This window comes from Diadema antillarum, unplaced genomic scaffold, assembly GCF_040938485.1.
Source record: "Diadema antillarum isolate AM-2024a unplaced genomic scaffold, OU_Dant_1.0 seq00001192_RagTag, whole genome shotgun sequence".
NCBI lineage: Eukaryota > Metazoa > Echinodermata > Echinoidea > Diadematoida > Diadematidae > Diadema > Diadema antillarum.
In genome coordinates this window covers 51772-123860 of record NW_027271989.1, presented here as the reverse complement: position 1 = coordinate 123860, position 72089 = coordinate 51772, and the positions used below count along the sequence as shown (strand labels likewise).

Sequence of the window (72089 nt, the reverse complement as noted above, 5' to 3'; positions counted from 1 at the left end):
TAACATTCCTACACATTTGTACCTTGTTTAACCCTCTTTGAGGAGAAAAAAAAAATCAACGATACTCTGTATTGTGAGTTTCCTCTCATGTATGCTGTACAATGCCAATGAGCAGTTGAAGCAGATGTATAAAATTCAGATTACAGGTATGAACAGTTCGTGTTTACGATTATGACTTACGGTTGGAATGAATACTTGAAAAGAGAACAGGCAAAAAAAAAAAAACTATTCGAAATGGAGACGAAAAAAAGTACCATGTCTACACTTGATGTACGGAATGTGAGATTTGCAATACAGATACACGGGCTCAGCGATTTGATGGATTGATTACAACTACAACTGCCTCCAGCTATGCTGGCAAATTTTATTGTGGAGACAGGGTTTGACAAAAGGAAAAATTTCCCACTCAATTTCGTCAATTCTGCGACACAATTCTTGAGTCAGATGTCATCATCTTTAACAGCCAAGGTTGGGAGTCATGATCAAGTCAGATAAGCAAACTCATGATACTTAAAAAAGAGCGCTACCGATGGTAGTTGTAAATCTCAATGGGTTTGCTGAATCTTATAGGAAAAACATGTCACTTGTAACAAGTGGAAAACAAAATAAGCAACTGCAATGTCAGTATCCCCTTCAAAGAAAAAGAAAACAAATAGAACAAGATGTAGAGTGGGGCCCAAATAAATATTTGAGCCATGTCAAGTTTAATTGTACATTGTACAAGCAACTTCAATGCTTTACTTTTCTCAACCCTGTTAATACTTATCTCTTTTTGTATTTCAGTGCATACTACAGTTGCATTTCCACCGTTCTGTATTACTATCAAACAGTGGATATGTAGGCCTACTGCCTTGAAATGACAATTTGATTGGAAAGCTCACTGGTTGTAAGAAAATATCTATTCAAAACACAGAACATTATATTCATAAAAAAATGAACTACATCTTGACAGGTATATTAGTAAATTTATATTCTAACAGGTAATTTAGGCCTACACCTTAAATGTCCCAAAACTCACACGAATGAAAAAAGAGTAGCAATAATCCAATGACATCATTATGTGATTCCTCATGAGACAGTTAAAAAAAAAAAAAAAAAAAAAAAAAAACATATTTATAATGAATATATGTAGCACATTAAACAAAGGGAATAGGGGAATAAATGGGATCAAAACTCTCAGACTTAAGTACAGGCAGCAGATTGTGACAGCAATTTTGTAAACAAAATCAATTTTTTTGTGTGTGTGGAACTTACAATCATTTACTATCCAAAGGAGTTCAGAAATGACCATCAAAGTTATCTGAAGCTACAATATGTACAGTGGAAATTTAACAACACCACGGATAGCAAATTCCTTGAGGAAGAGACGGTTCCCCACTTCCATAGATTGTGTACCATCCCCTTTAAGTAACTCTCAATGGGAAAGCAAAGTTGTCAAAACAATCATTCTTGAAGATTGAGCCTCCACAATACAATTGAGTTTATGAATACATACGTGTACATACAGATAAATGCAGGCATATGTCCCTATTACCACCATTTAGGCATTTTCATCTAGTTTGCTGCATCTCATGTAAATATTATGTGGACTTTGGACTAATGGGAGTCTTTCGATTTTCTCCTTTCTTTGGCCAGAGCTATAATGACATTTAACTAATCCTCGGTCACCAATTATGGTATCCTGTCAAAACACCTTGCTCTTTCTCTATGCCCACTGGACTACTGCACTTCTGGCTTTAAAAAAAATGTCGGGGAAATATATTGACTGCAATTGCTAAGTCAACATATCTTCATGTCAAGCCCTGTCAGTAGAACAAACACTAGTTTGTCCTCAAACACTGCGCAGGGGAGCCAAGTGTGCAGTTCAGAGCCTCCTCTGTGAGTTGGCCAACAGAGCCTTTATGGGCGGTGAAATGGCTTCAAAAGGCTCAACTCCACGCTTTACTGAATGTCGTGAATGGAGCCAGGGGGTTATCGGACACAAACATGAATTGCTATGGTATCTGCAAATCAGAGAGAGAGGGAAAGGGAAGAAAATATATGAAGATGAGCATCTAGTCATAAGACTACACTTGTAGAGGCCATGTCCCTTGAAATCTGGACCATTCTGCCAAGTTGTTACCACGGCAATGGAAGTCACCAGTTCAGAGAATGGAGGCATACCGTAATTAAACACAGCAGCACTAAGTGAAGCTTTTTTTTTTCTGGGTGATGTCCGTTATGCTTGAAATAATTATCATTGTATATCCTGCTCTAACACAACTCTCACAACTCACAAAAAGCTTCTATTACCTTTTGTAAGAGTAGATATAATATCAGAAGTCAGAGCAAAATGCAAGAAAGCGGTCCTTTGTTCTCACCCGCACAAAAGTTGTGGTTTTTCACTGGTCATGGTAACTCTTTTGAATCAATACTTCAGCAACTTCCGACCAGTTTCTATAAATGCAGAGAATACATATTCTGCAGGGTTTCTTTTATGGAAAAAGGTTGACCCATATAATTAGAATAGCAAAATAGGTAGAAAAATATGGAAGGCTTGCACTCTGATAATGAATTTGCCCTCTAGTGCTAAAAAGTCCTCAAAATAATGCAACCACAAGATTTATGGCAGTACAATAAATCACAAAACCTTTCGCTTACGATACTAGCTTGGCAGAAATAGCCCTTTACCTGTTCGTGGTGGTATCGCACAATGATTTACTGATTTAATCTGCAGCTTGATATTGTAGCATATATTTGATACCTAAAAGCATTTTAGATGAGCTTGAAGCCCAACAGAGATACATGTATATAGCGAGCATGTTTTAGGGGGTTATTTTTGGTTTACTTTTTTTTTTCTCAAATACTTGTAACCATCCATCTCCAATATTTCCAATAAATATCTTATATTTTGTCTTCATGTCCCCTGTTCTCTTCTTTCTATATCTACAATATGTTTCTATATCTCTCATCATGTATTCATAACAATCACTCTCTCTGCTCCCAAAAGTGGTTGTCGTTTTTTTGTTTATTTTCAATTGAAACACTCTTGCAAGTGAAGTACATAAATCAAGGCTCAGGTAGTTTTCTGGGACTTACCACAAGTATACACATTAAAACACCAACATGTCATTAACTCTTGTCATTAATTTCTACTAAGGAACTTTTTTTTTTTTTTTTTTTTTTTTTTTGGGGGGGGGGGGGGGGGGGGGGGGGGGTCAAGTGAAGTACGAACAACCAGTTGACAAAAGATCTTCCAGGCTGAGCTTGGTGTATAATTTGGCACATTTACATCATCTTCAAAAATATGACAGTGGAATTATGTTTCGTTGTCCTTTCATACGGCTTCTCTGTACATGTATGTATGTTGTGTGTGTGCATACGGTGTACATATGCATCTCTCTTTTTTTTCTTCTTGGTGTTGTATCTCCCCATTACTTCATTTTTATAAAAACTTTTATCATAGTTACTGCTTCATAAGAGAAAGAGTAAACGATTCTTTGATGTGAAAATAATTGTTTACCATTCCAGTTGCAGAAAGTTTCAAAAGCCTCTCAATCGCTTCATTCTCTTCTGATTCACAAATTGGCAACACATTTTAGAAGAATAAAATTCCTGTTTTTCTCTGAAATTGGCAAAATTTTTGCACAGTTTTACATCTAATTTTGTGCAGATTTTTAACAAATTCAACCATTTCCATTACATCTCTTCATAAAAATATGATACACAGTAAGATCAAACTGTGGCAATTCAATAGTGCTGCTCTCAATGCCAAAAATTATAAAATTCCGGTCACAATCACGGACGTATCTTTATGTTTCGTGTTCTCGCTTTAAAAAAAAATTGAAGAATAAAATTCCTGTTTTTCTCTGATATTGGCAAAATTTTTGCACAGTTTTACATCTAATTTTGTGCAGATTTTTAACAAATTCAACCATTTCCATTTCATCTCTTCATAAAAATATGATACACAGTAAGATCAAACTATGGCAATTCAATAGTGCTGCTCTCAATGCCTAAAATTATAAAATTCCGGTCACAATCACGGACGTATCTTTATGTTTCGTGTTCTCGCTTTAAAAAAAAATTGGAGCTTTTTGGGTCATGATTATAATAATGCTAAGAGTAATGAATGGTATGCTTACTAATCTACATTGTAGGTCTACATCTTAAGGCAAATTCAATACACTGCGATGCACCACAGCGTAGTAAAAATAGGGTGGAGCAACAAGCAGGATGCATTGTGTGATAAGATATTTCAAATTTTCACGGTCACCATTTTCATGGCACATCTCTGCTTCTTCTTGCACAAAAATCACAATAAATTTGGGCGTTTTGAATCACGACCCAAATCTCACAACAACAACAAAAAATGTGTCATTTTTAACTCACTATTACAATGTTCTAACATTTTGAAATCGATCAGGATCACGACCCCTCCCCAACCCCCACCCACAAAAAGCCATGTAAATTTTGAGTGCAATGAGAACGGCTCTCTTGGTGACAAAAATTATGATTTCTGTAGCAAATATTCCCCAGGGACTTGACAATGTGTTGAAGGAAGCCAGGATAATAAGCAGCTTACCTATATCCACGCCATTCACCACCATCAATATACAACTTCCTTGTCTGCTCACCCATGTTCACAGTTAATCCCCCTGGCAGGGATTTTGAAGCTTCTGATTAATTCTTTGTAGTGCAGTTTCAAGGCTGCTGGCTGACTTTCTTCCCTTCTTGAAGAAGAATCAATACATGAAGTAACATACTTATCACTTGCTCCCGAAATGTCAGATTAATGAGAAAATGGCTTGAAATTCATATAGGTATGATACATTCAAAGAAGCAACTTAAAAGGTATAGTAGGATTTGCATTTGACAGATTTTGAACCAAACAAATGTGGTACAATTTTAGTAAGAAGGAGAAATAATAGCCAGGGGTCTGAAAGCAGGCTAGCTTGTCTGGAATAAGAAAAATAGACTCAACTATGTGATACATGAACACTTACTCACTTATGGCTAAGAACAAGCAGCATAAGTGTCATTAGTCACATGGTATTGACAACTTAATGATCACAAAGTACCTTGATAGCAAAACCATCGGTAGTCTGATGGTGCAATTAAGGGGGGAGGGGCATTACATAAAACAAATGTAATTGTGAAATGGCATCACCAGTTGCAGTGCACATATTCAGCAAAGGTCTTCTCAAAAGTTTGTGGACTGATTGCAAGTTTTACTAACAGTTAAGACACAATATAAATTGAAGGGAAATATATTACTATATATAGTGACAATTCAGTGAATGCATATAATGTAATAGTAGGCTCTACAGTCAGTGAAAATTGAGGAAATTGGACTATCCATTTTGAAAAGTTATGGATTTTTACAGTTTAGGTTAAAGCCACATGCTGCCATCACTGGATGAGAAAACAACAACTTGTGATGTCACAATAGGTGAAGAATATAAAGAAAATACAAAGAACATTCAACCTATTTTCATATTTCTAGCCATAAGAATTAAAGAGCACTTCCCATATCTTTCGGAAGGCAGGGGATATATTACCCTGAACACAAGCCAGTAACGAGTTTTGGAGTTGGTACTTTTCACGAGGAAAAAATGATAAAAATATTTTTAGGTTCATTCTAACGTACACCTGGTTTCACCAATGGCCACAATGGAAAGACATTGGTCATATGGTTTCCACTCCCCATAATGTAGAGTATTCCTCACTTTGCTAAGCTATACACATTAAAAAGGCAGGCCTAGATATGGAGGCATTAGTAATGTAACACTGGCACGTCTTTGATGGATGTGGTAATACAAATGTACAGGTGTACATGGCATAAAAGTAGGACCCACATAGTTATAAAATTATACATAGGCCCTAGAGCCTTCCAAAGTGCTGCATATTGAGTACCATAAGTTCATACGTTGACAGAAGCTCACTATTGTTGGTCAGACTAGAATAGAGTAATTATCTTAGACTGCATGCCTTTTATAGGACTTACTGAACAAAGAAGAAAATCAAACAAATAGGTGAGTCACTCAGTTGATGCTTAGTGTTGACGCCAAACTCTGTAAAACTCTTTGTCTAAAGTTGTGTAGGCTGATGTAGTGATGCATCAAGTGTGACATAGTGACAAAATACTATTCATGTCAAATTACAAGCAATGAGTACTCAGACATTTACAATTCAGTATCCATTAATCCAATCCAGTTATCCAAACTTCTCTCTCTCTCTCTCTCTCTCTCTCTCTCTCTCTCTCTCTTGTTTTTGGTAGGCCTATGTTTATTTTATGCCAGTAGAATAATTTTTATGCTGGACCAGAACTGTGCAACAGGGTCCTATCTGTGAATGCTTGAAAAAAACCAGATTTAACTTTCAACCCTTCCTTGCAGATCCCAGTTTGTCAGCTATCAGGAACCATGTACAGTTATCCCTGTATTTTGATTGGTCTGATTGGAATAGACAAAGATAGATGATTTTGAGGAATGGAAGTTGATTTTTGAAATAAACACAATTCTGCAAAATGAAGAGATACAAGCAGGAGGCATGATGTACGGTACACATTAGCTCTTTCACACAGTGAAGTTTGGGCTGGTTGCAGTTAATGTACACATATGATGAATATTGTCTACTGATAGCTGAGCTAAAGGTTTGTACATACATCATACGTATGTTACTTCTGAAGATAAATTGACAAGGGTCACTCTTCATATGAATATCTGTTGATTACAGTATGAATTGCAGTCTTGACATAGCGCAATAGTATACAAATGAGATACACAGGATAGAGTGCATTAGTGGAGATGTAGCGCACTGGAGGGTATTTACAATTGTGAAACATGCACAAGGCGATGCCGAGTGCATGTTGCACTACATTGTAAATACCCGAGAGTGAGCTGCATCTCCACTAACGCCACGAAATAATCCTGTGCATCATTTGTTTTATAAAATGGGTCGAAAACTAACAGCATTTTTCATGTACCTTTGTGAGTCAATACCAGTCAGCTACATATAGCACTCGCTCAAGAATCGATGTCCGAAGATGTTGGTCCCAAACATTTACGCACGTCGCACTCGGAAATCCCGCACATAAGTACTGTACGTATAATACATACGTACGCCACACATGTTATGCACACAAGAAAGGCCGGCCGGCAGCCCAAACTAGAAGTTGTTTACAGGATTGACAGCGCGTATAGTAGCATGCGACGCACTTGTAACAACTGATCGAGTGCGCACTACTAGTGTAAACATTGTGACGTCAGGCCATGCATGTTAGTGAGAAATTAATGCACGCACACGTGACTCATTTCAGCGCTTGCAATTGGCTACATTCTTGAACCCATTTTATAACAATAATTATTATATATAGTTAGGTTTATTATTTCAATATCAGAGGTGACACTATATAAATTGTTTCTTGGCATTTGATCAGCGCATCATCTAATCAATGATATGTCAGCATCACAAATCTATGCAGGCAATGAAACGAATGCATAATCTTTTAAATACTTCAATGTGGTACTTTTCTTCTTCTTTTTCATTTCAGCAATTGAACACTCCTTGTCCTAGGTTAAATTCACCAAGACATGTAATAATCCAGGCTTGGGGAGGGGTGGATCCAGAAATTCCTTGGGGGGGGGGGGGGGGGGGGAGGGGCACAAACAATATTTCTGGTGCTACTTCTGGGTTTCATCTCATTTTTTTATTTTTATTTCCTTTGTTTTAACAACAAATAAAGAGGGGGCATATCATGCACCCGGAGCACTCCCCTCTGGATCAGCAACTGTAATCTTAGGGCAAGTCCAAGATAACGCGCACGTTACGTATGGGACATTCAGAGACTTTTATGACCTGAAAAATAGTGTTAATGGCCTTTGATCATATTGAACTTCATCATGGTGATTGATATCTAGAAGAAGTATAATCATGTAAAAAATTGAGAAAAATGACCTTGACAATTATATTCTAGAAGAGAAAATATGTGCCGTTACGTATGGGACCAGAAAAATTTTGTTTTTTTGAACATTTTTTTCAACCTCAAAACTCTCTGAAAGTATTTCATTCTACAACTTGTAACTCACTGTGATGAAAGTCACAACACTCAATATTATCACAGGTAGGTTTCATGTCATTAGGCAAAAAGCTCTAATTACAGGTTCTAATTAAAGACAGACATGACGTGTTACGTATGGGACAGTTACGTATGGGACAGTTTGTCCCCCATTCATTTAGTGTGTGAAGAACCATGTTTATGGGTATTTTGCATAATTACTGAAGTAAAATCAGTTGAAACTACTCAAATACTGATCCAGATTGTCAAGGAAACAATATTCCCCAAATATTCACCATCATAATCATATTCAATAATATTTTTATATTTTTATGACCAACCTGGGTATGCATGCCCTTTGTCTCCCATTCGTTTAGTGTGTGGAGAACCATGTTTATGGGTATTTTGCAAAATAATTTTGCAAAATACCCATTTAAACAAATTTTTGCATAATTATTGAGGTGGAATCAGTTGAAATTACTCAAATACTGATCCAGATTGACACAGGAACAATATTCCCCAGATATTTACCATCTTAATCACATTCAATCATATTCTATATTTTCTATGACCAACCTGAGTAAGCCCTATTTTTATCAGGATAGTTACTATTGAAAAATTGAATAGTTTAAAGTGTTTACTTGCATTGATGAAGGGCAGTTTGCCATTTAGTTTCAATAAAAAACAGCTTGACACAAGAAATATTAAGTTTAATAAATAAGCAATACCTGCTGCGTGGAACCCCAGTGATCGAGTAGATATATGATGTCTGTCTAGCAGTCAGGTCATTGATTCGAGTCACAACTCAGTATGTATACCCATGAATTTTGTTGTGGCTACTACTGAAAACTGAATAAGGACAATTTGTGTATCACTTGCAATTAAAAAAAAAATCATTTTACTTTTTTTTTCTTCTATATATATATTATCACAACCATTTCAAATTGGATCTCCATCACATAAACTTTGAATTCCTCTAGTCTTAGGTTTTATGCTCTTAAGTAATTCATATAATTGGTTTCCAATCATCTCTTTAAATGTTGAAAACTGAATCCCCATTTCTACAAAAAAAACTATACCATCCCTTTAATGCTGATTTTTCATTGTGTAATAATTTTGCCATTTTCCCCTCCCCTTTCTGAAAATTGTTCAGTCAAGTTCATGTATTGTTTCAAGTGTCTATAACTCAAAAAGTAGCTACAATGTTGGAATGCTTTCTTCAGGATGATTGACCATTTGTGTACTGAGAGACCTTCCCAGCTAGCTACATGCATTCACATGCAATATGTATGAGGATGTCCCATACGTAACGCATTTGTCCCATACGTAACATTATTTCAATGCCTAATAAAAGATATTTCTTTTACTTTTTTTTCTTTTTTTTCTGGTATTTAATTTCTCTAAACAATAAATTAGAACTTTCCAAAAGGGCATTAAAATAACCTTAGCAATTTCAGTAAAAACCTAAAAAAATGACCTCATTTTGTTACGTATGGGACATCTCATGATAGGACACGAGCTAATTCGCATAATCATTTGCATAATCCCTAAATTTTCATACCAAGTTAAACTATGTGATGAACTTCTTATGTCCACATATTAATCAATAATTATTTGCTTTCCTTCGAATTAATATGAATTTTTATAAATGTCCCATACGTAACGCTGTGTTTCACATTTATGCAAATGAAGCCCTTGAAATTTGCATAAATTTACATAATATCATTTTTTCCTTCACGGAAATCAAAACTTCAACTCATAAGCTTTAAAATGATACAAAACATGTCAATATTGAGCAAAGATGAAATTTTGCCTTCTGAGGGGACCTTATCTTGGACTTGCCCCCTATTCTTTTATGTGCATGCTAGTCCAAATCAACCATGGGAAAGGAAAGTTAAATTGATGGAGCTGGGGTGTTCAGTCACAGTTGACAGCCTAATATTGCTTTGCTGTACCCATACAATGAATGGCATCATCATCATCATCATCATATAGACATCCATACCTAGGTTATCAAGTTTAGGGTTAGAGTTAGAGTTAGGGTAACATTCAATATTTATATTACCCAAGGACACCGAGATCAGTGTTACCCTAATTCTAACCCTAACCCTATCAAATCCTAAACTGAGGTGGGGACTATATCACGATTATGCCGGTTACGATACAGTATAACAGCTGTTGATGCCTAGGTAATAACAGCTGTTGATGCCTAGGTATTATCATCAGATTTATTCGGAAGGAAGAGGAATAATTAGGTTGAATGTAATCACATTTGTGTACCCGAGATTACAACTCACCTGTTCTTCGGCGGGCTCGGTATCACAAACGCAGTCGAACCCCTGTTCAAATGTTGCAAATCACAACAGAATCTTTCCCTCTGGCCCCTGGGCCTCTCTCCAAGGGAATTGAATGGCAGAGAAGTTATGCCTGATAATCCTATCCACGAAAAAAGTGGTTGTGGAATGCACGAAATGTAACTCTCAACAGGTGGCCAAGAAATCGAAAGACAAAAATTTTCTACAATTTCAACTGGACACGCCGATCGCCGACGTAGAGTCAGCCAAATTAAATATCGTTCGCGAATGGTTCAAATGTACGAGTCCACTTTCTCAACACTGGTGCAGTTTAAATACTGAGTTGGTGTCCGATCTGTAATGTCCGTTGCTTCAACTTGTTGGGGGGATCGCACAAGATCCGGAGGCCAAGATCTTTGGCCAAATCTTTCACGACTGCCGTCGTACCTATGACCTTAATTAAAGTAAGTGTTCGTATCTTGCACATGAACTTTGGACCACGCTCCACTCCACTTGCAATTATACGGTCTGCCAAATAAATCTCCTGAACTGATATGGCCAGTCGCCGAATTCACTTTGCGTCCACTCATGGTCACTTCATCCCTCTTCTTGACTATTCCACAGCAGGGCTTAGCCAGCCAGAAGCTCACAGTTCCGTGACGAATCGCGAAAGGCGACATTCGGTAAGCACGCGTGATGTATGGGCAGAGCGAGCCGCGGTGCTAAAGTTTACCGCCGATCAACAGACGACAGCAGACCTGGGTACTCCTCCGGAGCGCGCTGAATGGGGATGAAATCATGATTTATCGACCGAGCGATCGTGCAGACCAACACGTGGAACCCGGGATTAAAATGTAAACAAACGAGAAGTCGACGAGCCGGGGAAAATATCAGCGTCGAGATAATGTAGGGCGCCATCTTTTGTTGATTATCTAAACAGGATTGGTTGGTCAACACTTGGACTCTGGGCAACAAAAAAGTTTTACTTCGCTTTCCTAGGCTGAAACAAACCACAGGATTTGATAGCTATTGGACGAAAAGCAAATATTTGCGAAAAAAAATAATCTCTCCCCTGTTTTTTTTTTAATTGACGCCAACTAAACGTTCAACTCAAGGTTAATTGTCTGAGGACTGGCACCTCTCAGTGGACAGAGGTCCGACATGTAGGCCCTACAATAGTTTTTATAAAACAATTAACTTCTAAAAACAATATTGTACTCCCTACTCGAGTGGATTTGAAGAAATAAATTCACACCAAGGACTGGCGGAAGTGAAACTAGATATAAGCATAATAAACGTGTGAAGACACAAAAGCCAGAGAAATAAAATGCATGCTGCCGTTTGTTCGTACCAAGGACTAGTACCTCCTTGGTTCGTACCAGAGGTGAATAAAGTCACGGGATGAATAGATTTTCAAACTTGTCTATTTTAATTTCTGAAAGTCGTTCCACTAGAAAAGTTTTAAACTTACCTCTTTTGGAGACATTAAAACTATCTAAAGGCCATGTACGGTGTTTTGTACAGCATAATGTGTTTGCTTTATTTATGTTTCAATTTTAAAATTCTGAAAACAGACGCAGTATGGCTTTTACCAAGCACAGCTGTAAGAATTAAAAACTTTTTTAAAGACGAAGTAATTTTCTCCCCCCCCCCCCCCCCCTCCCCAAGAGGCATCGTCCGTAGCAACCGCATGCTATTGATGACTCGGAGGATATGTTACGACCTCCTATAGCTCTAAGTACTTGTCTTTTCATGAATACAACTCTGATATTCAAAATCAGGTTTGGGTCGATATAACGTGGCAAGCTCTTCTTCTTACAAACTTGGGGACATAATCATAATGTCTCATTGCTCATTAATTCTATTTACACATCGATTTGATGTAATGGTTGTTTTCCTGAATTTCATTCCTTCAACAGAAATCTCAACAAAAAGAACGCTAATTTAGTGCGAGTGAAGGTGCACAAAAGATAAATGTAAAGTTCCGCTTGGTTTGAAGCAAATTTTATCCATCTTCAAGAAAGGATGTATAGGATTTATCCTTATTCACTGTCAACTACAACTATGTAGTGTTTTCGAACCTAGGATCTTCAAACATACGCATATAAGCTCCTTGCTCGAACCGACATTCCTTATCATTATGATTTCGTTTTGTTGTTGGATTTTTTTTTCTCTCTCTCTCAAGTTTATTTTCGTATATTTAATGCTGCCGACGCATGAGGGCACGAAAAGGTCCACATTGTACTTACAGTTACGAGAAATGTACCCCATCAAGTCCCACAAGATTTATTTCTGGGTTTAGGAGGTCCAGTGGTTAAGATTTATTGTTCACCGTTGGTTAACCCTCTGTATACTTTGAATGCCGATTGGTGAAGAAAAGTCCCATATTATTATACACGCTGCCCGAAGTTCCTGGCTCAGAAGGGATTAAAAAATAGAGGTTAAAATCTCTTTCATTTAAGTCCCATTGCTGGTATGCTTCATAATTATAATAATTGTTTGTGTTGGTTCTCGAATTTTCAGAAGCCTCTTGATTTTTAGGTTTATTACCGAGTCTTAGATTGCCAACACACATTGGGGGATTAAAGGTCCTATTTCCCTTTCAAATTAGCAACGCTTTGTAAATCTCTTCTACATTTTGTGTCAGATTCAACCATATAATTAAGGACCGCTACTTTAAAATGTCATCGATTCTGTGTATACCATAGGCCTATACTCCTTACTACATTGTATTAATAACGACGGGGCTAAGGATTTTGACGAGGTTCAATCAAATTCAGTTCAGTCTTTTTCCATATTTCAATGCATCGAATACATCAAATGTTTATAAAAGAATAGAATTGTATTTAATATCCAGCTTAGATATACGATGTATTGAATTATTGCTAACTTGGAGTACGGTGGTCAATTTATCAAAATTTGAATCTGTGACTGAAAATGAATCTGTATATATATGTTGAAATTATGCAAATAAATTTACTAGTAGGGGGCCCTATAAGTGATTTTTCTCTAGTGCAAGATGTGCTGTGAAATTCAGAGGACTCAACTGGTTCTGTGCGCGGGACAAGATGATACTTTCTGCAGTAAAATCCCCCGGAACTTGAAGGGTTACCAAGTGTGCGACCTATAATCCCCCTGATAATGCGGAGCAATCCATGTCATATTTGTATACATTCCGGCGAAAATTTGTCACAGTTTTGGCAATGATTTACTCGAGATATGATTCTTGCATGGCAAAGTTCAATTCATGCTTCCATGTCTGTTTATATCTATGGATAATTTTTCACATGGCGGCTCATTGGAAGATATTTCAGTAGAGACTATAAGCTCTCTCTCTCTCTCTCTCTCTCTCTGCGACTGTCTTCAGCCTCACAAACATAAACATTTATTATAGATAGATATATAGGAAGAGTTTAACAGCAAATATCAAGTTTTGAGATATTTTTTATCTAATCTCCTGAATACAAAGAAAACATTGATTTTTTTAATTCTAAAATCTGTAATAATATTTTTTGTTGTACAGAGTGCAATATCAAGAAAAAGATCTAATTTTCCAGTGTTTGATGATCTTATTTTAAAAAATAAAATGAAAATAGAGTTTATCAATTTTGCATTCAAACTCACTCTCTGTCTGTCTGTCTATCTGTCTGTCTGTCTCTGTCTCTGTCTCTGTCTCTCTTTATATATATATAAATATATATATATATATATATATATATACTCTCTAAAAAAAATCGAGTGAAAATTTTCACTCTAAAAAGAGTGAATACAAAAAAGAGTGAATTTCGAGTGAAATTGGAGTGAATTTTGAGTGAAAATGCTCATTTTCACTCATTTTGGAGTGACGTCAGGGATCACTCCAAAATCTTCGAGTGATCCCTGACGTCACTCCAAAATGAGTGAAAATGAGCATTTTCACTCAAAATTCACTCCAATTTCACTCGAAATTCACTCTTTTTTGTATTCACTCTTTTTAGAGTGAAAATTTTCACTCGATTTTTTTTTAGAGAGTATATATATTCGAGCGAAAATGTTTGTGCTGAAATAAGGCATTTGACACACTCGACCATTCGATCCTCCTGTCTAAGCTCTGTCACTATGGTGTAAGGGGTGTGGCTTATCAGTGGTTTTCTAGCTATTTGTCGATGAGAAGACAGTTTACTCACTGCAACTCTGTTAATTCTGACATTCTGTATCTGAAATGTGGTGTTCCACAGGGATCCATTCTAGGCCCACTTTTATTTCTCATTTACATAAATGACATTTGTGATGTTTCAACAATCTTGACCTACACCTTATTTGCTGTGTTTTCTTAGTGTTTTCTTATCTCATCGTGATGTTCGAACCCTTGAACTCATTATTAATTCAGAATTGCCAAAGCTAACATCATGGTTCAGAAGTAACATACTATCTCTGAATGTGCAGAAGACTAATTTCATTCACTTTAAAGGGAGGAAATGCTCAGGTGCTCAACAAATTAATGTCAATCTAGATGGTACCCGCATTGAAAGGAAAACATGTACAAAGTTCCTTGGCGTATATATTAATGATAAACTTAATTGGAGTGACCATGTGAATCATATCGCTACACCGATATCCCGCAATATTGGTATATTATATAAAGTAAAAAGTTTTGTTTCTGACAAAGTGCTTTTGATGTTATATGATACTCTTATCTTACCTTATATTTCGTATTGTAATATTCTGTGGGCAACGTCAAAGAGTTTGACAGATAATATCCTTTTGTCGCAAAAGAAAGCTGTTCGCATATGTACAGGGTCTGGTTTCCTATAGAACATGCAGACCCATTGTTCTTGACTATTAAACTTGCTGTGATCATATATTTCCCTTGAAATCGACATTTGAATGGGATTTATGAGAAATTTAATCAATTTAATCAGTATAATTTGCTTATAATGACTTGACACTTTAATTTTTTTCTTGCTCTCTCTTGTCAATGTCCGACAGGACAAATAGGCACCGCACATGCATTTCTTCTTTCCCCCTCATGTTCCCATCCTCTCTTTGTAAATACCACCCCCCCCCAACTCCTATCAAGTATCATTAAAGTAATTAAACTATTTGCAAGCATATAGATTGTGTGCGCGGGGGTTGCAACGATTTTCAAGCTTTAAGCTTATGTTGCAATTCCTTTGCGTGTTCGTTACCTTGAATAATGTAGCTCTCTTATTATCAATGTACAGTATACTTATTGTATATATTCTGTCTTGGCTATATGAGATGTACTTGCATACATTTGTATGCATTCCTATTTTGTGAACACGCATGAAATCTTGAATAAATAAATAAATGAATAACCCTCCTCGCAACCTTCGCTCACGCACCCAAGCGCTCTTCACACACCCAGAACCAACACGTCATATTACACGGGGGCAGATCTTTTGCAGTTGCTGGACCTAATCTTTGAAACAATCTCCCACAAAACATTCGACGACGATCGACGTACACACAATTTTGCAAATTTCAAAACCAGTCTTAAAACTCACCTCTTTCGTCTTCCTTGAATAAGATAAACATTCATTACCCCTTTTGTTAAATATTGTATTATTATGTTGATTGCTATATTTGTTAGTCATTGGTTTGTATGCTGGAGATTTTTGTCTTTATTGCACAGCGCATAGAGAAGTATGTGCTTATTATGCGCTTTATAAATGTAGTATATATATATATATATACATATATATATAATATATATATATATATATATATATATATATATGATATATATATGTATGATATATATATATATATATATATATATATATATATATATATATATATAATACACACACACATGGTTGGACATTCAATAGTTGACCACCTGTGATTGAGTATAATTACAGTTTGTAACTTCCTTTATTCATGTTTTGATAAAAAGAAACATCATTGAATTTCAAGATTGTCATAGCTGTAATGATTTCGTGCGATTTCATTCAATTTGTCTGTAGCTTGATTTGATACAGGAATATTCTATCCACTCCGAGAAAAATGTATAATACATACCCCTAAAAGTTTTTGACATGAGAATACAGAATATCTTCATGATACATATTTCTTGTAAGTTGTACATCTTTGCTTCATGATAAGTGAAACAAAATCTTCTCGTATATTCTGTACATGTAATTATCACGTTTCATCCGAATCTTCTGACGCATCCCATAATTCCCCATTTTGCAATATTACATGACACGAATTGTATTCTTTTAATCAAGGCAACTGAGGAAAGTGCAACGGGATCAAGGCATAGTCTCAACAATATATCATAAGCACACACACGTTAGCTTATAAAAATACACTTGATTATCCATTTGTGAGAGTTATCATATCAATCACACAAGATACAATCTACAGGAGGAATATGTTAAATACACATGAAAAGCTTGAGTTGGAACAGAACGTCTGAAAAAACAATTTAAGTTCTGAAGGATTGTGCCCGCGAATCATGATTCTTGACGATTTCTAAAATTATGATTTATATACACATAGGGACAAAGAAATTAATCATGCATATACATTATGTAAATCACACTAGGTAAAAAAAAAACGGTGTTTTTTTCTACATACGTACACATAATACATAAATATCATATTTTCAGTAAAGTCATAACTTATGTTGGCACGGTAATGAACCCTGGTCTCTATAAACACTACATGAAAGACACAAGTACAATCATTATTTAAAGATAGTTAATCAATATAATGCTGTTCCCTATTAATAGCGCCTTTAACTCTTTACCACGAGTCATCTGTGTGCCAGTATTCTGAAGCAACAGGTGGATTATTCTGCCTCATAGCACTTACTTGGCAACAAGATGCGAAAAGCTGGTTTGTTTGCCTGCTTGCTTGCTTGCTTGATTTCCATTTTTCTATATAATAGATCTTCTCGGACTAGATTTTACTTATGTACTATACAGTTTGAGAGTTTGTAATATGAATATGCTAAAAAAATAGGTCAAGGTAATATCGGCTTAGAATGTTGAACATAGAGTGTGAAATTCGGGCACACGTGGTCAGTGCCGTAGCGAGATGTAATTCTTGCAACCATCGACAGGTCGGATGGTGACAGCATACGCCAAGTCCCAACTCTGACCCGGAACTAGTTCGAATCTGAACATCCGGAGGATCTTGGCCATGATGATGCGCGCTTCGATCTTCAGTGAAACAAAGAAAGAAAGAAAGAAAGAAAGAAAGAATGAATGAATGAATGAATGAATGAAAGACAGAAAGAAAGAACGAAAGAAAGAAAGGGGGAGGGATAGAAGGAGAAGGGATGGGATAGAGGTAGAACAAAAAGGAAACGACTGCGTGATTATCACTAGATCTTAATAACATAATAAATCGATTGCGACCCAATTATGCCAATCAAGCAATTTCACAATTTACCAGCGATTATTGACTTAGAAACTGAAATATAAAAAGGATGAACCAATAATTATAAGGATACTAAAACGTTAGAAAAAAACAAGAAGAAATAAACAAGGCGAAGACATGTTGCTGCTTTGATGAGGATTTCACCATAAATAGAAGATTTATAAAGGACAAAAAGTTACATACCTCTCCGAGAAACCTTTGCTTTTTAAATGCAATTGCAATGTCATTTACTTATTACAACAATGTGTGCATAACGCGTACCAACCCGGAATAGCGGAAAAGATTAGAAAAAACAACAACAAACAAACAAACAAACAAACAAACAAACAAACAAACAAACAAACAAACAAACAATGAGGTCATACTTACCAGAGCAAAGTTCTGACCGATGCATGTTCTCTGACCATATCCGAACGGGAAGAAAACACAGGGCGAAGGCGTTCTACAGAAAAAGAAAATAAAAAGAGGAACAACAGATTCCAAAATCTTCTGCTTAAAGAGCCAGGGAAGTGTTGAATAAAATATAAGCATTCCACATGCTCCTGAATAGTTTACGTTAGGGGGGGGGGAATTCTTTCTTGAGGCTCAGCAATCACAACAACTGAGAAGGAAGTTATATCCGCAGCATTATCAATAACTAAATCTATGGCTAAGACGCAATTACTTGTATCTTACTAATATCTTTCTCTGGAAAATTAGCAATTATTACAAACTACCATAATATAATGGTATATCTTAAGTAGTAAGATTGACATAATACATAATATACATGCCAATTTGGCGGGTGGAAATGACCACATGATATTTGAATGGAAGAAAGACCATTCTCTAAATGTCTTTTTTCTTCCTATTCCGACTCCTGCGGACAAACATCTACTTGTAACCAGGGAGGTGGAAGAGTCTCCACCTCCCTGTTGTAACCATCTAGTTTCTCTCGAAATGCATTATCATAATGAATTGTTACAGAAAGTTTTGAAATCACACCGTTTCAGAGGAACGATTTTGTTTACAGAATGAAGAGTGTCAAACTGCCATAGTATGCAATATGCATCATACACTGTACACAAAGTTTGTTTCTTTTTTTACACTATAGTTTGAAGAGTTATATATGAAATGAGGGAAAACGTTTTTAGGAGAGCTGGTATCTCAATCTGACTTTCTGGGGACATCAATATTGTAATTGACTGAGCTGCAAGAGGTGTGAATAATTACCGATGAATTAAGGAGCGGCGACATTATTTTGTATTGAATCCATTTTCGAGTGTGAGGACATTAAATCACAGTCTCATCTTCGCTGTATATTTTACTCAAAAAGGATCATTCGAATATGGTGCTGCATATATCTGCTCAATCTGAACGAGAACTGACACAATTTTCTCGAATGAAATACCTCTGGTCAAAGCGCTCAGGACGAAATGCTTCCGGGTCATCGAAATACTGTGGCATACGCCCCATGGCAAACGGACTCAGCTGCACCAATAGCAGAAAGAAAAAGACCACATTTGATATCGACCATGATCCATGTAGTTTAGGCAGTAATAATGGTAACGGAACGATTTTGCAAGGAATAACTATACCAGGGCTACACGAAAAGTCTGAATTTTCATTATTAAGAAGTTTGCCCAGAGGACACACAAAGGCCACAGGACGGCTATACACGATGTCGTATTAAAAGTGCGATGGTCTTACGAAGGGCAAAATGGACTCCTAGATTCAATCCAAACATGAATCTTTTCACGTTCTTCGGATGATTATTTGGCATGCCAGACACTTCCCCCATCGCTCACAAAGTTGCTCTACCGGAGATTGTGGAGCTCTATTGGTGACTGTTATAGTACGATGCTGGCATAAGATGCCCTTCCGAATGGCCCGAATTTTATACGATAAGAGCCAAATTTGAACAGTGTGACACATGCATAATCAAGGACCTCACAATATAGAATACATGCATATAATAGAGAGATTGTGGTCAGCATGGCATGATACTGTCTTTCCTTGTTATCTATTCGATTGACCCATAACAAAGTGATGATTATACCTCCCGCAGTGGTCTATTCAGTTAAGTCATTTTACTCGTGTCATTATTGCCTTAGAATTCAGCTACCATGTAAATAGGGGCATTGTGGGTACAGACGTCATGTCCAGATGTCTGTCTAAGGATGTCACCACCAGGCAGGGGTTTGAATCTAGGACCTTGTGTTTTAAAGTCCCAGAGCCTCATGCTCGACACAAAATGTTCCCCGTAATGTCACGTCTAATCGTTGCATGGAGTCAAAAGGAAAAGGTGATAAGCTATTAACCCTATCTACCAGTGGCAACCTGATTGAACACGATTTCAATACCTGGTGGGTCTCAGGGGGTTAATAGGGAAGACACCCTTGTACCCCACAAACTTACATTAACTTGACTCCCTTTAGGAATGACTATGCCAGAACTTGCTCTAACGTCACATCCGGCCACGCGCGTCACTATTGAAGCAGGAGCGTATAACCTAAGAGCTTCCTTCAAAACCTGGGAACGGACGGCAAAACAAAACAAAAACAATGACGATGACCATGCAGCCTGAAAAGCAATCAGTAATCTGACCAACTGAAAAAACAACCAGAATTCCATAGTTTAAAGTCCTGGCGTTCAATGAACTCGGCAGTCCCTATTTGTGTGAGACAAAGACAAGCAAATTATAGAATCATTGCAGTGAGTGGATTTCTCTTCTCTTTAAAGATTCGAAATTCATGTCACCCAATTCAGGTATGCATATAAGCATACGAATCTATATACGCACATTTACTGAATATACGGAATGAAACGCCTCTGATTCTGAGTTCTTTTTTTTTTTTTTTACGTACAAATAATATTGTATGCACGTAAAATCTTTTAATGCATAATGTTAATTTACTAAGAGAGAAAAAAATAATAATTATAACCTTAAATCAAGACATTCTGGACCAGACCTGCGAAGAGATTAAAAAACGACATGCTCATTACAGTCTGTCAGTGAGAGATCTCGTTCACAGGAAATTGTTCTAGGTCGAGAAGACCTTTAATCATTGCTAGCATAGACTCACAAACGATTCTACACCGCGGTGAAAATACGTGCGCTATGTAATACGAGTATTTTTGTACTTTTGTTTATAATTTTCCGTAATATTATGTAGCGTGATTTCAGTTGCTATACGAAAGATCAGTATAGGAATTTTATCACGAGCAGGTAATTGTTGTCTGCGGATGATGTGATGCGTCGTGGGCCTACACAGAAAAAGCTGCAATTATAGCATGAACTATTTTTGGAGTCCGTAAACACACGCTTTTAGCATGGTTCTGCAAACGAGGACATTACATCTTAAGGAATAAACATGAAATGGCTTCAAGTTCGTATAAATGAAGCTTTACAGTATCCTTTTGTTGTTGTTGCTGTTGTTATCCTTACCATAGATAGGTAGTCCAACTTGCTCATATCCTGAAAACTGACGAACATTTGACTGCCAAGCTTCTCCTCAAGTTCCTCTTCTACCCTAGATAGAGGGCGCAATTTCATGATTTGTGCAAAGCTCAGTCAATAATGAAATGAGAGCAATTAATGGATGCTTCTCTTTAATAGTATAAACCGATGGGCCATTTTAGTCACCTGGTCTAGTATGCAAGTATATTTGTTAAAGCATGAATTCCGTAAATTGTTACGTTGGGCAACCTTATGCGTTATGTCGCTTTAACAACGAGCAAAGTGCCTAACCAACTGAGATAAAAAAGACATCAAATTATGGACGGAAGAGGCGAGTAATCCTCCCTTTTTCCTCTGTCTCTCTCGGCGGCACTTACAGGTTTATGTAATATGACATAATTATACAAACATTCAAGGAAATAATTTAAAAGTAATCTACTCAAACTTACGCTATATTCTTGTTAAAGATCGCGGTTGATATAATCTTGTCAATTGTTTAATCTACGAACGCATTTCGTTTGTATGTTTTGTATGCCTGCATGTTTTCCTGCGTTTCATTACAGGTAGTTTCAATGTTTAGGAGTAAGAATCAGGGACAAAATCGGGCGAAAATGAGAGATTGGTTTTTCTTAGCTCAGTTTTGAAACGAAAAACAATGATCTATGCGGATCATCTGCTAACTATAATGTACTCAGAGTATATACCGTCTAGTTCACTATTTTAATTCGCTGTATTCAACGAACTTTGATAAGTAAGGTCATGAAACCTTCATTGAGTTGCGATGCCGCAGAACCCCAAAGGAACATCAACAAAATGACTTCAGCGAAATTTACAACAGGACGGCACTTATCAGCAGATAGAGATAAGCTCGTCTACACTTACCTTCATATTATCAAATATAAGTGCAATGTAACTATCTATCGATCTACTTAGGAACGCATACAAGAAAATAACATAAAATTCTCCGTTCACTTATCCGCTAAAATGATAATAATATGTGTGTCACATGTTTCAGATAACAGCGTGTGAATTGATCGTGACTTGATGAATTACATAAGACGGATCAGCTATATCATTCTTTTCCTGGCATTCATACTGACTAGGCCATCAGCGACTCCCCATAAATATAATTCTGATACTACCAGTCTCTTTAGAAATACACTTTTGTAATGGTTATTGAGTCGATGCCTTGATTATGAACATGGAAGAGTTTTTAGCAATGATGTCAAATTGATGAGAACTTCGACTTACTTTGCGAGAACATCCGGGTGTTTCCCGAGCATTTCTAGAGTAAACGACATCAGGTTACTCGTTGTCTCTTGCCCTAAGGAGTAACGAGAAAGAAAGAAAAAAAAAAAGAAAGGAAGAAAGGAGATATAGAAGAATATGAGTGAACAAATAAATTCAGCGCCTTAAAGGACGTAATATTATCATGAGTCATCGCCAGTAAATAGAACGAAGATTAACCGCGTTCACGGTCTAGTCACTAAACCCGTGTGAGTCTACTAAAAAAAAATTAAAAAAAATAAAAAAAATATGTCGGCGTATTCGTATACCGTGACAATGACACAAAACGTGAAAAGTCTAAAAGAAACTTGTTTTGGTGATTATTTGACTTTTCATTGTGTCTTTGGTTCATTTCCAATTCCAACTCATGCACGTGTATTAATATCTGTTATAGATATAATTGTGAGTGAGCAAAGACCAAGATTGTGTCTCGTCAAATTGAGTCGATTTGGGAAGGGGCAAAATGTGGGAAGGCATACGCGTGACGGTGTACTGGTGATACATTGTACAGTTAAAGGCGACAAGAGTTAATTTTGCCAGTTTCATAAGCAAAATTGCATCCATTGTATAACAAATGATGATAATCAATTACAAGAGGGAGAGGGAGTTCGAAGAAATGTCATGATGTGAATTGCAAAGACAAATGTTTCACCCAAGGTTGGTTTTAATTTGAGTAAAGGTTGCTAAGTGGTTTTTTCTCTCTCTACCTCTCTCTCTCTAAAAAAACAAAAACAAAAACAAAAACAAAAACCTACAGGTAAGGCATTGGAGTTTCTTTGAAGTATGATTGGTAGTACTGTCTGATTTGTGTTGAGAGTCGAAGTGCCGTTCTGTTGGCAAAGATTTCTTTCAGAGTTGTCGTCGGCTATTCTGTCAAAAGAAATACTTGAATATTTTTTGTTGTGCGTGAAGAAATCCTCATCGATTTCATTCTCTCCTTACGAGAATGATCATAAACGTGTACAACAGAAGCACAGCGAAATATCTTAGCACCAGCAGAAGGTCGTTTAAAAACTCGACCACGACGAGTAGTTGTCTTACTCCCTCTACGTTGCTCAACTAGCAGTTGTTCGTATCGACGCATCGTGGACGCCAATTTGCCCTGTCTGTGACGGCCACTGTAAAGTGCTGGACGGATGGAAGTCAGGTATTAGGTTAGCGACTGAAACTAGATGAGTCAAACAATCTGTGATTTTTTTCCCCCAGAAGAAGCTTGACCAAAAGAATACTATCAGTCATACTGTATACGGAATACTTGCAGGGCGCCCTCTTGCTAATAACCCTTTATGTGCCAGGTACTTTGAGCATTGTGTACGATAGTGTGGGTTTTCTGTGCCAATTGGCACTCAAAAAGAGCAAAGCATCAAACAGTTTTCATAAGAAGTTTGAAATGTCAAGGCATAAGCATGGCGTTCAGACTGAGGTTCTTCAAGACAGCATTCTAACCACCTCCCCCTCCCCGATAAACACATTGACAAAAACCAAAAGCTTAAGATATACTGCCTCGAAACTCACCCGCGATGAAGAAGGTGACGAATTCGTCCAGTATCTGCTCCATGCCGAACTCCTTGTCCCCGGTGAGGTTCTGGGAGGCGTCCAGGATAGACGTGAGCATGTCCGTCGGGAGATGTTCCCCGCGAGCCTTGGCCTCCAGCCGGGCGAGGATGCAGTCTCGACCGGTGCGTCGCAGCAGCTCGCAAGCTTCTTTCACCTCCCGGTGTAACTGCCGATGTTTCTTTGTCAAACCGTACTGGGCGTGGTCGGATGGAAAGGGGAGAGAAAGGGGCGAGGGGTGCAGAGAGAGAGAGAGGGGGGGGGGGGAGGAGATGGGGAGGAAGAGAGCAGAAAAGAAAGAGAAAAAATTGGGAGAGTTAGAGCGAGAGAATGGGAGTATGATTGCAACATAAATACATAAACGACATATTATAAAAGATTATACGTGGTTAAGGAGAAGGAGAGGTATAGAGTATGTGATTTTGTGTGCGCGAGTTACAGTCGTGCAGAAAAAAAAACAAAGAGAGAGAAAAAAAATGTAGAAGAATCGAGGAGGTGAAGCACGGAAGATCAAAGTGGAAACATACAGGGTGAAGACGCAAAGGGTTAAATGAGATTCAAAAAGTTTCATAATCAGTTTGAGTATTGCATTTCTTTCCTCATCATTGATTATATCAACTTTCTCCATTTTTTCTTTGTTAGAGACTGCTATAACCATATATTCACAAAACCACTACCAGCTCCAACTCAAGACTCGAGGAGTACTAAATAATGCATTTCAGATGCATACTGAAATAAAAAAACCCAAACAAACTAATGCTTCCAAACAAAGTTGGGCATAGCTATATAGGAGGAAATCTGTTGAACAAGAATAAATCCCATAAGAAAGGCGCGTGGCAACAGGGAGTATTTTGTACCTTCATCCATGGGTTGTTGATGGTGTCCATGACTGCGTTCAGACACGTCATAATCGCCCTGGGGAACGGGACGTCCGGATCGTCCAGTGCGTTTAGTTCCAGGTTAAAGGTCACCTTTTGATTGAGGGGAAATGATTATAAGTGAATACGTTGCAATAAAACTTGGCCTGGAGATATCTTTGTTGCAGCTTTGTTTTCCTTTTTGTTTTCAACAGATTTTGCTACGGCGTGCCGTTGCTTCTTCCTTTTTCTCACGTACGATCGTCTGTGAGTTCGTACAACACAAACGACGAATATGCCGCAGCTAGAACACATACTTCGCCTCTTATTTCTACTTCGAAGATACGATGGCTTTTTCACCACCAGTACTGTTACAGCCAAAATATGACAATACAAATACAGTGTAGTGAGGACAAAATGGCTACGAAGACTTTGCAAAACTATCAAACCAAGATTCTTTGACCTCGTCAATTACAACGGAAATAACGGTGCTAATGATAATACAAAGAGTAGAAGAACAACTTATTTCAATGATAACAAGGTAGAAGAAATGGTATCCTCGTAACATTGATCATCTTTATCATAATCAAAATGACGAGGTCATTGGTGAACTCGACGTCCAACCGACCTTGGCAATGATGTCGAGACTAATGTTGTTAAAGGCGTCGTACATGGAGACCTCCTGGAGATCGTCAGCCTTCTTCATGAGGTGGTCGACGAGGTGATCGGCGCTCTGGTTGAACACGTCGACGAGATCCATCAGGTATCTAAGGAATTACATGAACGAGTGAAAACAAACACGTTTCAACACTGTCCTTACAGGTGGGTACATTTTTGTTTGAACAAGTCATTGATTCAGCAAACTTTCAACTACGAAATAAGAATATCTTTGGCAGTGGCTTACATTGTCAAGTTCTTACTTTATCGTCACTAGGAAATTTCAATACTAGTAGGCCTACACTGAAGTAAAAGAATATATGATTCCTAAAGCATCGCGGAACCATAAGGTGACATCAGCACATTGATATAATTTACGTATACTTGGACATGATTTTCTTTTTGATGAAACCTGCCTCATAATCATGTTTACACACACGAATGTACGCAGAAATATGTGATTTATAGACATATGAATATAAGAATATATACATTATACAGTATTTATTTATACTTTTTATAGACATACAAGCCGACAGCTGAAAAGCATAGAGCAACGTTCGCCTCAAACTTTGCTTTCTTCCAATATATATATTATTATATACACATATATACCTAGTTAAACATACGTATAAAGCAACAGATATGCTTCAATCTTTGTTGACAAGGCAACACAGACTTGCCTGCGATGGAAAGCAGGATTTAGCATGGAGCGATGGACCTTCCAGCGGGAGTGGTCGGCCTCGGTGATCAGTCCGTTGCCCATGAAGCGGTGACCGAGCACCGTGCCCATGATACCATACGGCCGATGAGGCTTCCAGTGTATGCTCCGACCAAGCATCTCCTGAAAATATCGGAATTTGTGATAAACAACAATTGATTCCAATATGAATGATATCAAAATGAAACTAAAATGTACTTTACATGAAATCACAAGGGTTTTAGCACATACGGACATATTATCGCCATTTGTATGTGTGATGTATTATGTCTGTTTATATAAGTATGCCCGCCCATCAAATGTAATATTTACAGTTCATTGAATGATTTATACTTCATTGAATGAAAGGTTGGTAAGCAATGTCTATCCCCGGTGGAGTACTGTTACAATTCAACAGAATTCGTCTTCGAAATTCATCAACGCTGCTGTGTCGACACTGACTTGTCTCCTTCGTCTATATCATAATCCAGTATTTAGAGCCTTCTTCCAGTAACATGTAATGTTAAGTTCAGCATGCAGAGAAATAGTGTCTCTTTTTTAATTTTCTCCATTGTAGGCGTACTGATTTGCGTGTGTAAGGAGGCATTATGATTATGCATGTATGTATGTCTTCATAAATCCTGTCTTTCTCTGCATGACTTTTAAAGACGAGAATTTCGTTACCTTGACAACATCAGGGTCCAAACCTGCGATGATATACCGATGGAGAAGCGAGTATTTGAAGACTGTTCCGTATTCGCTCTGCCTGTGGGTAACGTTCATAAGAGAAAGTAAAATATAGAGATTGAGAAAAATATCGTGAAGAAACATGTATATTATTTCTTTAAACCCCTGTCTGTTTGCTCCATGCACAGTTAGCCATGTCTTGCTGAAAATAATCGTCGATGACATGCATAGCATGATTTGGCATACAGAGGTGCATGGGACTCAGTGGATAAGGCGAGGGATTATCACCCACAATGTCCATAGTTCGAGCCCCCTGCATGGCTGCTGCCCTTTGTGCCCCGTGTTATATGCAAGGCACGTTATCCTCATTTCCTATAGTCATTCGGAGGGATTTTATAGGTCGTAGGGCCTATATACTTTTGCAAATCCCTTTTCTTGTCACCAAATTTTGCACGGTTAAAAAGTAATGTGTCCCAACATTGTGTATGGAATCTTACGGCAATACACCTCGGAGTTTTTAAAACAGAAATGAAAAACTAACTCATGCCACTCGAGTATATGATCCGTTTTATCAGAATAAAATTCACTGGAAATCTACAGTATTGCTTTACCCCTCCGTCACGAAGAAAGTGTACAGTTTTATTATTTTGAGGAAAGGTCTAAATTTTTATACCTACATATCTGCGATACACCTGCTTATGACGAGAATCCAATTTCAGAGTTGCAAAATGAACACACGAAATTCAAAGCACTTGGTCCCGGCCTTGATTTCTTGTTCACATGCATCAAGGAGCTTCGAAGCTCCTTGCATGCATTCATTGTTTCCTCAGTGGTCACGTAAAATGCAAGCCAAATCAATATTCAGTATTTTGATAGAAAGGGACTGATTGCTTTATTCAATCGATTTATCCATTGATTGAATTAGTGGCTGATTGATGTCCGTTCAAATGTTGAGGTATGCAACAAATTGATATTGTACGTGAGGTTGTGTAAATAATGATAATAAAGATGATGATAATAATAATAATAATAATAACAATAATAATAATGATAATGATAATAATAATGATAATAATCATAATGGAAAATCTCAATTTTAATGTATTTCTCGCGACAAAGAGCAAGTCCACCATACTCTAAATTCGTTGGATTAAAAAGTTATCTATAATAGTCTAATAGTAATAGACCATGAGGAGGGACAAATCCAAATAAGATTATTAATTTCAAATCTAATGGATTCAATTTCTAAATCAATTAGACTAAGAATCGTAATCTTATGTGGATTTGTCCCTCCTCATGGTCTTATTACATTACTTTTTAATCCAACAATTTTAGAGTGTAGAGAAACAAGTCAAAATTAGTATATCATCTAAAAACTCCTACATATTCATCATCAACTTATATACGACTATTACGAATCATAATCATAAACGCAAACAGAAGAAAACTGACCAGAGATGTATAGGATTTATTAGTAGAAAAGTGAGCAAAAAGTGAGATTCTTATCGTATTTTCTTTGCTCACTTTTCCACTAATGAATCACAATTAAGTAACGGTCCATGGATATGAGGTGAGATGTGTTTAGATGTATGCCGATTTATATTCTGTCATTTTGCTGCAAATCGGGTTATAAGAGAAAAATCTGAGAAACATAACCACACATGTAAGAATAAACGCACAACAAACATATAAAACATAAACAAAATTCTCGGAATAATACTACAGTTTTTTATACGTCACAATGAGCATGTTCACGTATAATGATACTCAGGAAAGGTACGCGATCAGCAAGAATAACAATGTCGCAAGTATCCTGTTAATTACATTATGAAAACCGAGAGCAAAGAGAATTTTCTTACCATTTCATCAACAGATCCAACTTTGTTTTACCCGCTTTCAAGAACTGACGAACCTCATGTAAGCTCCCATAGACCACGCTGCACGTGAACAACCACATACTTATCAATTAATTCATTAATATTAAGTTTAGCACGTGGTAATAAAATGTGAACTATTGTTCAAACGGCAACTTAGTATAGAACTTAAAGATTCAGTTTTTCAAGTTGTCATCAATTGCATTGTATGCCTGTGGTTGTAAAATGAAGGGTGTTGTCGTCTCACAACTTTCAAATTGATTGTTTTTGCTTTATGCAGATATATATTCAATTCCGTTCAATTCGATTCAAAATGATTTTAATATTCGTTAATTTTCTACTATTTATATGTCCCCCTTCAAATTGCATTACTCTTTAGCAATAACTACTCTGGAATTAAGAGGTTTGTATTTACTTGTTTTACAGTTCTGCGAAAACAGAAAGGTACCACAGTGCTATATAATGACAGTTTAAATAGAGATACATGTATATTGTATGGCGGTTTTGTACTACATTGTATATCTGTTTAAAATTTGAAACTTAATTCTGAACTCTAAAAACTCTATCATTACAATAATATAGCATCGATTTCTCCTCCTGCCAATAGTAATATTACAAGTTGTGCTGTTGTGTTGTGCTTTAACCAGGGTTGCTGGTTTGAATTTTCTACCATCCATAATTGGCTGTTTCATTTTACTCTTGATACAGGATATATATCAAGACGATAAACACAATTGATAACGAAAACAGTTAAAGCATAAATTAATCTTAGTAAAGGTATCATTTTATATCAATGAATTATATATCTATCACATCGCAATAATGATGAACTCCTATTAGCATTGGACGGAATGTGAGGCATGGGGAATACAGAACTCGGCCACATCACTTGCCTGGTACGCTTTGGACCTGGTATGTGCTTGTACTTCCGGTCCTGGACTTGGACGTAGGCAACGAAGGCTACGAACAGACTTGAAATCAGGGCCACTGTTGCTGCCAGGGCGTAGCCCAGGACGACGGAGGGGCTGACATCTAGCGATTGCAGCACCATTTTGAGATCGATGAAAAGCTCGCCACGATAGATCGAAGTCACAAAACGGACGAGGGGAGATCCGGCGCTGAGTGGAAAAGGCACGAAAACGGCGTGGTGTGGCTTGAATACATGTACAACCTACCCATGACTAAACAGAAATTCTCGCGTGGAGTATTAAACTCTACATGCATGTGGGCCAGTAGAGGAAAAGCAGTGCGGAGCTTCCTTTGTTTGAACATCCATTCAAGCGCGTCCGCCCTTGCTTTCATCCCATACTGCGGGTGACGCAATTGTGTTTGCTCTTTGCTGGCATCATCCCTATTTCGGGAATCACAGCTCTGCTCTAGCTTCCCTGTTCGTGGTTAAGTCGTCGAATGTACAGATTCAGTAGGTACCCATTTGCATAAGAAGGATGTCTAAGCACAACGAACAACAAATTTTAATCTTGTAGCTTCATCTCGACACATGATATATGTTTTTTCTCCCTCTCCCAGACACACACGTAGGAAGATTCCTGCTGCCTTTGTAACCAGAGAGAGAGGCACCAGACAAGACAAGGATTGACAATAGAATGGGAGGATCATCTCACTAAAGTCTTGACAGACAGGTCTATGGAAAAGATGTCCACGGACACCTGTTTTTTGTTTTTTTCTTTTGGTCATGTGATGGGCTTTCAACAATTGCATCAACATGATAAACGATCGAAGAGCATCCTTTCTGTCGTTTTATACTGCATTTACTACAGCAAATATGTTTTTGTAATTTGTTCTCTACGATAAAGTTGGAGTACTGTACATGCTCAATCTGCAAAGGGAGAATCAGCATTTAGAAACGCTGATCCAAAACGCCGTTCAAAGGGAGTTTATGCTCAAATTTTCCGAGCTTTGTGCTTGGTTTAAAATCTATAAACCTCTTTTGCAGCAGGGAGGTGAGGTTTCACTGATTCTAATGAGCTGTTCAACATTTTTCAGGATTTTCGGTTTATGCTTCTTCAATAAACGTATGATATAGAGAGAATCGCCGGTCGTAAGCGCACCTTTCTGTGCGTTTTGAATAAGCGTTTTGAAACGGCGTTTATGATAGATGTATAGGCATGCTAATTTTCACTTTTAGAACGTCTCTTCGTCTCCCTCTTGGAACGTACAATAAGTCGTGATTGCAAGTCTCATACAGGCATATCCTCTTCCACGATGTTCATATAAGTTGTTCTCAGTTGGATTTATTCACTTCATTATTTAATAGTTTTCTCAATTTCCTAAACAAGATTATGATCCTTTCATGAATCATTATGATCAAGTTTGTCAATTCATTACGTAATATGTACTGTGGCGACCAAGGATTTCTTCTTCTTCTTCTTCTTCTTCTTCTTCTTCTTCTTCTTCTTTTGTATACTTATTATAACTGGTGGGATCAACAATCTATACAAGCTTCGCTTATTTTTTTTTTTTGTGGGTACCTTTCAGCCATCCCCTAAATTGATTATCAATCCAAAAATGTCTCACAGTCTTCTTTAACTCTCATCTACTAGGTGAGATGTACCCTATTTTTTTAGTACTTCTTGTGGCATCTCTTTCCATTGATTTTATTTACATTGTACATAATTACGTGCTTTTTGATTATTTTGGAGATGGAGAAAAATCGGTTTGAACTTGAATTTAAACTCAGTAGGCATATATTACGTTTACACAAACATTCAGTGATATTGATGAAAAATATAAAATGTTCATGTTTCATAAAGTTTTAGCTGCTGCTGAACGTACGGCATGTATACTGAATGTATACTGAATAGCCCTCCCAATATTCAAACTGCAATCCGTTTTATGCATGGCATGAATGGGACCATTCTATTGGATAGTTTCATTCACCCACGTGGATTATTGTTAAGAAACACTAAATGAAACAGAGAATACTTCATCTGTTTAATCTCGTTTGGTTCCTTTTGAAAACTCATCGAACTTTCTGGTCATCTTGAATCAGAGATTTTAGTTGACCCATCTCAAAACAAATCGTCTTGCTCGATACGTTATGTTTAATAAGTAGTGAGTATGGTAGGTAATCATTCTAAATTGAAACACACACACACACACACACACACACACACACACACACACACACAATGTAAAAAAACTTCAACATCGTTGTGTCCTCGAATTCACTTATATCGAACCTGTCGGATAATAATGATAAAAATGAGGAAAAGGAGTGCAATTACGTAGTCTTCTCAAGTTCAAAGTATAAGTGACGAATTTTATGACAGCGCCATGCCGCACCATGTAACATATGTAGTGCGTACACGTTTCTATACGTTTTATCTAATTTTGCTCAATATGAGGAGATGCGCACACACACACACACACACACACACACACACACACACACACACACTCCTTTCTACCTCCCTGCACAAACACATTCACACATAATACACACACTTGGAACATGCAATGCATTTTCATGTCATGAAAATAACCATCATATAATGCTCTCTCAGCAGACACTGGCATTAGTCTTGTCATTCTGTATGTGTACATACTGACATTTTCACGTTCACATTCCTTTTTATTTCTTTATTTCAGTGCCCAATATCACAAAGGTAAAGTATAAAAATTTGACAACGCACTGTGATTTTTTTTTTTTTTTAATATAAAGTACAAGCATCAGATGAAAGACTGTTTACAAAATATGGAGCAGCACTGTGCTGGGGAAGCTACAGGTGTTTGCACAGAACAATGCTTGTCGATTTAATACATAGGGGCAATACAACCACATGTCATACTGGCTTCATAGAAGCAACCTCAGTAGCTATGCAGCAGTTGCAGGGGCAGCAGTTAGACTGCAGGGTCTGCTGGAAAAGGCTTGAACCGACGATATGAGGTTAATAATCATATATGAATACACATATGATTATTCTTCTACATGTCCATTATTTAACATTTTGTATGTCATTAATAATACATATTATACATGTATACATTTGTTTATTATATAATTGTAGTAAAAAAAAAAAGAAGCTGCTGAAAACTGCTTATCCAATAGTGGCGAGTCAACGGAGTAAAATGGAGTATATGTGTAATTGTATAAGGCCTATTACTGTTTTAGATGTACAGTGCAAAATATAGATTAGCTTGTACAAAAATAAACTATCCAAATTGATTATTACAATGACAGGCCTATACATTGTGAGGTGATATGCGTGATATACATTTAATTACTTTAGTATTGTTACGTAAAACACTCATACCATGCGCGAATGATACAGGGTTGTCTGGAGCCCTTTTCACACACACACACACACACACACACACACACACACTTTTTTTTTGTTTTTCAACGATGTTTATTCTGTTCCATTCAAAGTAATAGAAAAAAAATAACAATTTTCATTTGCTACAATTGAAATGACGAAAATATACATTTGTGATCATAATAGCAAATTTGCTATTGCTGTACATAATGACATAACAATAATTACATTTTCATGAACAATTATCAATTTACATACAGTCACTTCCCCTATGCTCTCAAAAATTGCTTAAATTTAACAGTGATGATTCAATTCTTCTAGCATTGATCTTAATAATCATCCAAATGAATTATGCAGCAAAATTTACAGTAATAAATAATGGAACCATATTATTTATCAACCAATACCCGCCCACCTACTAACTCATATCCCTTCCTGAGTCCCTATGACCACCCCCACCAGTTCCCTCCCTTCCTGTTTCCTCCCCCACCCCTATCTGTACACACAAACACACACAAACACACCCATACACACACACACACATACACATGCACCTAATTTGGTTAACTGCTCTTGCCTACACATCACAATATAGTAAATATAGTTATATAATCAGCCCGCCAACAGGCTGACAGGAACGCATGGGAAAGGAGGGGAGAAAATACAAAACAACACAAGAGAAAAAAAAGAAGAAGAAGAAGAAGAGGAGGAATGAAGGAAGGGAAAAAAATGAAGAAAAGAAAGAGTGGAATACTATGGAGACATTACTATTTTTATATAAGTCACAGACGTTGCACGTGGCTTCAGACTGGTTTATTCAACGAAGTCTCAAAATATTCCCACACACATACACACACACACACACACACACACACACACACACACACACACACACACACACACACACACACACACACACACACACAAAAGATCGTAAGATTGATCTTACGAGTGATGCGATTCAAAAAAGTCACGCCCTGTCTGCTGTGAAATATGTGCTTTAAATCAAGTGCAAGTATCTTTATGAAACAGACTAAAGATCAGGATTGATCTCACGCTCGATCCGCAGAGTTCTGTCACAAATATAAGCTTTCCCAATTTTCTTCCATCCTTCTCCACTAAATTTAAACGGTGTCCAAATTTGTTTTATTTTTACTTCGCGAGTAAAAGAAGGCACAGGTTCGATCACTGGAACCTATTCCCTATTAAACTATCTGCCATTGAGTCTTCAAGGTCGTCAGCGACATTGGGGACTCGTCGCAAGGACGGCGGCATTATAATCGCCAAGTTCGTCATTATTTCACTTCCGCACCGACGCAGAAATCATCGTCGTGTACCTTCATTCTCCAGCTCGCGTGTGTTAGCTGTAAGTGTAACAGGGCGGAAACCGCGAACTGTCAGGTTTTTCACTTGTGTGTCTTTGCGTGACTCCGTATGTTTGCGTGTGTGATTTCATTAGTCGAAAATTAATAATCAATTTCCACAACTGCTTTCCTTTATAATTCAGAAGTTGCGGATATAGTTTTGTCATAGAGATATTGTGTATTATTTACCCTGTAATTCAGAATTTATCAAACTTTGACAGAATTTCTCTAAACTTAAAGTCATTTGTCTTAGTCAGTTTGATGTGTTTACTGTCCTCAATAAGTTTTCTCCCTCTGTGATTTACTGTCGGTCCTCAACCGAACCATGACAGTTACACTCGTCGAGCGAAAGATCAATCGATCATAATGTCTCTGTCACACTTTGCCGGATAAGGCAAACGCATGAGAAACGAATGTCAATATTTGGTATCCAATGATATCCGTAAAAAATTTGTTTCATGTCCTTTTTATCCTTTGCATGGACGCGCATAGCGCGATCTGACCCATGTCCAATAGTTGTACGCTTTCTCCTGTATCTGTACTGTACTTTGTCGTTTTCCACGCGTTTCCTTTCGCTAGGTCTCTGCAAGAAATGGGACGGATGAAACGGCTATGTACAGCACAACAAACTCATACACACATTATTCTCTGATGTGCGATGTACGTCTAATGCGTCACCAATTTGTTCCGCGTGCGATTTGTCACGTTGGCATTCGGTTCATATTCGTTTCTCATGCGTTTGCGCACCTTCCACTTAGTACTGGTTCCGTACACAATCGCTCCAGGTGTATTTTGTTTGGCCCCTAGACAGTGCATGTAGGCCCTAGCTACGCTTCTCTAAAACGGAAGCTTGAAACTTTGTCCACTGGATTGACGATTAGAACAACGGATGAGCAAAATATTGCCCGTTTCTTGTACGGTGGGCCTATCCGGCAAAGTGTGAAAGGGGCTACCTCTTTATGAAGCAGCATCCTGCCTTTATGCTCGATAAAAACGTGCATTCGTGGCAAAACGTTGATTGAGATGATTCTTTTTAATTCGACAAGATGGAAAGAAAATTGATCTTTATGTGAATTAACGGCGATATATAAAATTATGTAAATACAATCTTATCTATGTACTAGATTTTGAAGAGATTTCTTTTTACCGTTAATGAAAAAAAAATAGTATGAAAAATAAAAATAAAGCAGTAAATGTGGACATAGAGTTTCAGTCATGTCCTTAATAGTTAAAGAGACTGATTCCATCTTGGTCGGTCACATTATTAATCGATTTCCATCGATAAGTTTTTCAAGTAATAGAGACATGCAAGATTGTCAAACGACTGTAACAAAGTAAAAAGACATTTCGAATCTTCAATTGCACTGGTTATGACATATTGTGGTTCATCCGCGGATTAGATGGACTTTTCCATTTTTGTAGTGCCGAGGGGACAGTCGTTAAGCTCCATCCAGTTGTACACCCTATTCTCATCGTGGCTCTTGGCGCTCATAGCACTGCCCACCCCTCCACTGAAGAGATCGAACACACCCCCTGTAAACGAATGGAATAATCACAAACAATTGCAAATTGATGCGTACTGATATTTGAACTATCTGCATGATGGATATGCTATTGGAATTCTTTTTTTATGACTCGCTAACACACTCGTACGGTTCAATTCAGTTTAATTCATTTTTGTTTTCATTCTTAAACGGTTATTTTCATTTCTTGACGGATACAGCCATGCATGCACATGCCAATTTTACTGGGTTATAAAGGAATTATTCGAGGATTGTTAACAGGTCAACGTGGTTCGTTTTGTTTTGCTTGTTTTGATGTCATAAATCTTTGACTGCCATAATTTTTACGCCTTTTTCTCGAAAAAGATTTATATAAGAATGAGTAACGTTGTATATCAAGCTGATCTTTACACGAGGCATCTGTATCGGGGCCATTCTGACCTATTCATGAAGGATGGTCAAATTTAAACCATGATTAAAAGCTATCTGGACAATAGGGGCTCTTGTTAACTCCGGGTTACATTGCTAAAATTTAGAGCATGACTTTCATGAAATAATGAAAAGCACATCGAAAAAAAGAAAGCGAACGAAAACAAACACGATTGAACTTTGAGCTGTCGTCCATGGAGAATACGGTTCTACATTACCTAACAGCCTTTCCTTCACTCCCCCAGAAAGATCAGTTGCTTTGGCTTAAGCAAAGCGGTATAATATCCACGTTATCAAAAGTACGAGGAACCCGAACCGCATAATTGACCGACTTTAATAGATCGTGTGAGAATGGACCCTCCTGCGTGAATGGACTCGCCCATGTCAATGGGCTCTCCCGTGTGAATGGACTCATCCGTGTGAATGGACTTACCCGTGTGAATGAAGAGGATCTTCTTCCCCTTGAACACCCCGGGAGTTTCCCTCATCTTTTTGATAAGGTGGTATGTTGCCTTTCCGGAGTAGACTGGGTCCACCAGTATTCCGGTGTTCATTGCCACCTTCTCTATGCAATCTGTGGACAGAATGCGTGATACCCTATAGAATCAGACAGTTTCAAGAAAAAACAAAAACAAAACACCAACCAAGCAGGGTCCCGGTTCCGGGACGCGTGTTTTTTTTTAGACGGCGCAGATTGGGGACCCTAAAAATCTATTGGGGACCCTATCCCTAAACCTAACCCTAATCCTAATCCTAACCCTAACCATCAAACCCTAACCCTAACCCTAACCCTAACCCTAACCCTAACCCTAACCCCAACCCTAACCCTAACCCTAACCCTAACCCTAACCAAAAACCCTAACCCAACGTTTTTCCCATAGGTTTAACACGCGCCATGCCCCAATCTGTGCCGTCTTAAAAAACACGCTTCCGGGACGGGGAGGCTGGTGCAATTTTAAAAGTTTTCACGTAAAAGCACAAGCACACACAAACACACACACACACGCGCGGGGGGGGGGGGGGGGGGATGCTGTAACGGGGGTGGGAAGGGCTGGGGACCTCTACAAAAAATACACAGAATTACACAGAAAATGAATACGAAAGATAGAAAGAGCGAATGAGAGAGAGAGAGAGAGAGAGAGAGAGAGAAAGCCAGGAAAGAAAAAAAAAAAGATTGGGGGAGGGGGGGGGGGGGGGGAGAGACCGACAGAAAAACCTTGGGCAAAAATACGCATACATTAACTAGAATGAAAGGAGATGGGGGATGAGAGAAATCAAATAAACCAAATTCTCGTACCGAGCTCCTCGTTCGTGTTCTTCGCATAACCATTCCCGACCACCTCTTCGTAAATGCTAACGATGTCGACTGCTTTCACGCCTGTCGTACCGTCTTGCCCCTGGAGGCCGAGTGACCGCAGGATCTTGTCGATCTCGGTGTGGAAGAACTTCTGGTCCATGCACGCAGCCATCCCGTGGATCCTAAATTTATAGCGGGGAAGTGAACGGGTAACGATGTACCATGTTCAATCATTATAATCCGCGTCGATGTGAATGATCGCCGCAATAGCGGGCGCTATTCACTACTTTCTGTTGTTTCTGTCTTGCGCTGCAGAGTGGTGGATACAATGTTTTGAAAGAATGCTGGAATTCATTGTAACACGAGACACATCGAACTGCCATAGCCTTCCTATTATACAGCCTATACGTTCGATTTTAGTAGTTTGCAGGGGTTTTTTTTTAACAGTTTAAGGACTTCAATATTTTTCTCACTGATCATTAAAGTCAATTTGAAAATGGGACGGCATTGTAGACCTACTTGTGAGTCTAGACCAGGGTCCCATTTCATAATGTCTTGTCATCAGTAACAACTGCCACATTTCTATGACAAATTTGCTCTCAGCCAATCAGATGCAAGAATTTCAGTAGTTTATAACCATTTGATTATCGTGACTTGTGATTGATAACAAATTTTATGAAGGGGGCCCAGAATATGCTATGGTAATTCCAAAAGCAGTGATATCACGTGAAGATGTTATTTAGAGTATCAAAATCAATGTAAAACTCAAAACTAAGTGTTTCAACACGTTGACTCACTTCAGTTTTCCACCGGTGAGATGGTTACCGATGGCCAGGCCCGCTACCGACCCGCTGCTTCCCGCTGCTATGACGACGTCGGTGAATCGGTCGTGGAGTCCCTGGGGGTTGATCATGAAAAGAATACCAAATTGTCCAAACTGAGACTGGGATCACAATGTTTAAACATGAATCTAACTGTTGTAGCACCATGACTTAAACTATAACACCCGGAAAGCAGGCTTGAATATAATGAACGTAACCAGGTACTTAGCACAGCTGCTGCCTCATTTCTCTTTGACCACTAAAGTGAATCGGATGGGGCTTTCTGTATAGATCTGGATAATAAGTTATAGTTCCATACCCTAAAGGGCTTTTTACACTTGTGTTTCTTAACCCCGGACTTTCTCTGACCCAGGACTATCGTTAGTCCCGTACCAATTTTTTCAGCTTTTTACACTCGCCAATTAGTCCCGTACTATCTCTTGTCCGGGGCTAAGGAGAAAACTGACCTTTTTACACTCGTATTTCTTAGCCCCAGACTTTCCAAACCACATGAATATTCATAATTACGCTGTGTACTGTACACGTACACGCACGCACCGGCAGCACTTGATTACCTCGTTTCTGATTGGTCAGTGAGGGTCGGACTGCGTCTCCGTCGCTTAGCCCAGGATTATTTTTTCGTTCTGTTTACACTCACTTGCTTGGCACCGCAATTGCGGTGCTAACCCCTGCTATTTTGCAGGGCCAGATAGTACCGTACTATCGGTGGGGCTAGCCCACTTTGGCAAAAACGAGTGTAAACAGAAAGTGGGCTAAGGATAGTCCCGTACCAACGGTGGGGCTAAGGCCCCCCCCCCCCCCCTTAGCCCTACCGTTGGTCCGGGGCTAAGCAAAATTTTACAAGTGTAAAAAGCCCTTAAAATTATTCTTATTTGGATGGACTCACTCGTTTTAAAGTTATGGTTGCAGGTGGTCCCGTTGTATTTATTTTGTTTTGTTTTGTTTTGTTTTGTTTTTGTTTTTGTTTTTGTTTTTGTTTTGTTTTGTTTTGTTTTTTGGGGGGGCATACGATATTTTGATGAGTGAAGTGAGAGAGAGAGAGAGAGAGAGAGAGAGAGTGAGAGAAGGGGCCACAGGAGGGATCAAACCAATTTGCCCCATTTCATAAAAGATTTTAGGATAGCAACTCTTTTGCTGGAATGACAACTTCCAATAGCAACAGCCATGTCGTTACCATGACAATTGCCATTCCAGCAGGAGTTGCTATCATATGAACTTTTTTATGAAACGGGGCCACTGTACAAACAAATGAAGCCGCCGCGCCGCCATGTTTCCAGGCACACTCTATGGAGACTTGCACGCTTTTTCAGAGACTGACACCAGGATCACGTGATGTCGTGAGCACCGTATACAAGTGTATGGGCGACGTGCGTGGTAAAATGGCGGCGCAGTGGCTTCAAAGCGATTGGCCAATAAGTATCTAGATCTACTTTCTATACAGATCATTGGATCAAACTGCCGTAGGCCTACCTGACTCATAAGTTCCCGAAAGCAGTCGATGTAGCCCCACACCCCGACCTCGTTCGATCCGCCGAAGGGAATCGTGTACGCCTTCTTTCCCTTCGTCTCACTATAAGCCAAATATGCCATCAAAGCCATGGTTACTACACATGTTCATTACACAATATTGGGTAACGACACAGCCTTACAGATAAAAGATAGTTTGCTGTATTAGAGAGGTCTCCATGTCTACTAGTATATCATTTGTTTGATATGAATGATACTTACCAATGAGAACAGTCAGTGAGCATGACTTGACATAAATATTTGCTTTGTGTTGCCAAGTTTGTTGCCAAGTTTATACCTTGAATCATTACAGATTTGTTATTCATTTTGCGAAGAAAATGAAGTACACTGTACTTTTCTGATTCTCCTATTTTGCCCAATTTATATCTTTAATCTTAAGTATTCATAAAACAAACAAACAAAAAATACAGTGAGTGAAAACTGCCTATATCGATCTTTCTAGAAAAAACACATCAAAGTACAAAATGGTAGGATGATCAAGTTGTTCGCGTTACATAAAAGGAAGACAATCTGACCGAAAAAAAAAATGCACGCGCTCTGTTTTTGTCGCATCCATTTACATTATAGAATAATTCTGATGATTGCGGCATCGCATGCACTTTGTAAGAGCTCACAAAGAGATGTCACACTGTATTTTCACAGCAAATTTTGATGTGTTGGTATTCAAGTACGGATACCTGAGGTGCTCTTTCAGCTTCATCATTCTCGGGAAGACGTCGGTGGAGTACGGGCAGTCGAGAGGGATGAGGTAGAAATGGCAGCCAACGAGTCGGTCAAGGAGAGTATTTCCCGTGAAGGGTAGATCCTGTCCACCCACAAAGCAACAAACCATGACTTACTTGTATAAGGGGCTCATGTCGGGCTTGCCAGTGTATGCCTATAGTTTCTTTCTTTCTTTCTTTCTTTCTTTCTTTCTTCCTTCCTTCCTTCCTTCCTTCCTTCCTTCCTTATACCTTCCCTCATTCATCCTTCCGTCCCTTTCTTTCTCTTTTTTTATATTTTGAGAGATAGTCATGGATCTCCTCTTCATGTAATTCAATTTTATTTTTATTTCCTCTTTTATCATCATATTCAGTTGTATTTTATATATTCTTTCACCAAGAAATATGAAAAAAATTGAAGTTGAAGTTGAAGTTCTCAAACGTCATTTGCATGATATCACAGGTCTTATATGTAATTTCTGGCTGCACTGCTTTTTTGTACTTAAATTTTCTTTGGTGAAAATGAAATTGCTAAGATTGTCGTGAAGATCTGAAGTGATCTATGAACTACATTATGAAAACCTTCTTATTTGTATGGATTTTTTGTCTTTTTTTTAGAACAAGGAATGGTGCAGGATGAGTGTGAGGTATTTGTTCTCCGTAATCATCATTTTCATTTACTGAATACTTAATCTTTTTTTATTTCTATACTATGAAATTTTGTCATCGCCATAGAGAATAAATGAGAAACACTTTCTGTCGTTACTTTAATGATACTCAATATTCACCAATTGACTCCTGTTGTATAGTTATTTCCGCAGCTTGCTGGAACTGATGAAAATATTTAAAAAAAAATACAGCCTGCCGAAGGAATGTGTTTAACCCTTCGTGTGCTGTGAGTGCGGATTGACACATTAAACCCTACAGCGCTACACACACACAGTCCAAGTCCCTGGCATGAGAAGAATTAATTGACTATACATCGATCAAGGTAAGGAAGCTGCAGGTAAAGGCTCACCATTCCGCTGGACCAAAGAAACAGGTGGCTGTCCAGCCCGAGTTGTCGGGCAGCTATGGCGGCGGCGCGACACGAGTTTGAGAAGACGCCCCCACACGCCATGATGGCGTCACAGCCCTGTGACACAGCGTCGGCCATCAGGAACTCTAGCTTGCGTACCTATGGGAACGGGATGATATAGAGAATGGAGATGGAGGATGGAGATGAAGGATTTAGAGAAACGAATGAATAAAAAAACACAGCGACAGCAATCTGAGAAAGGGATGAAACTGTTACTTTTAAATCACCTCATTCAAAATATCCATGTAATTCTATCCAGTAATGTGCAAAGAAACTTCAATACTTTATGCTTTATCAATCTCGTAAATCTAATTTTTATGATTATCACATCAGTATTCAATTGGGGGAAAAAAATGTTTAGAAACGAGAAGAAGAGAAAAGGAGTGAAAATACCCCAAACAAATGCAGTGAGTACAAAACTATTGATGTGAAATCGAACAATGGCAACGTGGGCTTTAATTGCATTTGCAGTTTCGCAGTTCGCAGTTCCTTCTTCTTGAGCCCAAACATTCATCTTCACAATCCGAATTGCTAGGTGGAAGCTAAAGATAATATTATAAACTTTGGCTTTAGAATCTCTGCAATCTGATTGGTCAGTTGTTATGCAGTGATTTTTACTGATCCACACTGAGCCATGCGTCCAGTAAAATCCGAACGCATGGCTCAAGTCTTGTGCTGTGTTGTAGGTGTACCGGATATGCATGATGGGGAAATGGTTGTATTTCATGGATTTACGGGCCCATTTTATAACACAAAATTAATGGTGCACAGGCCTATTTCGTGGATCAATGAGAATTTGATGATCTCGTTTAACTTTTGAACAGTCTAAAACCCACTCGCGGTGCTCGTGAGTTTATAAATAGTTCCAAAGTTAAACTCGCGCATCCAAATTCTCACCGATTTACTCTGTCCTGTGCATCATTTGTATACAAAGACATGACTTACGCCTGAGGCGAGAAACAAAGCAAGGAATGTCTCCAGTAAGTATGCTCTACTCCCTCCCATCTTTCATTTATTAATTCTAAAAGGGGAGGGCTTATGTGTGGCGTGATATAACAGGGCCCTTACACTGCAAAAAGTCCGGTGTTAAATATGTAACACCGAGCTGGTGTTAAATTTTCGGTGCTCATTTATGGTGTTAAATTAACACCTCCGGGTGTCATTTCCAAATGTAAAACTGTTTTTTGAAGAGTTTCTTAGTAACTGCACTTCTTGTTTATTTTTTTTAATTTAAACAAGACGATCAAGAATTTTACAATAAAATACTAGATTTTTGAAAAAAAAATGTGAAAACACATTTACACCAAAGTAACACCAGTTGGTGTGGTCTCTTATTGAAGCTGGACGGGTGTTAAAACATTGATATTAACACCAGCAATATCAAATCAACACCATGCGGTGTCATTGTTGAATTAACACCAGTACAGTGTCAAAGTATCACCAGGTACAGTGTCAAATTAACACCACGAAGTGCCAGGTGAACACTTTTCAACACCATCACAGTGCATTTTCTACACCTGTGGGTGTGGTCCTCTATTAATACTTGATCGGTGTTAAATTTAACACCCATGGTGTTAAATCTAACACAGATGTTTTTACAGTGTACTGCCTCGACTTGTACCTTGTTCCCCGAAAGAACACTCCCGGTCATGTCGTCCCTCTTGATGTGCACCTCGAAGTCCTCGGGAGCCCCCGGTAAACGCCAGCGTTGGATCGGGGTGCCGAGAGTGCCCAGCTAAAGAATGAATAAGTAAATAAACAAATAAATGAATGAATAGATAAATGAATAAATAAATGAATAAATCGATCGATCGATCGATCAATCAATCAATCAATCAATCAATCACAAAAATAAATATATAAAATAAAATGAAGATTAAAGATAGCAATAGTAACAACAAATGCATAGATAAAAAGATAAATAAAGACAGAAATACAGACAAAATTATAATAAAAAATGAGAAAAAGTATATACTTTGCAATTCATATGTGAGAGCTCGAAATCATGTATACATTTCCAGTTCCACATGTCACAAAACAGTAGATTATGTAGCATGCATTTACTTTGCAGTATATTCTTCAATCACGTCTGTACTTCAGGTACGTTCATTTGTTGCATGTCAAAGTTGTGCTGTGCTTTCTATATAGAACTATAATTGTTATTCTCACACTATAATATTCTCTATTCATTAGGGTGGGCAGAACGTTTAACACGTGTTTTGACAGTATATCCTTGACCTTTCCCTACTCCCTGAAAAGTCAGGGACGGACACTAAAGGAATTCCTTCAATGAAATTTTCAATGGTTTTTTTTTTTCCTCTTGGTTACTGAACTTTGTCCTCTACCCTACCCTGCTCTTTTTTTTTCTTTTTATTTTGTTATCATCATTTCACGTTCCAAATCTTCGCAGCGATTCTCTTTCTCATCCAAATTTCAACGTCAGCCATGAGCATCGATTTTTTTTTCCCATGCCTTGTCACACTCCGTTGGCTGGTTACATATTCACTCTATACTCTCTAAAAAAAAATCGAGTGAAAATATTCACTCTTAAAAGAGTGAACACAAAAAAGAGTTGATTTAGAGTGAAATTGGAGTGAATTTTGAGTGAAAATGTTCAATTTCACTCATTTTGGAGTGACCTCAAGGATCACTCGAAGATTTTGGAGTGATCCCTGAGGTCACTCTATAAACGAGTGAAAATGAACATTTTCACTCAAAATTCACTCCAATTTCACTCTAAATCCACTCTTTTTTTAATTCACTCTTTTAAGAGTGAATATTTTCACTCGACCTTTTTTTAGAGAGGTATAGTTCAGTTGGTAATGTACTAAGTGTATTCCCATTGAAATAATCTCATTACTTCATACAATGGCTGACTTCTAGAATGCACCCTTTCGTTCCGTACAAAATGATCTTTTGTTTTTAAACCTGTTTAGGTGTACCGTATCCCCCCCCCCCCCCCCCGAAAAAAAAATACAACGGTACTCTCTGCAACGATAGCTCTAAAAAAATAATAGTGGATCAATCCAAATAAAATTCCAGGGTATGAAACTGTAACTCATTGCCCACACATTACAAGCGGGCGGCCTTGATCATTCAATCAGAATGGTAAATGGCGCTATAGAAATCGTACGTATCATTTTTATCACAGCAACCCCCATTCCATTTGCTTCAGTGGTCAAAGAGAAATGAGGCAGTAATTCTCTAGAGCATGTCAGGAATCTCTTCCCTCCAAGTTCTGTCTATTGTGTTCACACACATATGAATAGTTATGCATTACCAAGAGCATCAAAGTGCTAAACTTGGAAGAATCAAACTCATGACATGCTTTCTCTGTGACTGTTTTAACAAAATTGAATGGGGTTTTCTGCAAAATAGAGCTACGTAAGATGTTATATTTTAAGACCCTGAAGTAGCATCTAGACGGTTTAATCATATTGGGTATTATCAATGCGATAAGTGGATTGTATTTTTTTTTATTTATTTATTTATTTATTTATTTTATTTTATTTTTTTTTTTTGGGGGGGGGGGACATACTGCTCACCATTGACAAAATTGTTGTGGTCCCAAGTACACAAACAACTCTTTATGAATAGTAGCTCATGGTTTGATGCCATTAGCAAACAAACTCCTTTCTTCAAGGGGGCGACAAGACCTGGTATCTACAAAATGTTAAATGTTCACGAGAGCAAAAAGACAAAGAAACAAAACACAAAACAAAAACATGGCAGCCAAAGCGCATTATCAAATTGGAATGCTTTTCTTTTGACATACCACGATGATTTCATTTTTTGGGTACGACAGCTAGGATTTAGGCAGGATGATTATCTCACCAAAAAGTCATTTTCACCGAAATTTCAGATACAAGGTCTTGTCACCCCAGCGACACTATGATTATATACTGTGTAACAAAAACGTTAGCAATTGAATTCTAACTGTTAAATCTGCTGTTAATTGATGTATATTCAATATAGCTTTTCTATTAAAAGACACGTTTTCTTCGTTGCACTGAAACATAAGGAGTACGAATAAGCATTTCGATAAGTTTGGTTTTTTTCATATTAGAATTTGATAACAATCGGTCAAAAGTTACCATGCAATAATATTGACGGACGATTATGATGAAGATTGTCAATAGTAGACCTAGATAATATGAAAGGTGGTGGTGTTGCATTTCATCATATTATACTTATCTTGTATTTCAAATGTATTGTTCATGATATTTGTAGAATGGGTGTAATTGTGGAATCTCTTTTCTTACTTAGAAATTTGTATCCCAGGATTGTGAGGTACTCCTGTGCGGTACTGCTGTTTGGTATAGTCCTGTGGTAGTCCTGTGGTATATGTGACATACCACTCCAGGAATATCCTATGATATTTTCTCTTATGATCGTGTGATACTTTTATGTGATACTGCTGTGTGAAACTATGTGGTTTTGCTGTAGGCCCTATGGTATATTCCTGTGTGGTACTGAAGAGCGGTATATATTGTCCTGTGATATGTGTCCCAAAATACCACATAAATATCCCGTGTCCCATGTAAATTGTGAATGAATGTTTTTCCCAGCCAAACAATTATTATAACTAAAACGTACATTATACCACCTCCCAAATCACCTTTGGGTCGGTCTGCTGTGACAAATCTGCAACACTACATTCTGTGGTCATTATATGGTAAGCTGTGGTAACTGTGATATCTATGAGATTAGCATGAGGTGTATGTCACATATAGTCTTTAATACATACTGTGCACTTACGTGAACACATCTTCCCCACAGACTGAAACATGAAGCACACTGTGACTGTATTATGTGGTAGCTGTGATAACTGTATACTACTATGTGACTAGTGGGAGATAAACCACATAGTCCATCGTTTCACACTGTGATATCTCTGTGGAGGCCACACTGTGGCTGCATGTCACCATATGATAAGTATGCGGTTAACCACATAGTCTGAAAATTCATACGATGACAGCTCTATGAACACACCATGCCCACATACTCCAGCATGTGACACACTATGACCATTATGTGGTAACCTGTGGTAACTGTGTATGACTATACACTATAGGTTGTATGTGGTGAACCAACATAGTTTGTAATTTCACATTGTGACAACACTATGAAAACAGTATATTCACACATTTTACACATAGTTCATTGTGTGAACACAGTGTGGTAACACTGTGTTTTTTCCATAAGGGTATTTATACACCTCCCAACTTAGATATGAAAGACTTTTTGATTTATCCCTCAGATTTGGTTTAAAAAAAAAACAAATTCTTCGAAATAAGGATCGGATTTTACTCGTCAATTTTGATATTGAAAAAAATACTGAAAAAACACTCCTTCATTTAATTCATGTAAACAGACTCATGATTCTCCCGTGAAAAGTGACTTATCTATAGTCTTGTTGCGGTTGTTCATAATACTGATTCGTCACGAATGTTTTGAAATGATGATGTTACTTTGCCGTTTGATTGTTTTACGGAAATCTGCAATCATTTCCCCCCTTTTTTTTTGCATAATGCAACCCCCCCCCCTCCAAAAAAAAAAAATAGATGAGTATAAAAACACTCTGTGGTTACCGTGGATTTCAAAATAAGGTCTTCGTTCACTTTATAGAAAAAAATAAATTTTATTGTAATCATAGAATTGAAAAAATAAACAGTCAGAAAAATATCATATAAAATTGTTTAAAGGCATTGTTTACCATTTACAGATGAATTAAAAACCTAGCTTTAGTGCTTCAAAATGGTTCTGGAATGTGAGTTAGGGATAGAAACAACCAGTGTAAAAGTTTTAATTAGTGTAATCAATGTTAAGTATTGGTAAATATACAAAATGTGAAAAATAGTTTTAATAAAATGGTATCGAGACCGAACCGTCTACAGTTGTGGTTTAGTGAGAAAAATAGTAACATCTCCTTGTATGTTATGTAGGCTTTATTGCAAAACTTTTATATGGCAGGATTTTTTTTTTATATATAATATACAAATTATATAACAAACAAATTATATCAATATGATATGTATATAATACAACTGACCTACACAATAAGATGCATCAATGTGATAACTCGAACATTTTCAACATCACTTACAGCTCTCAAAGGTAAACAGTATACGGGGTCATCCCACGAGTCATACGGTCCACGAGACCGACATCAAAAATAGGTCCATGAGTCGTACAGCCCAAAAATGATACGGATCACTAGTCATACAGCCCATGAGTTCGACACTACGCAGAAAAGGCCCATGTGAGACCGACACTACGCAAACAAAACCCATGAGACCGACAGTACGCAAAAGAGGCTCACGAGACCGACACTATTTAGGCAAAGAAAGCCTTCGAGACTGACACAAGGCAAAGAACGCTCAAGAGACCGACACGAGGCAATCCATTAGAACCAACTTTAAACACAATACACTTGCTTTCGCAGGACCAAAATATTGGAATTCTTTAGCCTATTCTCTTCAACAAACCACAAGCCTCATAACATTACAAATACTTTAGCCTAAACAAACCACAAGCCTCATAAAACTAAAACTAAGTCTTCTGAGTAAATATGTCGCAATGTAATTAGTTGGTTTTTTTGTAATCTTATGCCAGATATCTGGACACTTTTACCCTATAAGGTAATCTTATATCAATTTTTACATGGTTTATTGTTCATGTGAAATTCCTATTCATTTTAATTCCACTGTTTATTTTTTCTCTTTCTTTCTTTCTTTCTTTTTTTTCTTTCCCCTCTCTCCCCCTTTGGTTCTCACTTTATTTCCTCTATTTCTCTCGTTCTCTCCTTCTCTCTCTCTCTTTCTCATTCATGTTTACTATCTTTAAGATGTAAATATGTAAAAGTTATGTAAATATGTTTCAGGAGTCTGTATGTTATGGTATATTCTCAATTACTCTGTACATAATTATGAATATTACTCGTCATGGTGACCTACAAATTTTACAAGCTATGCTTTTAGTTGGGTCACCCCATTTCCGTTTGTATAAGTACCCTATACATTCTGTCAATTCATGCCGATATGTTACTGTAATATTATGTGTCAATACGTACAAAACCATGCAATGTAAATGTAAAAATGGAAATGAAATGAATAAATTCAAATTCAAAGTCAAAGTCAAATTCAAATAAGAAAGCCCACGAGACCGACACTACGCAAAGAAGGCTCACGAGACCGACAGGATGAACAGCGTCATATCCATGTCAATTACAAGCATGTTCCTGTACAGAGTGTTCCATCGAAGGGGAAGATAACACACTTGCGAGTGCAACTTTGTCATACGCTATGAGCGGGAGATTGTAACTAATTGAACAGCACCATCTGCATAATATGAACGACATCAGGTATGTATTTCTACACGTATGGCTTTTAGGGGGCAGTCCTGTCACGACGGGGAGCGACATTGTTACCGATTAATAAAAAAAAATAAAATTGTACTCTTCATGGGAACCCACATCCCCCCCCCCCCAAAAAAAAAAAAACCAAACAAAAAACCAAACATGCATAAATAAAAGAGGAAAAGAATGATGTATGGTCTAATTTTATATCTCTGATAAATTGCCATCGCGCTATTTTTTAATACGCTTTCCAATTTCTAGCTAGAAGACGGACAGGATGTAATTTTCCCCCTTTCTTTCTCACTTCAGTAGTGTAGGCCTTATAGATATCCTACCCGCCTGCTAAGACGTTTTGGAGTTCATTTTGAAATTATCTCTGTAACTATAACGTATGATATTCGACGGATAAAAACATTTTATATCGCAGCAATTGACCTTGACTTGTGACGTGTGTATGTAAAATTATTCTCCTCAAAACGGTGCATTTTTCCTGAAATAGAATATCTGTTTTCATAGATGATGCTTCTTTTTACGAATCCTTAACGCTACCTTCACAGACGATTACGTTATTTGCTCTGAATTTATACTAAATCAACACCTTCACAAATGACTACGCCCCTCCAGATCATGTAAAGCAGGTGTACACTGTAACATTGACCATTTTGTGAAATATTTCCTTGTAAACTTCATTTCACAGCTGGGTATTTTTCTAGTTGGTTGATCTGAATGTTCACATAATTCTATTTATTTATTTATTTTTTCTAAGTAAATATATGTCTTTTTACTGAAAGGGAAACAATTCAATTCAATATCAATTCAATTCAACTCAATTTATTCCATACTTCTCGTAATATATTACATAGAAAAACTAACATCACTAGTTATTTTACCTTGTCAGCAATTATAAAAAAAATAACACATATATTATAATAACACAGTAATTATAATGATAAGTGGTTAAAAATTGATATGGGGTTGTACAAAGAGAAGCATAACGGGACCTACATGAGAACAAGGTTGTTTGGCTGTAAGCCCCGGATAATAAGTGTTTGTGAAAGTGAAACGGAGAACGGATATTCGAAGTTCAGACCAGGTGATTTAATAGGTACCAAATAAGGGAAGCGGGGTATGCCTACATCATTATGATATAAAAGAAAAAGAAAACTATACTAAAATGCATTTGTTTCCGAAATAGGACATGATTTATATATAGGGCCTACATAATAATATACGCTTAGCTGTTACTGCATTAAAACTATCACAAGGTTGTGTTCAGCAGAAGACAAAAAGTGACGTATACAGCTATAAAGTCATTTGTTGCTCGTGGGCTTATTTTCCTTGATGTCGAACTCCTGGGCTTTATTTACTTAGTGTCGAATTCGTGGGCTGTATAACTAGAGGGCTGTATGACTTGTAAACTGTATAACTCGTGAGCTGTATAACTCGTGGGTGTCGGGTCTCCCAGTCGTGATGTGCACCCAAGACTATATTTAACTACTAGTATGATTTCACGATTGGAAAAGTAATTATTATTCAATTCAAGCGATTATGGAGATGTAAGTTTAATGTAAAAAAAAAATGTACCACTTGGAAGACTTTAAAGTAGACCTTGAATATTTCGAGTAAAAAATCACGAGACTGATAAAATAAAGTTGAATGATGAAATACTATTTCTTGAGTATGTACATGTGAGGGTGCACCTCCCTGGATGAACAGATGACAGATATCGGGCGGCTACCAGCCTTCGATCCGATTACCCCGATCAACGTCAGATCTTTGTTGGATTTGCTAGAAATCAGGGCCCCCAAATTCCGCTTGTCGGCTCGGATTTCATCGGAACTCATCGGAACACCGAAATTTTGGCATTCGGGAATCGGATGAGCCTCCGATGGCCAGTGGAATGGAGCCTGAAAGGGGGCATTATTATTTACTCGCAGAATCAGCAATACCAAGTACTGGCTATCACCACTATTGCTCGAACATAGTAACGGGGGTGGGGGTGAGGATCAAAGTCACTTCGATGTCATTTCGGCAATTACTCTATTTTTTATTCTCCCCTTTATACGTCACAATATGTTCGGTATCGGTCTCTGTCTCTGTTGTATTTTCTTGTCTGTCCTGTTGTCAGTTGTCACGATAGTCTCGTCTTCCTTCATCCGAGTGTCATGATGTAGTCTTGTTGTTGTCCCAGTCTCGTTCCATCATGTTGTTGTTTTAGTTGTTTTGTGTCTACTATTTTGACTTTTTAGTGGGCTTCCAAACCTGTTATATTCGTGTTCACCTGTTTATCGTCCACTCCACTTTGAATACCTCAGTATTCATTGCAAACTATTCAATTCAATTCAATTCAATTCAATTATTTTCATACTTCTCGTACATGAATATCACATCAGAAATAATAATACAGGTTCTTTTAACTTGTAAACAATGTACAAAAACAAACAATATACATGGTAATAACACAACAATTGTAATGATAACTGGTCGAAATAGAATGGGGTTAAACAAAGAGAAGTATGATGGGACCTACATGAAAGCAAGCTTGTTTGGCTGTAAGCCTCGAGTAATCAGTGTTTGTGCAAAAGAAACGGAGAACGGATAGAAGATAAGACCAGGCAAGTTAATGGTACCAAATAAGAAAAGCGGGGTGTGCCTCTGTGATTAAAAAAAAAGAAGAAGAAAAAGAAACTATACTAAAATATGAACCATTATTGTGACCGTGCTATCATTTGTTTCCGGGGTAGAACATGATTTGCTTATATTAATCTTTCATAAACGAGAGACGGTATACGCTGCAAGAAAATCGAACAAGCTCGATTCCCACTTTGCTATACTATATTCGCAGCTATTCGGTACTTTCGAATAGTGCCCTCTTAATATGTGAACCGGTGTGAGGAAATCCTATCGTTCGATTCACGCTATTCGCGTGCCCTAGAAAACGAGCCCCGAATACCCGAATAGTATACTTCTATGTGAACGCAGCCTGAAGGAATATAAAGACGAGCGGCTTGTTATTTCGGGGGAGAGGTCATGCAGTATCTGGGGCCCGTATACATTATCGGGTTTTTTTTTTAATCGAAAATTGTTCGAGTGCGTGGAAGGTGAAATGCGTCACTTTGGTGGGTAGGATAATTATGAATCAAATAGTTTTTCCTGAACATACGAGTAAAAACATCCGGTAACTCCTTGGCAGAAAATTTATACATAAATATGCCGACGTTATAACTGAACAGATCTGATGTTTTCAGTATTTTATCTTTAAAGAATAAGTTATTCGTGTGGGACAAATGTGTATATCCGAAATGGTTGATTATGGCGCGTTTTTGAATACGGAACAGTACATCAAGAAGATTTCTAGTTGCATTCCCCCACACAAGAATACCATGATTAAGGTACGGAGTAATCAAAGTAGAATAAAGATTTTCGAAAAGCAAGATTTGACTAGGAAAAACACTCTTAAGTTTATTAAGAACTACCCGTGTTTTTAGAAAGAATATTAGTTCAATAACTAACGTGGGATTTTCAAGATAAATCACTATCAATAAAAAGCCCTAAAAATTTTATACTACTAACTTGATTTAATTCAATTTCATTAAACTTGATATGAAGGGGAAGGGTTTTAAGACTGTTGCTAAAAAGCATACAATGAGTTTTATCTATATTAAGTGACAATCTATTGGCGTATATCCAAGACTGCACAGATTTAAGTTCTTTATTCATTGTGTTAACAAGAGTATAAGGATCTCTGTGCGTAAAAAAAAACAAATTGGAGTCATCAGCAAAACATACAAAGGAAAGAGTTGGTGAGGAACTAGGAAGATCGTTAATGCACAAAATGAATAATAATGGACCTAGTAAAGAGCCCTGTGGAACTCCACATGAAATCAACTTCAACTGAGAATCACGGCCATTTATAGTCACAAATTGTTTTCTGTTTGATAAATAATCTCGAAACCAGTCCAAAGCCTCCCAACGTATACCATAATGTCGTAGTCTATAAATCAAAATATCGTGGTCGATTGTGTCGAATGTCTTAAAAAAAGAATAACTCCAATAGTGTGGGAGACGTCATCTATATAGCATGAGCAACTTTATGGATAAAAGTGAGTAAAGCATGGGTTGTGCTGTGGTTTTTCCTTAAGCCAATATGGGAGTTACAAAAAACTTCACACTTTTCGAGAAATTTGTGTGTGCGCGTATATACCAACCTTTCAACAAGTTTTGAAAATGAAGTTAGCTAAGAAATAGGGCGATAATTTGTATTGGATTCTTTCTGTCCTTTTTTGAAAATTGGTACTACTTTAGCTATTTTCATTTTTTGAGGAACTATGCCAGTAGATATAAAACGATGAATTACAAATGCGAGTTAACTATTATCACTATCAAGTTTGTTTTGTATATATCCGTTCATTTCATATTTCCCTTCTTTACAATATTCTCTAAACAAACGAAAGTGATGGGTATTCTGTTTTGTTTTTTCGAAATATTGAAATAGATTGAAATTTACCTGAATTGAAATTGAACAAATATCAGCTTATCCGGGAAAGCTTATTCTAAGCATTTAGTGTTTAAAAAAATCATATAAGATTGATGGTTTCCTCACCTGAAGTTTATACTTGGGCACCATGTTCAATTTTAAGGTCCAGTCTGGCTGGTCGTACGGCAAGAGAGGGTAATCCGGGTCGGTTTGCATGGTCACAGGATTTGTCTGTCTGTAATAATAATAATAATAATAATAATAATAATAATAATAAGGCGGATGGCATTCTACTGGTTGCTTTTGAAAACATGGATGATCCGTTATCAAGCGCGACCAAGAATGTGATAAAAACTGAGAGGAAGAAAGCACGGCGCAAATCAAAGGCATAATTTACCATTTGCAGATGAAACAAAAACCCAGCATTGGTGCTTTAAAATAGTTCTAAAATGAGAGCTGGGGATAGAAATAACCAATGTAAGATTTTGAACCAGTATAATCGACGTTCAGTATTGTTAAATATACAAAATGTGAACAATAGTTATAATAAAAATGTTTCCAGACTAAACCGTCTATACAGCAGTTATGGTTTAATGAGAGATATAGTGGTATCTCCTTATATTCTAGGCTTTATTGAAAAAAAAAATTATGGTAGGATACTTTGCGATACATAGTACACATATGCATCAAAAGTGATATCTTGACAAATTTTAAGATCACTGCTACCAAACGTAAACAGGACCTTTAATACATTTTAGTACAAGGATTGTTGTGTAAATTTAGCGCTATCCAACAACGGTTACTGTGACAAATACCCAGACATTCTATCAATTCTTTTTGCCAAACCAAGCGGGACGTCGAAATATGAATTCACACAACTCCCTTGCACTAGAAAATTGATATTAATAATAATCTACTTGGGGTATAATCTCATATAATTATAGTGATAGTACCCGCGGTGAGGCACTTATGAGCACTTCGCTGTTCTCACATAACTTTGTTATTCTTTCCTCTTAAACCTATTATTTCCTGGTGACGAGGTTGAAACTAGACAATGAGAACATTATTCTTACCTTAGTAGAGTGCTCGTTTTATGCCACACCTCCTCACAGATGTTGTGACATTTGTATAGATGTTTGCTTCCTGTCTTGTTTACTGCGTAGACTATTAGTGCTGTATCAGACCGTGCGGTGCAATGTTTTGTATGGACAGCGCGCGCGAATATGACTGTATGATAACGACGACGCGTGGACGTCATAATCATTAGTTACAATAAACACGCGCGCAGTTGACTTTTATGATAGAACATGCAGAGACTGTACTAGTATCATGTCTCTTCCTGTCCCTCAACGAAGAATATGACGTCTTCAATTATTTTCCGTTTTGGGGTGTTGTCATTAAAGCCAGTCATCCATGCCTCGTGTTTTTAACTGGGGATCCGGCCTATACCGGATTTGAAGCAACGATCAATGCCGATCGCAGATGCTTCATGAAGGTGTTAATGTCAACTTCAACAGACAATGTGCCCCAACGATGACAAGGGCAATTTGTTTTAGACCAGGTGCCAGAGGCGGGGGGGGGGGGGGGGGGGGGGTGGGGGGGGTGGGGGAAGGGGAGGGGGGGGGGGGGGGGGGGACTCTTGCTCGCAAGGAAACCAATTTTAAGGTGCATGGGTATACAAACTACATCGTACCGTATAACGAATCTTTCCTCGATGTGGCAAATGTGGCCAGGAGGAGGCTTCAAAGTGGTTAAAAAATGAGCTAGAGTAGCTGGAAAGGAAACCGTATGAAACTCATACGAAAAAAATTAGGCACAGTCTCACGATACATGAATGGTCAACGTCAGATATTTTTTTGAAGTAATGGGGGGGGGGGGTGCCTGCAAGACGTCCTCAAGGGGGAGGGGTTAAAAGTGGACTAGACTAGCTGGAAAAGGAACCTAAAGGCCCTGTCACACCTTTCCGGGCAAGCCTTGCGTGTGATTTGCGGAGAGCAATCATTTCTACCCGGAGATCCCCGCAGATGGTCCGCACATGACATTACCTAGCATGTATCTCGCCCGTAGTCGCCCGGAAGTTCGCACGCAAATCCTATTTACCCCCCCCCCCCCCCCCCCCCCCCGGCGCAGCCATGTTTAGGCCCTGTCACACCTTTCCGGGTAAGCTACGTGGGCTTGTTGCTTGCAGTGGGCGAACAAGGATTTGGGCGCCATTTTTGAATGCGTCTTACCTGCTGGACGCGTGCTACTTAAGTTCTATTTGCGTGTGTTCCGTGTGACCTGCGTGTCATCAGGCGCGTGGGGGCTGACAACTCAGTGAAGGAATTCCTATTTGTTTGGCAGAGGTCCCAGAGAATGCCGCAGCCGACTCTCAACTAACAGCAGAAAGGCAGTAACTGACTCTCAGCATGTACGCCGGTTAACTGCATGTGACTTGCGGCAGCTACGGGCCTCCTACTGGTGTTTTGCGTGGACCTAGCCCTGCTGGCAATCCCCGCGAGTCGGCCGGAAAACATGCTCAAAACTTGGCCGCGGGTGAATGAGAATTGTGTGCGCAACTATTAAAACGGGCGACTACGTGCTAGGTACTTTCACTGTGCAGGCCATCTGCGGGGACCTCCGGGTAAAGCTTGTTCCTCGATCGCAAGTCACAAGCCTGACCACTATAGGCCAATTTCCCTGCTGCCCTGTTCTTCGAAAATACTCGAGAGTATAAATATAGTTTTGTTGCTATTAATCACACCATCTCAATGTGAACAACGTCTTAACACCGGTTCAATCTGGATTCAGGAAAAAATCATTCCACTGTGACGGCCCTTGTAAAGGTAACTGATGAGTGGTTTCGGTGGCCATGGATGAAGTTAAGGTAAATACACGGGGGCGATATTCGTCGACCTACGGAAAGCGTTTGACACTGTCGATAACATTGTGATACTATACAAGTTGTCGAGTATTGGCATAAATGGAGGTACACTTCAGTGGTTCAAGATTTATCTGACGGGCAGGAGGATAGTGACTATGTTCAACAACGCATTGTCTGATGAAATTTATATTAACCCATGGCGTGCCCCAGGGCTCTCTTCTTGGCCCTTTACTGTTTTGTGTTTTCATTAATGACCTGGCTCGCATTTTCCAGTCATGTCGTGTTCATCTTGTATGCGGATGATACAGTTATTTACTACTCCAACAAAGATGTTAAAGTCTTGGAGTCCATTTCAAACAAAGAAATGCAAGTTTTGGATCAATGAATATCACAGATATCCCACGCAACTTGCCCGTAACTAGAACGTGAGTAGAACCTGACTAGCACACGTGCAGCAAGTAAGACGCACACGAAACTCGCCCAAAGCCTTATGTCCGCCCGCAGAAAATTACCCTGCGTGCTGGAAAATCCATATATTGTACACGCAACAAGCCCGCGTAGCTTGCGAGGAAAGGTGTTATGGACCAACGGGATAATCTTCGGCAGAGTCCAGAGATACATGAGTGGGCACGCCAGACGTGCCAGACATAACTATAATACCCTACGTAGGCCCTACATTAGCTGACAGGGAAGCTCTGTGAAACTCATTATGATGATAAGATTCGCCATCGTCCCAATGTACTAGTATATGAATGATTACAAGGCTAGATGATTATTTTCACTGATTTCATATTTTTTATGACATAAACACATTTTTGAGTGGACTGGAAAACGGATATCGTTCGACAGAGTCTAACGATACACAGATAGACATCACTGATATAGATAGATAACACGGCCACACCATAGAAATGGGTGTGATGGCAGCCAAAATACGCAAGTATGCAGAAATATGCATCAGTGCGTATCAAAAAAAAAAAAAAAAAAAATCCAAAATTTGGAGGGCTACTATTTTGTAATTGTTAGCTATATATGGAGAGCGTAATGTTGGTGTATAGGGAAAGGTGGACTCTTCCTCTTTCCATTGATACCTAATTATGTTGACAATTAAACGTCATGTGTGACTGAGGACATGCATTTTAAAGACAACATTGACAAAATAACTAAATTGCACTTTTTCCAAGTATGCCTGTTTTTGTTAAGGCATGTCTGACCGCATGGATGAGATCTGTTATTGAAAGTGGTCAAAATCATCAGGCCAGCGTGCGAGACTGCATATTGGTGTTTGGGTTTCTTCTAACCTTTTATGGTTCTTAAACTTCAACATGGCCACGTTGTCGATAACTTGGTCCTTACCGTAAAGATTAAACCACTATCCATTTTTCTCACTTCATATTCAAGACGTGGTTTGTCACTGGGAGCTATGTGTTGAATATGAACAGAGAAAAATGGACTGTGTGGGTTGGCCTCTGTGGGAGCCACCAAGCTATCGGCCAGACGGCCATGTTAAAGGTTATCGACCATAAAAAATGTTAGAAGAAACCCGAAACACAAACCCTAACACAAACCTACATTCGTATACAGCCGGGCCTATTTGGCCACTTTCATTGACAGATCTCATCCATGCAGTGAGACATGCATTGTTACTTCACAATAACACGCAAACTTGGGAAAAGTGCAAATTTCACTTTTGAAATTCGTAAACGCTTGTGTCACATAAATGAAAACACCAAATGCTTCATACAACAACAGTATTGGTTTAATTCTTAACGGAAAATCACACACAAGGATTTATCAACACCAATTAAAGAATTAACAGAGATAACCATGTCCATTAAATATTACAAACAGCTTGTACAGAGACATTGTAGGACTATCTATAATTTGAGTGGGATCAAACATGGTACATATGCAATAATGTAGGCCTACTCACGTTTGAAAACGTTACAGAGTGATTACACAAGTCCGCTTGGGAAAAAAAACCCTGCTGATTTACTGTAGGCCTTTGTAGTGTGCAGATTTCATTTCATTTATTTGTTTCCATACGTAAATGATACAAAATAATTGCTAAGTAGCATAATCGATTTGTACAAGAAGGTGAAGTGTTATGAAGCACTAATACAAATGCAAACAGCAGCAATATAATACAACAGTAGGCCTTTATACATAGTACATGTACATCTACACCTACAAACACATTGATCATCATGAATTCAATGCGAGTTTGAATAGCCCTCCCTAGTAAGGCATATGGGGGAGGATATGGTACGAATCTGCACAAAAAGCAGAGCTTGTACAATCATTAGCAAGTTCCCGAGTAAGAAAAAAGAAAAGAAAGAAAGATAATGATAAGTCTTTGCATTCGTGCGTTCATGAACGAGTAGGCATTCAGAAGAGATAAGAGGAAATAGGACAAGTAAATCAATTTGACAATGACAGACAGACAGACACATACATTCAAACAAACATACAGGCTCGGTCACAGACACAGAAAATCCGTGCAAACTCCAGCAAATAAAGGCAGGGCAAAAGGGTCATATGAGAAGTCGACGTACATTCAGAATGTCACAACAGCTATGTGCTATGTATTCAGTGATTTTATTCATTGTTTATTCAGCATTCAGCATTCATGCATTCATAACTTTTTTCATTAGCATTCCCTTCATTGGAAGGGTATAATTGACAATATTGAGTGAATTACTTAATCCCATGTCACATTACTTTCAAAGTATCGTAAAAATGTATTATATGACTTCGTATCTATTGCAATGATGTACTAGAACTTTGTAAAAACTTAGAGCCTCAATATCTATACAAGTTTTTTTTTTAAATCATTTAAAGGAACAGTCTTGATCACTTTAGAAATGAATGTTGAAGATTGAATGCACTCTGAATTATGTTGCATGGCGTTTGTGTAATATGTAAAGTAAAGAAAAAAACCTCACAATGTATTCTGTGATACTCGAAACAAACGTTATACGCACTGAACACTCGTGTAACCTTATGTAGTATAAGATGTTATTTCTTATTCTATTTTTGTTGCTTTTTCATCTTTAATAACTCTGGACTACATTCACTGGTGACACTATTTTTTTTACAGTAACGCATGCAGAGACACGTACAATTCTTACGTGAATTGGTGGCATGATTAACTTTTTTTTTCAGTTTTCTGTAATTACACTTTTACAATGGTTCAAATGTCAATGCCAGAACATACTAATGAGGAAATCAGCTGCATATCCACAGTATGGCATTTAGATGCAACCCAAACCTACCTCTGTTTACAACAGCGTTAAAATTGTCAATGCAGGAAAATTGTTCACATTTCCCATTCCCGACATTCAAGTTCAAGTTCAAGTTCAAAGTTATTTCCATTTTTCAGTAACGTAGCAAACGTCCTACTTTCTTTAGTGACAAAAGCAATGAACTATGTGAACTCGGTCAAATCCTTGTCCACCCTCAGAAATTGTCAGGTGTACTGGAAAATCCCCACACGCAAACAATAATTGAAACCTTACAGTAACGATTTGCATTTAAGCTGAGGTAATCAAGTTGAGTGAAATTCCAATATGCACCGTGTGAAAAACGGGAGGGACCCACTGAAAAGACAACGATTGTAGAGTGTGAGCCCCTCTTGGAAAAAAAAAAACACACCAGAAGGCCGATTACAAAAAAAAAAAAAAAATGATTGAAATAGCAGCAAAAGCAAGGACAAGTTTGGCAGCCCATCAAGAGATAGACGGACAAACAGATACACAACAACAACAAACCAACAAATGAACACACATAAATCGAGCCTGGGATGGCAACAAGACTATTCTTATAGGGAAAAAGCTTACTTGATGACACGGGTGGAACAAGACTGGCATAACAACGAGATATTACAAGATAAACAGGAATATGCAACAGACACAATGATCCTCGAAGGTTTACCAAAAAAAAAAAAAAAAGAAGTAAAAAACCGTCCAATTCTTCCTTATATCCCAAGTGGATCGGGGTATTAATCTCAGAAACAAACTAAGTTAAAGAAACATCAGCTGCAATCAGGTGATTGTAGCGATGATAAAGACGACAATGTAGATTTTACAAACGGGTAACAAAATAAGTGTCTAAACTGATGCGATTCCGGGGATCGTCATTATAGCTAAGATTGTAAAAATAAAACCTTCAATCTGCTTTTAAATGAGTATATAGGAGGAGCAGATTTTATGTCATGATACAAGGCATTCCAGTGATTTGGATCAGTATGAATGAAATAATGAGTTCTTAGCTAAAATTACTCGAAGAAGTGGTAAGTGAAACTCATTGAACTGTCGAGTGGGGCAACTATGGAATGATTGATTTTTGATTGCACCATGCATGCACGTTGGTACGTCATAAACATGACGTTGACCCAATATCATTTTGGCAGTAGGGCCATAAACATCAGCTCAACGGTGAAAGCTTGACATTGAACCGACATTGGCATAACATAGACCAACGTTATATCAACCATTTTTTTATCTCTTTGAATGCTGGGCTTGCCCCAATGTTGACCCAACGTCACGCGTGTATATTATGCTGGCACAACATCACAAACACGAGGTTGGCCCAACGTCATTTTGACCGTTGGACCATCATTTGCCCAACAGTGAGAGTATTACGTTGGACCGTCGCGACGTTGGTACCATGTCAGACCAACATTATATCAACTATTTTCCACTCTGAGTGCCGAGTTGGCCCAATATTTGTCAAACATGTAAATAGCCTATCACATTTGTCAGGCATGTAAGTGTGTTTGCTCAACGTTAGAAACATGACGTTGGCCCAACGCCATTTTACCCGTTTGGGCTAACATTGGCCCAACAGTGAAAGCCTGACGTTGGTACATAGTAAGATTAATAGTAAGATTAATGTTTAATCAACCATTTTTCCTGTTTGAATACTGCGCTGGCCTAACTGTCGTGTACTCGCGCTGGCAAAACGTCAGAAATATGACGTTGGGCCAACCATGTCAACCTTGGTCCGGCAGTGGAAGCCTGACCTTGGACCAAGGTTGGTCCAATGTCAGACTTTCTTTTCAACTTGAATGCTGCGTTGACCCAACATTGGTTCAACGTCGTGCGTGTATGTTCGCACTTCAGGTACATGATGTTGGCCGAACGTCGTTTTATGTCATCCACTTCTTCATCTTGTCATCACGTTATCCCAAATTTATACCAACCACTTTCCACTGTCACTGTAATGATATTACAAATGTAAACTATCCACTTTTTGACTTTAGAATGACGTTATTCCAGTCAACGTTTAAATTAACTACGCTTTCTTCTTTGTTATGACGTTTTATCAATGTTCGACCAAGAATGACGTCATCCCAATAGTAGACCAATATTTTCCCGACCACTTTCAAATTGTGTTATAATGGTACCCCAACGTTAGACCAACATTGTATCAACCACTTTTCCACCATACTATGACACTATCCCAGCGATATACCTAACAATTTTCAAAGGTGTTATAGTGCTATTCCAGCCTTAGATCAAACATTTTTCTACCTTGAATGTTCCCTTGGCCCAATTCAAGAGAGATGACGTTGGTCCAATATTATCTTGGCCGTTGGGCCATGGCCCAACAACGAAAGTTTTACTTTCCACCTTGTTATGATGTTATCCAAACATTATACCGATTACTTTTCCCTTCGAAGGCTGCATTGGCCCATTGTTGGTCCAATGCTGTGCATGTACGTTGGTACAACATCAGAAACATATGAGGTTGGCCCAACGTCATTTTGATCCTCCGGCAAACATTGGCTCAGGACTCGAAGTATGTAAACCACATTTCCACCTTATTGCATTATCTCAACGTTACACCAACCACTTTTTCACTTTTTTTTTTTAAATATGACATTATCACAAGGGTAAACACCCACTTTTCGACTTTGTAATGATGCTATCCGAGTTTTTGGCCAGCGTTGTACCGACCACTTGTCCAAACAACATTTCAGCCATTGTTAGGCCCAGCGTATAAGAAACATGACATTTGCCCGTCATTCTGACATTGATGCAATTTAAGACCAATTCAATAATACTGATTCCATGTGAATAATGTTGGCTAAACAATGGACCACCTTCGTACTATTTTTTTTTTCTTCAATGAGGCACGGAAGATAGTGATTGGCTTATAGTGGGGGCGCAAGGGACTTTTTGTTTCAAATTCCTCCAAAAGCAAGAAATTTATAGCCCAGACCTCCAGTCTTGACGAAGATTGTGTACCTAAGCGATTATTAAGGGCAATATCCAGTCCGCCTTCATATACATGTGGATTGAGTGAATGCAGCAATATTAGTAAAACACATCAGCGAAAGGTTGTTGGAAATCGGACAATGCGTTCAAAAGTTATGAATCTTGGTATCTGCGCAGTCACTGCTGGATGAGAAAACTACTGCTACAGTGTTAGATGCCACATGCGTAGAACGATATAAAGAAAATAAAAGATAATTTCACAAATTTATGTTGTTGTTTTTTCTTAAAGTGCACATTTCCCCGACTTATCACTGGCATATGTTAAGGGTATTATCCCCCTGCCTTCTGAAAGAAGCATGTCAAGCGTTCTTTTATTATGCGAGAAAACTGAAAATATGTGGACTTTTCTTTGTTTTCTTTATATCGTTCTACACGTGCATATTGTGATATCTCAAGCTTTAGCAGTCTTCTAATCTAGCAGAGACTGAGCGGAAACTTCGATAATTCATAACTTTAGAACGAATTGTCGAATTTTCCTCAAACTCTCACTGATGTGTTAAACTAATACATGTATTGTTGCATTCACCCAATCCACATGTTTCTGAAAAAAAAGCACAACAGTGAATATATGATAAAAGTCGGATGAGAAGTACAAAGGAACGTTATGAACCTTTGAAGTTTTGCCAATTTTCACAAAACACTAGGGCCTACTTGAACAATTGAATCGATACTCATGTCAACTGTTTGGCAAAAATTAGCGGAACTTAACAATTTCATAACTTCTCCAATTTTTATCCGATGTTGATCTCATCTCGCTGTTGTGCTTTGAAAAGTGTACTCATTCATTTCAGACTAGCTTTTATCTGGTCCAGAATTGCCATTTAGAAATACGTTCATTTCCACTTTTGATCATTAATAGTTCAAAAAGTTTTCATCCGATAAAACTGTCATTGATATGAGTAATAGCTGAATAGTGTACAATTTTGTAGAAGGTAATTTGGATGTGAAAGCATAAATCAGTTACATTAAATCTAAGATTGATTTTGAAGGAAGGTTTCAGATTTTGGTCAAATTTTAACCCTCTGTAAAAATAAACTTTGCACAGGAACCAATGATGTGTATGTGAGTGTGTGCTGACAATGGCCCTGAACAATGGCCATGCCTGAACCACCTGTTGACTAGGTGTCAGTCTCGCGCTCCCAGGTGTCATGTGGATTGCCCTGGGCACTGCTAGTCTGAATTCATGCACGGTAAAGGGTGAAAATTAATGCATGCATATGGAAAAAGTAAGAACATGTTTCCATGTGCTTCCAAACACCACATTCATTCCAGCTGACAATTATTTTCAAATTTCGCTTCACACATCACTAAATCTGGGATATAAATAAGCATAAATGATCTAAAGTTCTTCATTTTAATACAACTGTCTACTGACTAATAGTCTGACAAATTCGTCGCTTTTACGATAAAAAGAGATCATATCTGGTAAAAAGTTCAGCAGCATTTTTCATTGGGGCGATTTGTTTCACGGTAGATTTATTTCAGGCTTCATAAACACAAGTGTATACTATAATTGATTTTCTTTGCTTCCTGTCACCGTGTTTACGACAGAACAGAAGGTATTCATTGTAATTTCGTTTTTCCAAAGTAGGGAGAGCACTGTCGCCACTCAACGACAGTATCGGCAGGCGTTTGACTTTACACAGATACTGCCACAGGCTGAATAAAGACTAGTTGTGATAGTGGAATTTTTCATGAATAAATAATGAAGCATTCAAATCCTGGCCATTGTTCACGACCATTGTCAGGGTGTAAACCACACACTAACATACACACCCATTGACCCCTGTGCAAAGTACAAGTTTTGTACAGAGGGTTGAAAATAGAGCAAAATCTGGAACCTAACTGTGAAATTAATCATGGATTTCATGAAACTGATTTTTGCTTTCATATTTAAACCACCTTCAACAAAATTGTACATTATTCAGCTATCACTCATATCAACGACAGTGTTATCTAATATATAGGGGTTTTTTTATTATTAAGAATCAAAAGTGGAAAATGTTTTTTGAAACACCTAGTACATACAAACCATTGAACAAACACTTTTTTTTTCAAATGATTTTATTAACTTTCATTCAAATGATACTATAAACATCAATTCACTTCGGTGTCACTGTACAACATCACAGAATAATTTCTCAAATAAAGGTGACAACTGAGATGAACATTTTAAGTTTTTTACATAACAAGTAAAATACCAATGATACTGCAATTACCCCCCCCCAAAAAAAAAAATAAATAAATAAAAATGAATCCTCCTTAACCTAACACTCCTCCAACACACCCACCCACACACACACGCACACACACTTAACAAACACACGCGCTCGCGCTCACACACACACACACACACACACACACGCTAAAACCGATTCCGAGTCTATCAATGGCCAGGGAGCTGCAGACACCATTACTGAGAGCTGAAGTTCAGAGACCTGATGTTTATGCACAAGAGTCTCATGAGAGCAGCGAAAAATGTCTTCAGACGATTTTGTTTATATGCCTATTTACAGCTGATAGTGAACGGGATGTCCTTCTTGTACTTGATAAAGTTTACTGTTACATCTTTCGCGGGTTGGGTTTTATCTTATTTACAACTTGGCGGTGCATTGTGGGCAACAGCCAACTTGTGCAATGATATTACGGAAACGTTTCCTCTATTCATTTTTTAAATTAATTTCTTTAATTTGAATTTAAATTATTGCATACTGAGAACATTATTGCATTCATTCATTTACTTATCTGTTTAATAATATATTTTATTGATTTATTTAATTCTAATCTTTTGTCATGTTGGCCGATTTACCGATAACTAGTGGTCTTCCATGGGGCCCTGAATAACAGTAATAAACACAATTATATACATTTTGTACATCAAATAGCAAAACTTATCTACAGAAGTAATCAGATATACACATTGCAAATTAACGCAAAACAAATGTCAATATGCCATGACACGAGTTCATATACAATTGTGATAGAAAAATGAGAAATATCAGTTAAATCGACATTATGCACATGAATGAGTAAATTTTCACAGAATACCCACTTTTTAGGCATTGATTGTTTGTGTTATTTACAAATTACAACTTTGTTTAAACAATCTTTTAAATGAGTAGATGGAAGAAGCTGATCTGATTGAATGATCTAGCTTTGTTGTATTCCATTCAAATATAGAAATGCAATTGGGCTACACTAATTATAACTATCAGTGCGAAATCTTAGCACACATAGACTTCCACTGTCTATATGCCTTGTGTGGTGTCCATGTACATCATTAAGTTCGACTAAAATTACCTGAAAGCAAGAAGATGCCAAGTTATGAACGCATTTATATACACGTATCATCATGACGCGACTAAACTCAAAACGTTTGTCTGGTGTCATCCATTCAAGACTTTTGAACAAATCAGCCGATGGTGTGTCATACACTTTGCTCAGTATTATTTTTGCGGCCCGGCCCTCCTTTTCATTTTTTTTTCCAGCTTAGTTGTATGGGACCGAAATCCATTCGACCAAACAACAGAACAGTAGTAAAATCGTGGTAACACTTGACTGTTATAAAGGCAACTCTAATGATGGCTGCGGTAAATTAAACACCACCACCAACAACAGCAACAAAACTCTTCTCTCTCTTTATCATACAAACACTTTTCTGGGTAATTTACTTACACTTTCAGTTTGTTTAGACCATTTCTGTTCTTAAAGCTCCTAAACATCAGGTGAACTGAACTATTTTAATCAAACTACCATTCAATAAGATACTGCACTGTTAGAACGCTGTGTAAAATTTCGTTGTTTAAAATATTGTTGTTTAAAATTCTAAACAATGTTGTTTAAATATAGAAAATTGGAGCTTGATTGCCTTAAACAGCGGTTGTTTAAAAACAATTCGGAATGATTGTCCAAACAATTAAACATCGTTGTTTAGAAATTGATGGGCAAAAGTCATGTGATAGTCATGAACCAATCAGCGGGCTTGCATGTATATCCTTCGTTTCATCCGATCGCCGCCGGTCGGGCGGCCACCACCGCGCCTCACACACACACGTACTTAACGTTTAATGTATGTATAGCTATGGACCGCGGCTATTCATCATGATGGACGGCGGTGACGATGACTGCAATGCAGCAATATGGAGTCACGAACATTCTCAGCAAATGGGGTCTAGCTATAGAAGAACTTTGCCAGTCATTCCAAGGTATTTATTTATTTAACTGATATAGTTACATCGCTTCATGCCCATCTGTAATTTGCATGATGTATGAAGCTAGTCACGGCTCACGTACGCTTTGGGTTCTTGGCCGGGCTGCGCTACGCCTCGCCTTCAGGCTTCATGCATGTAACGTTAGATCTAGACCTATGCAAACTGGCACGTTAAGTTAGGTCGTCTGTACCGGTATACGTACATTATGTTTTTCAACCAACTCATGCTTGTATAAACACTTGCATAATTCAATCCTTACACACATTTTCAAAACTTCACATAAAATACGAATTTCTTTTACAAAAACTAATCATCTAAATCAGCGTACGGAATATTCCCATTGTTGACACAGTACAGTAGCCTCGCCGCCCTATTCGTTGTACAGTATTCTAAGTTGTATACAGTAAGACTATAAGTATACAGGCACCGTATCACATCATGCACAATATAGGCGCAGTGTCCGAGTTCGATGATGTAGAAATCTAACAAGTTAGTTAGGCATAGGGTCTAACGTGACGGTTAGGGCCTAGCTAGGCAATGCTAGGGCCTAGTCTAGTCAAGGGCTAGGGCCTATATTTTAGACTGCTAGTGCTAACTAAGTTCAATTACACAATGACCTGTCTCGATCATTTCCTACCTCATAATTTAGAACTTATGGTCGGCTGTATGATAGCCCTAGACTACATCGACCACCCTCTTGTAATAAACCGACCGTGTATTAATTGGCGCACTGAACGCTTAGTACGCACTTCACTGCACGCAAAGCACATAAAAATGGATTGGCTTTGACTGTCGATGAGGATGGTGTGGGAAAACGCGAAAATTCACCGTTCATTAACAAAGTTAATGGTTTTAATCAAGGACAAAATTTCGAATGAATATTTTCACCGAATCGTAATGTAATGTCTATGGATGTTTCTAAAAAGCTTCGTACAACACGGTGTTCAATACAACTCGGTTGCGTGCATTGTCAATGCAAAAACAGCGGTCGATCTCAATAAGGAGCGTTACCGCGGGGAGCTGAAACGAGGCCACGCAAGTTCGACGGCGATATTTTTGCACTGAAACTTCGAATCGAAAAGGGAACAAAGGCATTTGATAGCCTAGCTCTGGATTTTCTCAATCACGTAGGTCAAGTTTTTTGCATGAATTTCAGTGTTAAATATTCTTATCAAGCAAATAAACATTAGGCGGTCGATTAGTAGTAGGTCCAACCGTACAACCAAAATCTGCTGTAAACATAACGAACCCCCTAAAATCCAATACTAAAGTGCAAGTTAAGTTCTACTTTTGCTGGAGCAATTCATTCTTTACTGAGCATCATTGCCATCAATGATGCTCGATGAATTAAGGTCTACGTAAGCTTCCAGTAGAAAAAAAAGGCCTAGAACCCCTAGAAAATGAAGATAAAGACAGAAAACAGATTGTGGTGTTTTTAACGCACAATATAGTCTATGCACCACACGTAAACTTAATGCCTGTAGTAATAATATACCACCTTAGTAGAGTTCTATTTGTTTCGTGTAGGTAGGTGGTTTGGGACCAATTTTTGGCACTTTTGTCACATTCGAATAAGTTTCTATGCAAAGATTAGGAGCTTTCTTCTCACTGTCAAGATTTCCATGCCAAACGAAGCACATTGTGCAAATTCACACAAACTTGTGAGAAAAATGTTTATAGAATGAACATTTTTGCAGAAGCTAATGATCATGCATAATTCACTCCGTCATTTATGTTATTGTTATTAACTTGAGTATTATATTTTTTTCATTTGGTTTATAGCATTCTTTCTGGGCCACCCTTAATATGATTTCAAATGCAATCTTGTTCCCTAATTTGTACAGATCAAGCAAGACTTCAGCCAGGAGATCATGGCTGAAGACAGGATGTTTGCAGCATGGCCATGTATGCTGACAAAGTACTCTAGTATGGGGAATCAAGATGTCCATCGTAGCAAACGCTGCTTATTCGTCACACGGGTGACACCGATGGCCTTTCCCAAGGTACAGTATTGCTCTGTGTAGAGATTCTAATCTACAGCCCCAGTACCACCCTTTCCTTTTTTGCATTTGAGTTGAGGTGAATTTATTAACAGCATTAACAAAATACTTACAGTATGTACATGACTATAAAAAAAAAAATTGTTAGACCGAGAAATTCATTATGCATGTTAATTAATTTCTAAGACTTTCGCAAAAACCTGCAAAAACTGAAGTGGATCTGTAATTTCAAAGCCAATATCAAAGAGATCATCCGGGCTCTTGATGACTCTGCTTTGTCCATCATTCAACTTGCATGTCATGTTCCCGTATTTGGTTTTGTTGCCGATTCGACATCATGAGCTTCCTTGGCATTTATCATGCACTGATCGAGTGACACATTGCATGCCTTTAGATCTTCATTGATGTACACACTTTTCATGTTCTCTTTTCCTTTCAGACTAGAATGCCCAGAATACAGTTTGTTCCTTTTGTTTGCAATAAAGTGGACTTTGATCTGCCTGCTCTTTCCTTCTTGCCTTTTCCCCAAGATGATGACAAGATCATGAAGATGAGATGTCCTCTTTCCAAATGTTTAAGCCAACTTCCTTGGCAACATTTCACTCGCCCTCAGTAAGCTCTTCCTCTGTCTCCTCAGCCCCCTCTGGCAGGCCAGTCAGGCAGAGATTGTCCCTCCTTAGCTCATGTTGGACCTCGTCCTGCTGGAACTGAATCCTCAAGAGATGACATGTGGATTCAGAACATCTTTAATTGTGCTCATACAAGCTTCTTTCGCTCCTTGTATCACATGCGGTAGTGCAGCTTTAATGACTGTAACTACAGCTTGGACAATTATTTGGGAGAGGCTAGGTCTCCTGCCCCTCTCTCACATTATAGCACCCCACGGCCACACAGTTCATGTACACTGAAACTTCTGGACGGTTTGTCCTTGCCTCCTTCATCTACCATTCCCCTTTTCTTCTCCACTGCCTGATCAACTCACATGATAATCAAGCTTTTGTCATTATAGGATAACTTTAACAGAGAAGTCTTTTATGAACTATTAAAGTTTTTGCTTTCTTTTTCCTACTACAATGTACTTGGAATAAAAATCACTGGACCTTGAACATCCCTTGCTCTTGCTAATCTAATTAAGATGTATGCATATTAACTGATCTTGCTTTATGCAATGCCAGAATATGACATGAACCTCCTGCAAAAGCCCAAATGTCATTCATATTGCAATAGTCTTTGTTAAGCACTTAACAGTAGTGCAAGATTATTCTTATTAAGGCACTGGCTGTCAACACCATTCAACTTTCTTTCATCCAAGTTCATGGTAACTCTGATTGCTGCTTTGTAGAATAGCATAATGATTATTACAGCATTATAATTCTAATGCTTGGCCTTACAACTTTGGCTCTACTCATCCACAATTACTTGTTCGTCTTGGTAGTAAATGCCGTTGCCAGAATCAGTCCCTCATTCAAAATGTGTAGTATTTTCTACAATGCCCTCCAAACAACTTTAAAACAGCCCCCCCCCCCTCACAGTCAGTAATCCTGGTTGCAATCAAGTACAATATAAGTACATAAGCTAGCATCTGAATATGAGCTGATACTTGTCAGCATTTCTCTTTATCAGCCTTGATTGTGTTAATATTTTTAAAGGGTATATTTGTACTAATCATTCAAAATACTCCCCCTGTGTCATACATTTTGCTCCACAGAGGAAAAAGAGACGCTTGCATTCAGCATGCTGCCGCTAGTTTGCCGAGGCTGGACTGCGAGGGTGTGGGGCAAGTGCTCCTTTCAGGAGTCGTTGGAGTTATTCTACGACTTTCAACCTGTTAGTACCTAACTGTTTGGAGGCTAATCTTCTAAAACAAGTGATGTGTTGCCCTCTTATTAAAATGATGAGATGGACTTTGACATTGCAATACAAAATATAAAAATCATCAAGCTGTGGTCCATAGTTACAGAAATTCCCAGTTTGTGCTGTTTCATTTGTTAGTTTAGTCCATGGATTCTACATATTTATGCAAATTTACTATGTTGCTAATGTATGCTGTGAATCACAATAATTTTTTTTAATGAAAAAAAAATCTTGTATTACATAGTCAACATACATATTTACTTTATTTTGTGTTTGACTGCTCAATCACACACTTGTCCAATATCAATATGTCCTTTTCATTTTGATAAAAAGGGGAAAAAATTTGCATGAAAAGCAAAATTGGTCCCAAATGTCGCCAACAAGGAATATTCCATTCATCAATAAATATTGCACTTGACCTATGGTATCATTATATTCAGCAAGATGCTGGAAATATATCACATACCACTCATATACATCCAATGTGATACAGGGTGTCTCCCCCCCCCCCCCCATACCAAAAAGAAAAAAGACCTCGCATACTCCCTAATGTTCCTACAATGTAAGTGGACAAAATTGTTATACTACTAGTATTGGAAAGAGTAACTTACCCAAAATAATGAAATGCAATTCAGAAGTAGTTTTTGTTTGATAATACTTCTTGCCTGGGCTTGCCAGCAATAAAATTAATTGCCTTTCAGAAGTTCCCATAGGCCACACAGTTGAAAATTCATTCAGCCAGGTCATGGTTAGCCCTTGCAAGAATAGAAAATGTAATACATGGATGTTATATACTACATAAAATACCCAATTTAGGGTATATGTTTGCAAATGAAATGTTGCAGAATTTGGCCAGGCACTTTATTATGAACTCTACCTTGAACATTGGAGAGGTGTGGGAAATATATCTGTTCTGATGGACTTCATTATACCAATGCCTCAACCCAACACTTCTGCGTAGATTATTTCAAGATTTTATCGAGATGTATATGCATGTTTCTTTTCCACTTCCATTTCATTTTACAGGAGGGCACAGACCTGGCTTTCTACATTGGACAAATTGACAGGAAGCAGAGACCACAGCCCTTCATCTTGCTGATGGGAGGATCCTGGAAGAAGCCACTGCAAACCTTTGTCATTAGGAAGTTTTCGCTACACGACGCGAAGACCGAGAATACGAGGAAGCGATCACTTGTGACAGTCCCCGTACTCTGACTCCCATCCACATATCTATGCAGTTTCGCTTTCCT

General features: G+C 38.0%; 2 protein-coding genes across 2 annotated transcripts; both read right to left on the bottom strand.

Moving 5' to 3' along the window:
* Positions 1 to 17363: 17363 nt before the first annotated feature.
* LOC139744593 (cholesterol 24-hydroxylase-like) lies at positions 17364 to 29830 on the bottom strand. The gene is made up of 13 exons (XM_071655023.1): positions 29673 to 29830; positions 28765 to 28842; positions 26903 to 26984; positions 26202 to 26362; positions 25490 to 25628; positions 24862 to 24975; positions 23966 to 24200; positions 22415 to 22487; positions 21152 to 21236; positions 20122 to 20235; positions 19115 to 19194; positions 18094 to 18166; positions 17364 to 17504 (listed from the first exon to the last, which is right to left on the bottom strand). The coding sequence occupies exons 1-13, from the start codon at positions 29828 to 29830 to the stop codon at positions 17364 to 17366; spliced, it is 1533 nt and encodes a 510-aa protein (XP_071511124.1).
* Positions 29831 to 35816: 5986 nt separating this feature from the next.
* LOC139744592 (uncharacterized) lies at positions 35817 to 53846 on the bottom strand. The gene is made up of 9 exons (XM_071655022.1): positions 53757 to 53846; positions 43418 to 43531; positions 41737 to 41895; positions 40695 to 40822; positions 39961 to 40060; positions 38446 to 38546; positions 37649 to 37830; positions 36785 to 36925; positions 35817 to 35953 (listed from the first exon to the last, which is right to left on the bottom strand). Exons 1-9 carry the CDS (start codon positions 53844 to 53846, stop codon positions 35817 to 35819), a joined length of 1152 nt encoding a protein of 383 aa, XP_071511123.1.
* Positions 53847 to 72089: the final 18243 nt, after the last annotated feature.

Bases quoted from the DNA above. Each gene is read 5' to 3' on its own strand.
- LOC139744593 (XM_071655023.1), bottom strand. From the start codon at position 29,830: ATGGTGCTGCAATCGCTAGATGTCAGCCCCTCCGTCGTCCTGGGCTAC. The intron at 25,629-26,201 runs GCAAGTCTGTGT...GTAATTCCTTAG, and splicing joins AATCCTGCTTTCCATCGCAG to ATACCTGATGGATCTCGTCG. The intron at 20,236-21,151 runs GTAAGGATAACA...GTCCGTTCCCAG, and splicing joins AGTTGGACTACCTATCTATG to GTTTTGAAGGAAGCTCTTAG.
- LOC139744592 (XM_071655022.1), bottom strand. From the start codon at position 53,846: ATGCAAACCGACCCGGATTACCCTCTCTTGCCGTACGACCAGCCAGAC. The intron at 40,823-41,736 runs GTGAGCCTTTAC...GTGGGTGGACAG, and splicing joins TTCTTTGGTCCAGCGGAATG to GATCTACCCTTCACGGGAAA. The intron at 36,926-37,648 runs GTACGAGAATTT...TTCTGTCCACAG, and splicing joins GAACACGAACGAGGAGCTCG to ATTGCATAGAGAAGGTGGCA.